The following is a 71,784-nucleotide window of genomic DNA, read 5'->3' on the forward strand; positions in this document are numbered from 1 at the left end:
ATGTAACAGAATGAATTTCATGCATTGAAAAAGTCTCGTGCTCTACAATTTTTTATTATACCTTTGAATGAAAGACGAGTCAGTACTATAATAAAAAAAAAGAGGCACGATAGATAATGAAAGCTACTACCAGCAGTTGCAGTTGCATTCCTTCTTTCCTTGTCTCCACAGGGAAATTTATTTTAGTGAACGGCCAAAAGCAAAAATCTTTTCTCCAATAATGACGCTACAGATAATGCTGAGACTTGGTGCAAGGAGAATAGGCGGAAACTAGAAAGGTTCGGTTTCTTGCTATAGTCCATACTTCTCACGCTGAGCTCACCACGCTGCTTCCCGCTCTCGTTTCAGGTCAAATCGTTTTCGACACGCACTCCAAGATCGCTTGAGTACTTTGTTTGGGACAGCCTGGATAACGGAGACAGACACTGTTATCTCAATGGGAAGCGGCAGACAACCAGAACATAATCGCAAAAGACGTTTATTTTTGTCCTCTGTGAAATACCCTGTGTAGACAGTTGTGGTTGCGCTCTCCGTATCTAGCTCTCTTTCCTTCTCTCCTGCATGACTGTCTGTCACCTCACATTGCTGGCGTTCTCGCTTCGCCAACAATGCCCGAAATTATCGACAGCAGCCACAATTAGAAGGGGAAAGTAAAACCTATGGACTATAACGGAAAGCAAATAACCAGATATACCCTCGTTGAGTAAAGCAAGACTGCTAAGCATAGTGCTTCGCGATGGCGAAATGCGCAATTCCTGTTTTTATTCGTTGTTTCTTTCGCAGTAGTAGCACAGATATTGATGCAGCCCACACTTTTAAAATAAAAATTGAAAGAGGAAAGCAAAAAGCATTTTGAATACTTCTGACGGTCAGCATTTTCTCAAAGTATTCATTTTTTTTTTCAACGTATTTTTTATTATTCTAGGCTTTTTTAAAAAGTCAGGTTGGTAAGGCATATAGCCTATAGGCGTTGCAAAGTTGCGTGCGCGCAAACATAAACCAAGCCATCGATCAAGTGAGAGAGATGGGAGCTTGATGGAATGCAAATTTTACCGGCGTGGTAGTCAATGAGTCGGACAACTCGGAACAAAAACGTTCATTGTGGCAGGAATTCCCCCTAGCAACACCACCCAGAATGTTACAGAGTGTGTATGGTGCTACTGAACCTCTGCAGCAAAAAGTGCGTGAAAACATCGAAGCGGCCAACACCGCCTAACCCTGCGTGCTCCTTAACGTAACCACCCCACTACATCGACGCGCCACCACATAGGTTGACGTAGGACCTTGTCACGGCAGGCCAAAACGGGAGAGGGCGCGGTGAGGCCGCCATCGCTCCTAGACCAGCCGATAGCGGACTGATTCCTATCAGTGTAGTGAAATACTAGCCCAATGCAATGAGCGCAAAGCAACGATCGAATATTTTGCACAGTGTTTACGTGCTGCTGCCCTGTACGGGCATCAGGTGCCGTTAAGCTGCCATTGACAGGTTTTTCCACCTGATGACACTCCAACTCTTCGATGGATATCAATCACTGACTGATTTTGCTACCCAACTAACATCAACACATGAAAAAAGATCCGGGCACTCGTTATAAGAAAAGATGTAAGAACAAAAAATGAATTAAGGTGCTCTCAGTGTCTTTTTGGATGACGAATGATGGGAAGAATTTTATGCGAAAAAAATAGCACAGGTGACAGGTACATCGTTTTATACACCACGCGCCGACCGTGATACGTGGGGTGCACCCCACGTATCACGGTCGGCGCGATAACCGCGCGTTCGCAAGAGACAGCTCTCTCTCTCTCTTCAGCTTTGGATCTGGACACGTGCAGATGTTTCGGTGCCGTGTTCCGCTCTTCGCCAGATATTCGAGGCCTCGTGGGAACATTTTCCCACGAGCTCATCCCGTTTGGCCTCGGAGCTTCTCCTTTGCCATAACGTGGGCGAACATACGCTCGTAACCTTGCTGGTGGGTCAGTCGGACCACTTCGATTCATTAATGTGATTTTTGTAATTCGGCGTAATATCTGTTGCAGCAATAAATGCTGCGATGTGTCAGTTAGTGACGTTCCTTGCCTCAGAGCAATTCTTGCCGTGGTCGGCGTGCGCTCAGTGCGAAACATATGTTTTTAAGGCGAAATTTGTTTCAAGACCATAGTAAGTTCATTTGAAAAAAAAAAAAAAAGTGCTGTTGTAAAAAAACCTGAAGTTTGGACTGAATCAATTAGTTCAACTGTCTATTTTTACCCCAAGGACCACCTCTACAGATCTGTTGCACTAGTATATGTGCATAAAAATTATTTCAGGGTGTCGTTAAGGCAGCTTAAGCCCCAGCTTATCACTCATCACAGTCCGCTTTGGTCATCGTTTCGATCTCTTTGCTCAACTTGACCGCCTTTAATTTTCCTATAAAGCAAAAAAAAAAAACATTACCAAAGATCTTTGCACTGAACAAACTGGTTGGTTGCTTGGTTTATGGGGTTTAACGTCCCAAAGCGACTGAGGCTATGAGAGACGCCGTAGTGGATGGCTCCGGAAATTTCGACCACCTGGGGTTCTTTAACGTGCACTGACATCGCACAGTACACGGGCCTCTAGAATTTCTCCTCCAAAGAAATTCTAGCCACCGCGGCCGGGATCGAACCCGCGTCTTTCGGGTCAGCAGCCGAGCACCATAACCACTGAGCCACCGCGGCGGCTACTGTTAGGCCCCAGAAATGCCGCTAGCTTGTTTTTTGTTGGTCGGTTCTCTGCCTTAGGACTTCCCACATGTCCAGCCGTTGCTTTATACCTTCCATTTTTGTATTCGCACAGTCCCGTCAGCGTGAGCACACACGCATTCATGCATGCTGCGTCGACAATTATGCATGCATGAGAAAGGGATGTATACAGGATGCCACGCTTTCCGTACGGTCCGCTGGCTCGAGTTGAATTGGAGCCCTGGGGCAGGGAATGCAAAGAGCAAAAAACAATACTGCATCCGTGGATCACCGTCGGCAAGAGTCTGCTCATGGCTGATGCGAAGCAAGGCCGACGTAACCGCGGAGGAAGAAAAAGAAAGTCCATAAAAGGGATGTGACGAAAGCCAAAGTAGCACAAATAAGGCCGTGTAAGAATCACTATAGTCCAAAACAAAAATAAACATGCCGCTCATCCTCCTTCTAAGGATAGAGCGCGGAGGATTTCATCGAACAAAGAACGAGAGGAGAATGCATACAGTAACGTATGCCGCATATTTATCACTCTTGATAGCTTCGCATGACCATCATTTCTGTGTACACTGTCTGAGGTCAACTTGGCTTTTTTGTGCTTCCGCACCTCAAGATGGAACGGTTGTCGTCACTAATGCAGGGTGGTATGCAGGAAGCCAAACGATTTTCACTGCGCCGTTTGCCCCAGAGGGCGTTTTAACAGTTCGTAACGCTTCAATAACGCTTGGCCATTTTATACTTCTTGCAAACATTTTTTTTATTTTTCTCCTACTAGCAATCGGCTCACTTTTTTTCTTTCCCGAGCCGAGAAATATTGAATTACACTCTCGGGAATTTCGCTCGGGTCTAATGTAATATGAATTTGGTTTGTCTTAGGACCATGAAAACAAGTAAGGGTTTTTTTGTTGTTGTTTTATGTTGTGAGAAAGTGGCGATGCAGAAGAATGTCTTAGTAACCTCCCACCTCAATGTCCATTAGGTTTGGAAAAAAAAAACAATAAATAGGGAGGTCAGGAAGTCAGGTCGAAGGAGGCCAATATCACTTGGAAGCGTTTACTCCATTCGCCCTATACGGGTTAGTCTGCTTTTACCCCAGCCCTAGGAACGAAGGGAGTCCAGAGAACGCCATCGCCCGTTCGGCCGTACGCCTTGCTCGACGGTAAATTGGTTTTTGAGGAAAGGAAAGGTATCTGTCTCGCATATTTCGGTGGACACCTGAACCTCGCCGTAATGGGAAGGGAGGAAGATGGAAGTGAAAGAAGACACCGTATTCACTAGACGCACCTTTGTTCATTCCAAAACATCGTGCTGGCGCGGCAGAGTGGTTAGCGTGCTCGTCTCGCACTCCGGACACCCTGGTTTGATTCCCCAACTCGACCAATTTCCTACTCGGTTTTATTTATATATTTATTTTACTTTGAGCATCACTATACCATCCCTTTAATTGGCTGCATGGTTACAAGCACGAGCACAATTGGCCCCGTTTGAAATTCGCGCAATTTGACGTCACGACCATTTTGACCAATTGAAAAGCTTGAATTTCTGTCGACAATTTCTGCTTACAAGGATGAGGCATTAAAGGCTTCCGCCTTAAAAACTGCCGTGGTGGTGGTGAAAAACATTTTTAATACTCAGAGAGAGTTTGGGGATCAGAAGACCCCTCAACATGGTCGGTATCCTTAGTCCGGGACACCGCACGACGAGGCCCCGTCTCGCGCCCGCTTTACTAGAGCCTTTTGGGACTCCAGTGTGGAGCAATTGAGGAGGGCAGTCTCCCATGCCTCTCGGGTGAGGGTGGGGGAAGGGGGAAGGTGAGGATTCTGAGTACATGCCCCCACCATGTGAAAGATATCGCAGATCTCTCCACAGTACGGGCAGCGCCCATCTGTGTTCGGGTCGAAGTGTTTTGCTATGGCAGGACAGAGAAGAGTTCCTGTCTGCAGGCGCCGCAGAGTTCGCTCCTCCGCCTTACTCAGCCCCTTGGCCGGTGCCGGGTAGAGGCGGTGGCTGCCGCAATAATGAATTAGGATTTCGCGGAACCGCAGAAGTGGTTTTTGAGCTTCTGAGCCAGGAGAGCTAGGATGAGGAGCCCGATGTGTGAGCGCTCGGGCGGCCGCATCAGCGGCCTCATTGCCTCGTAGACCCTGGTGGCCAGGAGCCCAGATCACTTTTGTGCGAGTTGGATCGGCGGGAGCGCGTTTTAGAATTTGGGAGGCAAGAGGTGATATTTCCCCTGCAAGATAATGTTCACAGGCCCGGCGAGAGTCTGTGATAACCGTTCTCGATTTTGGATCGGCGGCAGCGAGAGCTATTGCGACTTCCTCCGCTCGTGTTGAATTTGGGGCATGAAAAGATAGCCCATCGACATTCATTCCCCGGTGGACTACGGCAGCCGTGTAGAATCCCGCGGGCGACGGCCCAGTTATGCCGGGGCCACTGGAGGCAGTGTGGTTGATTCGGGGAGCCAGACAAGTATTCGGGTGCGTCGTTGACAGTGAGCAAAAAATCCAGAAAAATAAACAGAAAAGCAACCTAGGTTGCAGGCTGACCACCTAGGTCACGTGACCCTGTGGCTTCATCACAACCTGCCCAATGGATAGGGATCAATCTTCCCACCATGGCAGGTGGCAGTGAAATTAATGATTGCTGGCGAGAGGCGGCTGGCGAAGAGCATCCTGTATCGCATAAGTTCCACAAGCGGCCGCACCTGTGCAGGGCAGTGGCGGGTTGCTTAAACGCCGCGCCACTGCACCACTGCACCAGGTGTGTTATGTTGACTCCCAGAAATCTATGACTGTGAAGTCGAGAGTGACCTCCGAATATTTTTCTACCGTAGAGAGTGTAGCCACGGAGTCATTCGAAGACGTTCATCGGAGTTATTTAATTCATAAGTTGGTTTCTCCGCATTGCACTATGCGCTGTTCGTTCGTTTTTCATCGCAGCAGATCTCGCTAGTTCCTCTAGTTCTTGCGTGAGCCTAGACAGAATCGATTAGTTGTCATTAGGTGTTACTGTCCGAAGTGTGCAAAACCGAGACCTGAAATATTTTTTTGAAGGAAACATTAAATGAATTTCGCTGCTTGTATATAGCACAGGTTAGGTGGTAGTTCTAGCATCCAGGCATTGGAAAATACAACTATATCGAGAGAAAGATATAACATCCTCTACGATTCAAAGAAGTAAAGCAAAAATTTGGTGACGGGAATATTTTGATAATGAACCTGAAGAACTGAATATGAGCATCCCACTTTAAAGAAAGGAATCTCCGCAGGTGCGCGGGCTTTTTTTTTTCGCGTTAGTGCACAGCACATATTTTTGCTGTCAAGAAATGAAATAATAAAACGGCGTGACCTCGTCTATTGTTATAATACTGTGTCAGCTTACAGGACTAAGCAGCATTACATCTGAGCTGTTCGCAACGACATATTAGCACTAATGCGACCCTTCTTGTTGCCTCGTAGTTTGAGCGTACGCCATACTGCTATTAAAAATTTACAGCTAAAGACTGTTCTTTTCCTGAGAAACTAATCATTTCATGAACAGGCGAGTATACCGATGCTTCCGAAAAGAAAAAAAACCGTCAGAGGGCTGCTGTGCTAAAATTTGCAAAACTGAAGTAGCTTCGCGAGCATCGCTGGTCCTTTGAGTTTTGCTACAGGAGAAAGAGTGCTGCTTTCTGGTCGTGTTCCCGCTTCGTAGTCGTTTTGTACCGAGGTGATACGGAAACCCGTTAACGTTAATTGGCTCCATTTAGGGGTGCGGCAAGGCACCTGGGGTGAATTCGCATTAAGGCCCACCACAAATTGTTATTCGCTCTTCTGAGCGGGCATCTTCAGAACGTTTAACCCGCAGATCTATAATATCGCACGCTCCTTGTCCTTCCAGGCTAACTAACCACCCTGTGTCAGCCGAGAGCCATCTATAAGGCACAATATTATTACGGCAACCTTTAGACCAGTGAATATTTAAGTGGTGACCTTTGTTTCCGGAATTGCAGATTTCTTGCTCAAAGTTGATCGTTATTAGCGACATTAATGAAGGTTTAGATCCCGCATACCGAAGAAGATCTGATAGACGGTACGATAAATGTTTTGCTAATATTATTCCTGACATTTTACACGTACTGGTTTTCTGCTTAAAATGAATAATGTCGTATTATTTGAGACTCTGTTTACAAAATCATCAGCCAGATCGTCTGTGATAATCAAAAGAACGTTGTTATAAAGGACGTTGTTCTAGCACTCGTCTGAATGAAGAAGTGAGCAGAGGGGTGTGCTCAGTATATTCCTCCTTCAAGCACCTCTGCTGTATGCAACACAGTGTTTTTTTTGGTCTTCACATGCAGAAGAAAAACAATCGGTTATGTGAAAGTTAATTTTCTTTATTAAATATCACGTGATGTTTCAGTGAAGCACTGAAACTGATATAGTTGCCCTCAAAAGCTGACCTCGAGGTCCTGTTACCGCGAAGACACGTGAGTCTGGTTGCGTCCTCTTCGTTCTGAGTAAAAAACGGTTATTTTCCCGCAACCTGTGTCTCTATAGGCCTCAAGAACATACAACATCACGTGACCATTTGAAGCAGGCATATCCTAAAATCAATATTTTGCAGCATTTCGATTCTTTACAATAGTTACAAGCCTGACCAGCCCTATAGTTTCTTCCGCTTTTCTTCAGCCATCGTTCCTCATTACAGAGCATCGGTCCCTGGTAAAATGCCTCCGTGAAAAGCACGCAGCGATAAGGAAATATAATAGTTATTGATGGAAGGGCTAATTCGATGAACGAATCTTTAATATGTAGCCATATTATAAAGGTGTAGTGTCCTAGAATCGCATATTCTCGGGCAGCAGAACACTAAAATTGCTTTGCATAATTATTATGAAGCGTTGCGCAAGGGTATGGGCAGTTTAATTAAATATAATGCGCCGCGAATAACGAGGAATAAGTCTGGCTGTTGCTTGCATTAAATCAAAAGTTCCAGAAGACAGAATTCTATATTGCTTTTTAACAAAATGCATCGTTGAGTCCAATTAATTCACCTTTTCGGTTGGTTGGTTGGTTATTGGAGTTTAACGTCCCGAAGCAACTCAGGCTATGAGGGACGCCGTAGTGAAGGGCTCCGGAAATTTCGACCACATGGGATTCTTTAACGTGCGCTGCCATCGCACAGCACACGGGCCTCTAGAATTTCACCTTCATCGAAATTCAGCCGCCGCGGCCGGGATCGAACCCGCGTCTTTCGGGCCAGCAGTTGAGCGCCGTAACCACTGAGCCACCGCGGCGGGGCAATTCGCCTTTTTAAGCGCTCACAAAATGCTTTGAATCGTATACATGCCTTAAAAACCGAATTCAAAAGCAAGTCCCAAGAGTGTTCATAAAACAAAGCAGTCCTTAGAAGGGCTGTTCTCCTTACATAATGCCACTGAAGAAGCCTTGCTACAGAGCTTTCTTGCATGAAATGTTCTCTTGTTAACGACTGACTGCAGTTCTTTCCCTTGGTCTTTGACCTTTTATAAATGCGGTAGCCGGCACTCCAGGCAAGAGGCGCCGCATCGACGCCGAAGGAGGTCGCTTTCGACATACACGCTGAGGAGGTTCCCATCTGCCGTATATCAGTACTGAGTTTTGCAAGCTTGTAATAAAGAACCTACTATGCAAGCCCTGAATTTGAGTGCTATCGTAAACCCAGTTGCATTCGAGAAAGAAGTGCTTGTGCCCAGTTATTTCATCTTAGGAAATGCTTTCGTGTCGAAGATAATTCAGTTATTGCAAGTCTACATAAGCCCCCATGAATACTTCGCCACAGCCTTAAACTCGTTTCCTGCGAGAAGTTTCCTGCAATATGGCTTTTACAGTTCCTGAGTTGAAAATCTGCCCTGGTTGGAAGCAGCGTATCTGACGACAAAAAAAAAAAAGTTCTACTTCCCCTCCAATGCGGCCCGTAAGGAACGAATAAAGAAAGATATGAAGAAGACAAGAAAGAAAGAAGCAAGCAAACCGACCAACTAACATGCAGCATATTCTCAAACAAGCGAGGTCAAAACGAACATGTGTAGCCTTCTTGCTTTATGGAACGAAAGAGCCGAGATTTTAACACTCTACAAAAGGCCACGACGTTCCCAAAGCCTAAAGGAACTAGTCGCCTGATGACGTGCTGATGAGAGTGGCGGCAGAGTCACTTCGCTCTGAGGCTGGCAGTGATGGCCTGCAGAGGAAGACAGCAGTCGTTGTCCTGGCGTCTGTTCTGACGGGCTTAATGCAAAGCAGAAATCTGCGTCCGGCGAAGACAGTTCTGACAGTTTCTGGGCTGGTGTGGAAGGCGTCGCCAGCCCGTTTATTGTGAGCACAGTCCTCAGGCCGACTCGTTGACAGTGCCTGATGTAGTCAAGGCGGATGCTCTGTATGTGACAGATAATATCCCAGTAGTTCTGAAAGTATCCGTGTCGTTTTTTTTTGTGCGTAGTGTTATACTCATTGCTTGAAATTTGTCGATTTTTCAGCATTTCAGTTCCGGAGAGCATTTCTTTGTATAAAGGGTGGCGGTCGAAAGAGGTTACCGTACCCAATAATTCTGGACAAAAGCATTTCTGGACGGGAAAGAGTGGAGAAGCGCAGTGTTTTCATATATTGTAAAATTTCACTATGACAATCAATATGTGCGCAGATCTCCCCGATGGCAGACTTGCATTTTTTTTGCTATTAATGATTTCGCTACCGTCAAAAGCGTTCCCAACTGGCTTTCAACGGCAGTGTCCACTCCTCGATGCGAGAGATAAAAACACTTAAAAGAAAGATTTTGCGGCATATCAGAAGAATGGACAATTAAGTTCAGTATTTCTGTACCAGTACCTTACAGCCTTTCAATATTCAAAATTTTTGTTCAAGCATGTTGGACATGACAAAACATGGAAGGCGCAATATTTGGTGCGAATAGAAGCAAGACTTATTACCTGGAGCAAACTTGTAAAATCTCGTTAGTTAGTCCTTCAGCCTTTTCCTGATTAAACGTTTAGTCCCGACAGCTTCGAATCGATCGAAAAAGCTTCTCATTAATCGGAACTCCGAATATTTCGAAAACATTTACTTCCCCTTTTCAACCCGAATTATCTATAAAGCAGACTGTACTTTCATCCTCCTTATGTGTTAGTCCTGTCGCCAAAACTGAGCTGTGGTAGATTTGTCCTCCAAAACATGGTGTTGTTTTATTAGTGCTTCAGGAGGGCATTATCTCCTTATTCTCTGGCGATACTCAAATCCTGCTTTTCTGTTCTCATCATTTGCTCAGACAAATTTCTCACCTCAAACTTTAGCAACCTGTTATGACCCTCATAAGCACATATCAAAATTTACAAATTTTGTGAAATTTGTTACCCCATTTTTTCCGTCCCGTTAAAGCTTCACTATGCGGGGTGTTTCGAATAATCTCTCCCATTATCTTCGCAACATCTCTCCTAGATCTCTGCGCTACTTGATTCTCTCTAGATTTAATGACAAATAGTGAGCACTAGAAGTAATTTGAAGTGCTTCATCATCATCATCATCATCATAAAGCACTTCAAATTAGATTACAGTCACAATTAAATTACAATTTCTAGTAAAACCATTTGATGATTAGCGTTTGTGATGCCACATCTATCTATTATTAAGCAGATTTATTCGGTCGTTTTGGCATCAAAAGCGGCACTGATCAATCATTAGAGAGACATCGTAATGAACCAAATAAAGAAGTTTTACAATGCACGGCCGATGGATAGGAGCGGCTTGCCGATCACCATAAAAGCCCGAAAAAAGAGAGCAGAAAAAGCTAAAACAACGTTGAAAACATATTAACAGAGCCAGATGCTGTTAGCACCACGAACGAGCATAACAGATGGGTTGCGCGTAAAGCAAACGTATAGCACGCCGGCTATGGGGCTCAGATGACTTCTGTGATGGAAAGCAATGCCTCAGAGCCATCGCGATGGCACGGGCCATATCTCTCATCATGTGGCGTACATGTGTACCGGTGTAGACGTAAGTATTGCAGCACAACTCTTTACCACGCCCGACAATATTTCTTCTTCTGATGAATGGTAAGCGGTATTTTAGTCAGCCGTAGGTACTTGCTGTAATTGATGTGCCAGGCATCTGCACAGGAAGAAGCGTATTTGAGCTTTCGCGGCAAAAATGGGGCACTCCCCACTGACCGGCGCCCAGCCTGCATGGAAAGCAAGAGCAAAAACCCGTGCGCAATATATGTTGCCATTTTGTGCTGAACACAAGAGTGAGTGAGTGAGTGAAAACTTTATTAGCTCTAGATTCGGTTGTATAAGCTGTTTTGAGATGGCTGCGTCCATCTTGCTCAATGCTCAAAGGTCGGTTGCCCTTAGTCCAGGGCTCCGCTGGATGCTGCTGCCAGTTGTGCTCGCCGAATCAGACCTTCTTGGTCGACCCGGCGATCGCTGGAGAGCACTCCCTCCCATTGCTTCGCACTCGGGTTTGTTATAACTGGTACCACGCTTATTCTGTGGCATGCCCACGTTATGTGGTACAGCGTGGGGGGTTCTTAAATTATCGCGAACGCACGTCAGTAGTAAAGCTTCTGGGGAACAGCCTGTCCTGATAACAAAAGTTCAGATTGGCTGGTTCACCAGGCGCAGCAAACAGCTAAGGCCGTAGGAGCCCTTGACTAAGGGCCCAAGCCAGTCCAGGGGGGGGGGGGGGGGGGGGGGGGGTGAAATCTATTTATTGAATAAAGTTTGCCACAACCCACATCAGATGATTGAGGTGCTTGGTTAGCCCAATAATCAAGAGACACTGATTTCACGACGCTCACTGAGCATGCGCTAAGTTTGTGCGGCGGCTACGCAGCAGGTTATCGGTGCTCTTTACATTGAGGAAATCTTGTTACAATTGTCGAGTCAAGCCACACTGTGGCTTGTAACTGAGGGTTTCAGGTGTTGGTTCCTTCCCCTGCGCACTCAGTGGGAAAAAATTTTGAAACACTGCGAATAAAAAAGAAGTGAACGCTATGGATACTAGACACAATCTTTTCCGGTGCTAAGATAAAAAAAAAACATGCAAATGATGTAATTCGTTCTGTTGAAGCTTCAGGTTATATTATAACAGTATTTCTATTTCATACAAACTGGCTATGGTCGGGAAACAAATTTCACCTTAAAAACATACGTTTCAAAGTATAGGTTTGGTTTGGTTTATGGGGTTTAACGTCCCAAAGCGACTAAGGCTATGAGAGACGCCGTAGTGGAGGGCTCCGGATATTTCGACCACCTGGGGTTCTTTGACGTGCACTGACATCGCACAGTACAGGGGCCTCTAGAATTTCTCCTCCAAAGAAATTCAACCACCGCGGTTTCAAAGTATAGTTGCGAGGGTTGCCTTATTCAAGCCTTTCTGAATAAGCTTCTGCAACTTGTTGGGTTCAAATAAAGGGTAAATACGCTCTCCCCGCTTAACCGTGGCTGACACACTACAAAGCCCCCAGACGCCACCCCGTGATCGCGCGCGCTACTGATCACACGCCGACCATGGCGAGCCTTGCTCTGAGAGAAACAAAGGAGCGACACTTGCTGACACATCAAGACGTTTATTGCTGCGAAAACAATAACGGCGGCTTGCATCAAAACACGCGACGTAATCGAAGTCGTCCGACTCACCAACAAGATTACGAGCGAATGCTCCCCACGCTAGGGCAGGGGAGAAGCTACGAGGCCGGACGGGACGAGCTCGCTAGATAATATTCCCACGAGGCCTCGCTTCGCTGGCGGAGAGTGAGGCGCTGTGCCGAAACATCCGCACGCGTCAAGTTCACGGGCCGAAGGCAGGTGCTGTGTTTCACGCGCGCTCGGCAATCGCGCCGCCCCTGGCGGCCGTGTCACCGCGACGCCGTAAGCCCTCCCTTGTTAGTTAATTTAACTAGGGAGAGGCAGGACGCATCTCGGGGAAGCAAACAAAAGGGGACGGAGTTGAGGAGTCCCCAAAAAGCAACAGCGGCTGTAGTGCGAATCTTCAGGTTTAGGTTCGTGGGGCTTAACGCTCGAAACCGACTCACGCTAAGAGGGACACTGCAGTGGAGTTCTCCGACTAATTTTGACCACCTGTGTTGCGTCACCATTCTATGACATCGCACAGTAGACGGGCTTCAAGCATTTCGCCGGCACTGAGTACGACCGGCGTGGCCGGGATCGAACTCCCGTCTTTCAAGCCAGCAGCCAAGCACAATAACCACTGATGCACCGTGGCGGTCCGTGTGAAACTTTTAGTGAAATGGTACTGCTGCGGATCTGGCGAATTGCGAACTGCAAACTTATCGACATCACTTAGAAGCTCCGCACTGAAACTTGGCACACTGAGTTAAACTCGCCTGAAGATGAACACGAAAGCTGTGTCTGTCCCTGAGGCACATGTGAGAGTGACACGTTACCAAGTCGCTCAGCGCCGGATATATGGCTCTGAGGCAAGCAAATGTGTTCAATTGCAGCCAGATGTTTCACCAGAGTTGAAGGATTCTGGTTTAATATACGGATGTCTTTTTCTCCACTTCTCACTCTCGACATATAAACAACCGCCTATATTGGACGCCGTACGGTGAGCGATGTTTAACCAATTGCTGTGGTCTGTAGCGACAGGTAATCGTTCTGATAGCGTTAATGGCGAAAGCGATTTCTACGCAACGCAATCGATGCTTTGTAGCCGTAAAATGTTTGACGAATAGCTCTCACGTGCTCATCTAAATCAGCCGCTCTGCTGAGCATGCGCAGACTGGATGGCATTTCGTAAAATGGCATGGGCCATGAAATTTAGCTTCAAATGCGTTGCGATGCCACCTAGGCGTTAAAGGAGATACACATAAAGCAATGTTTCCGCCATCTGTGCAGTTTTTCTCCCCACAAAACTTTATCCACCACTCGTGATCCGAAAGGACACTAAGACGACCTTCATTCATTTTTTCCCTCACACTTGTTCTTACATCGAGCGCTTAGTTCTTTTTTGATCTGTTGATGTTAGTTCAATAGCAAAATAAATCAATCAACACTTTATTTGCAACGAAGAGCTAGCGGGTCATCAGCAGCAAAAACCTTTCATTGGTAGCTTGAAGATCCCTGATGCCAGTACAGGGCAGCACAAGAACACCGGGCAAACATTGAGCACATTTGCAGACATTTTCGTTTATGGCCACGTGCTTTCGGTTAAGTGCAGTTTAGCGTATTGACATAAGGTCTATTACATTGTTGTGGAGTGGCATAAGGTTTATTCTAGAAGAACATTGCGAATACATTCATTCAAGAAAGCCTACAGGACAGAAACGCTGAGCAACAATAAAAATTCAATTAGTAACATTATTTGGACCGAAATTGGTATCACTTGCAAAAATATTCGCGCATATGTTTAAATGCTGAGTTCAAGATTATCATGCCGGGATTTATAAAATAAAAAGGGCAAGTTCTTCGTGAGTGGCTGAAACATGTAATTAGTGCGGCTAATTTGTATTAGCCATCTGTCAGATCCAGTGTTGTTAGAATCACTTTCGTGTATTTTTAACTCCAGCATAATTTTTAGGAAGCTTCACAACTTTTAATAGAAAATACGTAAGAGTTTGAGAAAACCGAACAAATAATCCTTTCAACTCTAATTATGATATATCGCATGAATCGTGTTGAAGATGGATGGAAGCAACACACATTTGAAATAGAGCGAAGTGCCTTATTTAGAAGAGAGAGCAGCTTATGAATGCTTGCTTGTGTGATTGTGGCCCAAACTAGTAGACAGTAATTTCTATTAGAGGGAAATATCGCATGACATATTCAAAGTTTAGCTCCACCTGGATGAAAATGACGGCACCACGCCAGTGCGCCAAACGCTGAGGAATGTGTATCTTGCACGTAAGAAAATGTTAGATCAGAAAATGAAATTTTACGAAAGGAACAAAAAGACGCAAAATGAAGCTTCAACTGCACATGCTGCACTCGCAATATGCTTTCAACGAGGGTTTGTTATGAGAAAAAATGGAAAAAAAAATTCAGGGGGCACTTTGACTGTCTAAAGTGCTAAGAGGCGAAAGCGTTTTCCGCACCACTTTGACTGCCTCTGTGGCACTGGTGGCGTCACATACAATTAAGTACTAATTACTAAGTGATGACAAATCACTAATCAATGCTTAATTACTGATTAATGCCTGAATACTAATTCCCTGCTAATTAATGACGCTTAAGTTTCGCCTTTACGAGTGGAACGCGACAGCGTGTTGTAGCGCTGCCAGGGAGTCCCCGGAACGCCACCACCCGTTCGGCGCGCCCTTTGAACGCGACGCTTTTTGAGGAAAGGAAATGGCGCAGTAATTCTCTGTCATCTCGGTGGACACCTGATCCGCACCGTACAGGAAGGAAGGAAGTGGGAGTGAAAGAAAACAAAGAGAGCCCGTAATGAAGAAAATGAAAATTGTATTTGAGGAAAGGAAATTACGCTGTAACTGCATCGCATATCTCGATGGACAGCCGTCAAAATTCAGGGGGGCACTTTTTTGACCTAAAGTGTGGTCACTGATGTGTGGTTAAGATGTTAAGCTTCGCCTGTAAGAGTGGAACGCGACAGCGTCTTGCAACGCTGCCAGGGAGTCCATAGAACGCCATCGCCCATTAGGTTCTACGCCTCGCTCGTCGGTAAATTGGTTTTTGAGGAAAGGAAATGTATCTGGATCTCATACTTCGGTGGAAACCTAAACCTCGCCAGGAGGAAAGGGAGGAGGATGGGAGTGAGCGAAGACACCGTATTCACTAGACGCACCTTTGTTCACTCCAAACCATCGCGCTGGCATGGCGGAGTGGATAGCATGCTCGTCTCTCACGCCGAAGACCGAGGTTCGATCCCCGAGCTCGACCACTTTCCTACTGGATTTTATTTATTGATATGGCCTGACTAAAAAAGTTAATTAGGCTAATTGGGTAATTAAGCAATTAACTAAATCGGTCCCACTTGGAGCATCACTATACGATCCCTTAAATTGGTTGCGTGGTTACTAGATTGATTGTAAAACATTTTATTCGCCGGGAAGAGCTTGGCAAGAGGTCGCGTTAAGTGGTCGAGAGTACATAGCCCTCGACGACTTTGTCAGCCCACTCCACCGCCAAAACTTGCGTTCTGGGGTCAGAGCTAGCCAGCACGGTCTCCCACCGCTCGAGAGAAGGAGCTGTAACTAGATCACCCGGAGGTGGCTCTATTTTGCAGTCCCACAGGATGTGATCGTAGGTAGCACGTTGGCCACAGTGTTTGCAGTTCGGGTTGTAAAGATCTGGATAAATGCGCGCGAGGAGTGATGGGGTGCGTATCGATCTCGTCTGTAGACGACGCCACGTAACCTCTTGTTCTTTACTAAGTCTTTTGTCTGGAGGGGGGAAAATTCTCCTCTCTAGTTTAAAATGATTGGTGAGATCATGATATGTGATCATGGAGTCCTTCGTGAAATTCAGGGAGCCAGACTGATCCACTGCCCGGTCGACGAAACCTCGGGCTTTATTGTGGGCTGCCTCGTTCCCCGCATTCCCCGAATGGGCTGGGACCCATATCAATTCGGAATAATTTGGTGAGAATTTGTTTGCGTTAAGGATTCTAAGGGAGGTGTTTGTAATTCGCCCTTTAGCGAAATTATTGATACCCATTTTGGAATCGCTGAAGATGATGCTTCCTTGGGTATGCGCTAGGGCGAGGGCTATAGCCGCCTCTTCTGCCGTTTCAGAGGATTTCGTTTTGATTGTCGCCGAGACGATGTGGTCACCATTCTCGTTCACAACCACAATTGCAAAGGCATTGGTATTTTTGTATTCTGCTGCATCTACATAAAGTGTTCCAGCGCACTGTCTGTATTTGTTATGTAAGGCTTTGGCTCTTGCTTGTCTTCTACCCTCATGGTGTAAGGGGTGCATGTTTTTGGGGAGTGGTTTGATTAGTAGGGCCGTCCTATAGTCGCGGGGTAAGTCCACTTTAGCATCGTTATTCGTAGGTTGAAAGTTAATTCCGAGCCTGGTAAGAATACTCCTGCCAGTTCTGGAATTGGCTAATCGCGCTGTTTGAGCCATGAAATGGGCTTCTTTCAGTTCATTGTAGGTGTTATGTATTCCTAACCTCATAAGCCTTTCAGTTGAGGCATTTAGTGGGAGTCCTAACGCAGCCTTATAGACCTGCCGTATCATACTATCCAATTTGTCCTTTTCTGCTTTCGAAAATTTGAGATAAGGGGTGGCATAGAGTATCCTGCTTAGCGCAAAGGCCTGCACTAGTCGGCATAAATCTCTTTCCCTCACCCCTTGTCTGCGGTTAGCTATGCGGCGGATTAATCGCGCCGTCGCTTCTACCGTGTGTTTTAGCTTAGTGAGTGTGTCAGTATTCTTTCCATTTGTTTGTAAATACAACCCCAGTATTCTCATGGTCTGTACCTCTTTGACAGATCGTCCATTAACATAGACGTTTATTTGCGGGGGCGTTGTCGTGGTACGCCTACCTCTTTGTTTACGACGGATCACGAAAAGTTCAGATTTTTGCTCAGAACAAGTGAGGCCGGATTCCCATGCGCATGCCTCAATGATGTCCACTGCTGCTTGGAGTGTGTCTTCTATGTAGCCTTCGCATCCTTTGGTTACCCAAAGTGTGATGTCATCTGCATAGAACGTGTGATGTAGGTCTGGTATTTGTGCCAGTTTGGGGGGAATTTTGATGAGGGAGAGGTTAAAAAGGAAAGGGGACAGGACGGAGCCCTGTGGCGTTCCTTTACTTCCTAGTGTGATTGGGGCAGACTCTATTGTTCCGACCGTTATCACTGCTGTTCTGTTAGTGAGGAAGGATCGGATGTAGTTGTACGTCCTTTCTCCGGGGTTGATTTCTGACAAGTTTGTCAAAATGGCTTTGTGGGTGACGTTGTCGAAAGCTTTAACAAGGTCTAAACCCAATATTGCTTTCGTTCCTGTTCCCTCGTCAGCTTCAATTATGTCCTTGTTAAGCTGCAAGAGTATGTCCTGGGTAGATAGTTGGGCCCTGAATCCTAACATTGTTTCAGGTAGGAGGTTCATGTCCTCCGCATACATGCGTGGTTACTAGCGAAAGTACAATTAGCCCCGTTTGAAATTCGCGCACTATGACGTGTCACGACCGTTTCGACCAATTGAAAAGCGTGACATTTCTGTCGACAACTGCTGCTTACAACGATGAGACATTAAAGGCTTTCGCCTTAATAAAAAAACGCTCATTTACTTGCTTTGTATATTGTTTTCCCGCGCACCCTTTACCGCTATAGATATCGGCATACGAACCAACTCAACCACTTACCATCCTTTTGCAATACTCGTCTCTGCTTTTCTGACTTAGCCTCCTAGCGTCCCCTCCGCAGCTTCCCCCTTTAATCAAAATAGAGGGGCAAAAAATTATCTTTAACTTCACGCTCTTTGGGCAGGCCCCGCTGAGTGTAGCGCTAGCCCCTTATCAACGCTGCTACAGAACTGTACCGGCCGCTCCGCGGCGCGCATATGGCATACTCGCCATCGACGCACCCTGCAGCCGTCCTCGCGTCAAAACATGAGCTCGAGCTTGTTCGCGCACAAACCGAAACACACTGCAGCTAATAACGCTTTGAAAAGGCGGCCGCGTTCACAGACACCAGTGGCGCCGCTACTGCGCGTTAATTCACCGCCGGCGACCGGCTGCGGCGCGCTTAAATCCTACCTAAGACCCAACGTCACGTGTGGAAATGCGAGACCCACTCCAGACTCGTTGTTTTATGTTCTTATTTCTCTACGCTCTCGGGAATCAGTCCGTTCATGGCCGGTTTAGCGGTAATAGCGGCCCGACCGAGCGCTTGCCCCTCCTGTCCAGCCGTGCCACGGTATTCACTCCGACCTATGGCGTGGCGCGTCTATGTGGTGGCGGTATTTTGTTGCGAAACCAACACTACGCGAGATGCCGAGCCATTTCGCGGAGCTGATCAAAGGCCATACTGGGCATGCGGGAGGAGCGGTGACGTCACACGGCGTACAGCTGGCGCTCCACTGCCATCGCTGCGCGGGTGACTCAGAGGTGCCGCCGCCGCGCTAGCGTGCCGGGGCCGCCGCCGCTGCCGCGCGCTCTCCATCACCTCTCTCTCTCTCTCTCCTCGTTGATTTCGCAATCCTCCAGGTTTAACCAGAGCTAAACCACTCCCGATTTTACATTAAGAAGTACGCAGTACAGTACACGGGTCTCTAGAATTTCTCCTCCAAAGAAATTCAACCGCCGCAGCCGGGATCGATGTCAGTGCACGTTAAAGAACCCCAGGTGGTTGAAATTTCCGGAGCCCTCCACTACGGCGTCTCTCATAGCCTTAGCCGCTTTGGAACGTTAAACCCTATAAACTAAACTAAATTAAACTAAACTAAACTAAACTAAACTAAACTAAACTAAACTAAACTAAACTAAACTAAACTAAACTAAACTAAACTAAACTAAACTAAACTAAACTAAGAAGTACGCAGGGTTGTGCAGTGTTGGCAGCGTCGATATTTTTCCGCACGTCTTGCTGCAGATGTTCAGTTTAGACACGCACGCTCTGTAGCATTCCGATTGGTGCGGATAGAGGGAAATCTCGCCACACTGAACCTTTTTATTCTGAGTCTTCCGACTCAGTGACTGCCACAAGGGTAAAATTGGCATTCCATTGCTCTCCCATTTCTTTTGACATTTTTCGAAGCGCTAAAACAACAAGGACTGCGTCGTTGTTGTTTTAGCGCTTCGAAAAATGCCAAAACTGCACCAACTAGCTCGATCCGCTACTCTCCGATCTCTCTCATGGTAGCGGTGGCTCGGTTCATGTGTATGCGCACGTATCTTTGCAACGCCTTTTCAAGTCCTACCAGACTCGCTTATTAGCATGCAGCAGTCAGAAATGCGCTTGAAAAAACGAAGAATGAATGTGATGGGAAAATGCTGGCACTTACTTGTATACAAAGTGCTTTTCCCTTTCATATTTCAGTTTGTATCTTAAATGTTTGGACTGCAACCTTAGCTACGCTTCTACTGCGAAAGAAACCATGAATAAAAACAAGAATCGCTTATTTCGCCTTCACTCTGCATCAACCTCCACAAGATCATCGAGTGTATAGCTAATTATTTATTTTCTGTTAGAGTACATAAATTTTACTCTCCGCTTTGAAATTAGGCTGCTGTCTGTGGTCATCTTATTGGCCTTCGCGCTTTCCTGTTTGCTTGCAGTATAGAGCGGCTGTCCTTGGATCTGAACTTCGATCCGTCGTATGCGAATATTTGTGGCGAAGCAAGATATGTCAAACGGCGTGCGGTTAGCGCCCGTGAAAAAAAAAAAAATTGCTGTGGCTTAGCTCAGCTAGGCCAGGATACATAGCGAAAGGTACATTAGGCGCCGTGCATGTTATGCACGGCGCCTAACAACCATGGCAACCGGTTGCCATGCTCTCCATGGTTACGGCGCATGCGCAGTACTGGCCTGCGATGACCACCCTAGATACGTCGCTGACTAACGTAGTGTAGCTTTCGCTGCAAAAGACGAAATCTTTTTGCTCTTTTCTTTTTACAGGCATGCTTCATACAGCAGCCTTCTTTCTTTTTTTTGCCCCTTACGTCTTTTTCACCACTAAAGCAATCTTGGGACGTGGCGTTTCTCTCGAATTCTGTTCAATCCAGTCGGCTTGATCGTTACACAACCGCTAAAAAATCATCCATGATCTTACTGACGCGACAACAAGACGGTGCTGCATGCGTCCAATTCTTGTACGCGGAGCGTTCAGAGTCAAAACAATTAAGCGCTGTCTACGTGAAAAGGTGAAGCGAAAAGCACTTGACGCCTTATTTCTCAGAAAAAAAAGTATATAAATAAATGTGCTGGCTACGCGAAAATGAACTCTGAGCGTCGAATCCCCATCCAAAGGAGTTTAAGAAGAGTACAAAGAATAAGAAGGCGTTCGAAGAGCGGCGCAGTTAAGTGCCATTGTTTTGCAATCGTAAAGCAAACGCGAGTGTTCAGTCGATGATTGCGGGCATTGTTGTCAAAAAGAGAACTTAAGCGATAAAAGGTGACGGAGAGTCATGCGAGAGAGAAGGAGAAAGAGACATAGATAGACACAGAGACACAGGACAAAAATAACCCTCTTTTGTGATTATATTTTAGCTGTCTGCCACTCCGCATCCGGGTAACAGTGTCTGTCTCCGTTATCGAGGCTGACGCAAACAAAGCACTCAGGAAGCCTTGCAGTGCATATCGAAGACGCTCTAACCTGAAATGAGACCGGGAAGTAGCCTGGTTTCCTGATCGCGAGAAGTATTCAGTATAGCTAGAGTTCGAGGCTTTTTACTTGGGCCTACGCCTATTCTCTTTGTGCCAAGCCTCAGATGTACCTCTAGCGTCTTTACTGAACAAAAGTTATTGCTTTTGGTCGCTGTCTAAAATAAATTTTCCTGAAGAGAAAACGAAGCAACGAAAGCAACTGCAACGGCTGGTAGTGGTTTTTATTATTAATCACGTCGCTTCTTTTCCTTTAGTACCGACTCGTTTTTTATTGCGTAATATATCGAACACACGTCAAGCACAGGACTCCTTTTGACAGAAGAAATTTATTCTACTTTACGCTCTCATTCTCCCGTGTCCAGTCTCCCGTGTCCGCTCAATTGAATCCGTCCATCGCGTAGCTGTAGCTGTGTCCCTGTTGAAAGGCCAGTCTATGCCGGGTCTGTGCCTGTACTTACCCCCGTGCGCAGGAACACCTGTGCGCGTGCTTAAACGCTGAATTTCGTTACAGGGGCCATAGCCGAAGGCAAGTAGCTCGCACAGTAGTGTATAAGATTCAGTGAGAGTCCGCCTCACAAATGCAAGTCTAAGCACACCAGCGTAATAACAGAGCACCTATTTATTTTTGTGCTCACTTGTTAGGGTAAACAAAGGCTTACTAGGGTAAACAGCGGATAGTTTTCTGTCAGATGGGGAGTAAATTAATATGAAAGAGAGCTTTGCATGAAAGTAATAGAAACGTGTGAGTAGGAATAAACAATGGGCATGAGCTGGGAAAGAAATAGGAATGAAAGGCGCTCGTGCAAGGGAGCTGCCTCGATTGTTGAAATGAATTTCGCATGGCGGCGAGCACGTCTCTTTTACCGTGGCCAAGAGTAGAGGCTCCAAGAAAAATACCATGCCAAGTTGTTGGAGAGATTCCTAGAAGCCACCTTCTCAGGTATCAGAGGCGGCGTAGGATAGCAGAAATTGGTTAATAATTGGTGGTTCTACACCAGATGAGGAGAAAAGGAAGATGGCCAAACCGGACTTGTAAATGAGGAAATTTAATTCGGTACTGCAGGAACGAAGCTGCGTGGAAGAAGCCTCAAAGTATTAAGGTCACAACAGTCTGCTGCTAAATGAGAAAAGAAGATTTGAAGGTGGTAAGTCTTGGGAGCCAATTTTATTCGTCATCTCTGGTGCGAGCTTTATTTGGATCGATATTATTATTTGAGAAGACAGAATGGCCGAAGAAAAATAAAAAGAAACACAAAAGAGGAGAAAATTTATCTCCCCTAAGTTTTCCCCACCTTTCATTTCGTTTTTTTTTATTACAATGCCTTTTCTTCTTTTTTACTGCGATGATATCCTTCAATATGTAAACAGGCTTTCAATCCGGTTCTCTGGGTTCGATACAAAACAGAATAATCTCCACTAAAGAGTACGAGCCACTAAAAAAAGAGGCCATTATCAACAAGTAGTGCACAATGATGAACGCAAGATGAACATGATGAAGAAGAAGGCAAAGGAATTTAGTAATGGCAGAGCCGTGGGTCGTGCTGTCAGAGGACGAGTACCCGTGCCCCGTGCTTCCACCGGCCAGGGCATCGGGGTCCGTACGCAACACCTACTTTTCCCAGGAGCTCCAGGGGGCGGACGATGCCGACTCACCGTGGAGCGCTGCTCAGGCGGATAGTGCCGAGGCGACCGGCCTACCCCAGTCGCCAGTGCCGGTAACGCTGTCCATGCTCTTGCTGCTGACGCTGCCCGTGGCGTTGCCCCTGATTGTCTACCATTGGGTGAACAATCCGCTCATCAGCGAGCCCAGCCGTCTGCTGGTGGAGGACCTTCTGGACCTCGACGACGATGTGTCCCCCATAATCAGGAACACTGCTCATAAGGTGGGTTCCCTCAAAGACATTTGGCTATACCTTAACTATGACCCCCCATTAGCTAGAAAAACACTGGACGAACGCCGTGCACATCCTGCAGTCTTTCGAGTTGATCGTCTAGGTTCAGATAGTTCAGCTTAATTTGAAAGCTGTCGTTGACTCTAGTTTTGGTAGGTAGACAAACAATGTTATGGACTCATCGAGTGTGTGCGTGCGGGGGGGGGGGGGGGGGATGATGTGAGGGGAGGAGAGGAAACTGTGCGATGACGGGCCTTCGAGCCGCTCTAGATGGCCGGACACTTTCGTGCTTCGGCGACCGCTCGAGCCCAGCCCCCAGTCCGAAGTTGTAACTCCTGTTGCGGGCTGCACCTCCAACATTCAGTATAATAGAATTATAATGAAGAAATCCAAAACAGTGCAGCAGTAACTACCATGAGCCAGAAAAATTTTTTCAATTGCCCTATAATCTTTTAGTTTATTTGTACTTCCCGAAATACGACTGCCTGACTATCCCCAGTTTATTTTTGTTGCAGTAGTGTGAAATAACCCACGACTTGAAGGCACTTACAAATTTGAGGACAGCCTTTGTTTATTTCTCGTAGTGGAGAGCAACAGTTGAAGCAAAGACGTCGGACCTCGCTGAATGCTTTCAAAAACAAGGGGTCCGGCTAAAATAAGTCCAGAAGGGTTAATCTGCCGTCTAAATTACTCTGTATGGTGTAGATACATGCTCTAGCTAAAACAATTGCGTCTATTTAATCTGGAGATCTGATTCACTCCATGCCGGTGCTTGAAACTTAGCTATTGTTAATACTGCTAATTACATTGCATGTGGGCAATGCGGCAGCATTTTTAGCAGTGGTACTCTTTACATCCAGTTTTGTATTGTTTTTTCGTGGCTGCTTTTGACCCGCACACGTATGTCTGTACTCCGTCAGACATCTTTTGGTGTCTGGATGTGGCGACATGGATGCAATGATCATCAAACGTATCGCTCTAACCTCCGGTCTGTTGATGGCACTCCTGGTCATTGGAGTTATTTGACCAAAGACGCGATTTTTTTTCCTGAGGAGGCTTCTAATACAATTCTTTAATACAGAATTGTGTAAACGTAAACAATCAGCTGTCTAAAAAATAGGAGGGCGTTTAAGCTTCGCCTTTGGAGTAGAAGCTTTAGCGCCTTCTGGTCCTTTTCTCTTTTCATTCCTATTCTTTCGCATTTGTCACCTATACAAAATCCACAATCATATTATCTCTCACGGTCATCGATTACAAACACAATTTTCGATGACATTACCGAGCGGCAAGAAAAAAAAAACACAATTATTGGTTAGAAATCAACAATGAGTATCTGGATTACACTGCAAGACATACTATACCACGCCTTACTCATACACACTACGTGTTTCATTACAATCAAGTGCCATAACACCGCCTTTTCATTCCGTGAAATTCCTGTTTCATAATTATAATATTTATGTTTGTTTGTTTTTTTTTGCTACTATAACATCTCTACACATACCAAACACTTGTTACTGCCATATACACCACAATGCGTTCACTACGTGCCAACCAAACACCCTTGAACCAACGTCCCTTCGTGGCCTATACCTCGCTTGCCCGCCTGGCACGCAGAACACCTGGGTTTTTCACCAATGCCGGCTGATTTCTTTGATCAGTTCAAAACTTCTGGGATTTTTTTTTCCGACTGACGCAGGATGACCACCGATGTCGGGTTTTCAGCAGAACGGGCTCCTTACGCTCGCGCGTAGAAAAAGAAGACTCCGCGAACTTAAGGGCTATCTTCTGACAACAAATAATTTCGAGTATAAGCATTGGTCATATGAATGCTTATGGTTTTAACCTTACCGTCTGACGAAGGCCGTAAGAATATGGTGGGGCAAGAATATTACTCGTACCTTTTTCATCCCCGTAACTTTTTATTTTTCAGCCTCTACAGCTGAACCGTTCTCTCTGCCCGCCTTGAAAACCGCTATTCCCACCAAGGGCGTCCGCAGGACATTTGCCAGGGGGGTGCATCCTATGGCCGGGTAGCGTATTCGCCAACTGCAGCCTGTACAGCCACAAGGCTTGAAACCGCGGTGAATTGATCACGGTGACTGAACATTGTCACAACGGCTTACCTAAAAGGGATAATAAATCCTCTTGAACGGCGTTATATGCCACTAAGCATCACGATTTGCGACCTAAAAGGGAAAGAATGGAAAAAATGAAATTAAAAAAAACAATAAAATTACAGTACAGAGAGCGGAGTCGAACGGCCGACCTTCCATACGCAACACGTGCCTCTAATCCACTGCGCCATAGCGGCGATGTCAAGCCGTCGTTCTGAATGAATATTTATAACCAGCCTTAATGTGGCTGCTACCTGCCGGTGGGCGGCGCTGTCATCGCTGGCTGTACCGGCTGCATTTGGCGAACACGCGGCCGGGTATGGGGGAGGTGGTAGGTTAGCACCAAAAAGGAACTATTTGTGGTCTAAACTGCGCACATGAAACAAAAATTAGAAGCAGCAAATTAGTGCTGGGCTTGGAGAACAAACATTAGAATTTATTAATGAACGAAGAATTGAACTAATAAGCAAAATCCGATAACTTATGGCATCCTCGATCGCCCGCACCGGTGCGCACCGGGGCGCCTTGGTGTGCACCCGCGGTCCTCGATCATCGGAAGCGCACCTGCCGGGTCAGTTTTTCGTTACCCCGTCTCGCACCCGGAAAATCGGCGGTTCGCAAGGGTGCAGTCCCGGGAAGCATTGCGTGACGCGTGCTGCAGAGAAGCTGCTTTGCTCGTGTCTGCGCACACTCTCGCGCGATGGAACAGAGAATACAGATGGTTGCCGCCTTTAATTAACTACTGTCAAGTTCATCTGATAGCGAAGATGACATGATAATCGACTTGATTCAGCCTAAACACGGTGATAAACGACCGAAAATTCGTTGATCGGGTCCTCAGGCGCCTCGCCGATACCGGAGTGAGCGTCTGTTTACATTGCACTACTTGGCATAAATAACTGTGTGCATGGCCTTTGCCATGTGAAATGTGTGATTTATTTGCAATTCCGAAAGCATTTCCGGGTGTGGAGGAGCGTGTGACCGGTGTTGTGGTTTACAATCAAATGCACGCGCCAGAAGAAAGGCACCCTAAAGGCGGCGCTGCATGCACGCCCCCGTGGGGTGCACCTTGTCCTCGATGTTGACCCTCGCCTGGGCGCCACCGCCGCGGTGCGCAGGGTACAGCGCTGGTTTACGGGCGCACCCGGTGCGAGGTGATCGAGGACGCTATTAACATCACCTAAGCTGCTAATAAAGCTGTGTACTTGTTTTCTACTGGTGCATAAATAATATCCGTAATTCCAGGGGAAGGCTACACCCCCCCCCTCCTTGCCCCTCCCTTCCGGACGACCATGATTCCCACTAATGCAGTAATAAACCCAACCTTCTAAATAAAAGACGCACGGCGTACTAGACTCCTGTATTAATCCTGGTTGTGACCCATTTGGCACAGGGTCGCTACCTGAGGACCGTGGACGGTGGTTTTGAAGAAGAGCTCAGCCGATTGGCGGCGGCCTCGCCCGCCGAGGTGCCACTCTGGGCGCAGCACCGGGCAAACAGCCGGCCGCCGCCCTTGCGCAAGGTGATCCACAGACCGCCAGAGGTCGCGCGGCCCGTGGGTCGGAAGGGCACGGGTGGCTTTGCAAACGCCACGTTGGGCTCACAGCAACCGGAGGACGAAGACGCGCCCATGAAACGCATACTGCCCTTTAAGAAGATGCGGCGCGAAGACCGCGCAACAACCAAATACGTGATCCCAGCAGATGGCGCCCCGACTTTCAACGACCTCCCCGAGTTGCTGGAGTTCACCAGGATGGCCAGGGACAAGCGTCGTGGCAGCAAGGCCTCCCGAATCCCCATCATGAAGGAGCCCTGACGGCAGTGTGCCGTAGCTTCCCAGTCACTGCGCACGAGTTCTCCCTCAACCGTTCCGTTCAAAGGACGTAACTTCGGCGGGCCTTATATGCGTGAGCTTAGATGAGCAATAAAAGCTAGAGGGGACACTTAAGCTTCATCTTAAGTGTATGCCGCGATAGCATTATTGGCTTAATGGCCACATATATGCGGAATTGATCATTCTCTACTTTGCGTTAATAGATCGCTGGAAGTCCTAATACATCCTGGCGCAGTGGTGCAGCGGTTAAGCAATGTGAAATCTGGGGATAGTGAGATCCGGGGAGCAACCTCTCGCGACAAATTAACTGCCACCTGCCTCGATAGGCAGGTGGGGGATTTTTCGCTCACGCCGTTGCCCGCGTCGACGCCAGGTTTTCCGCTCAACGGAACACTTAGCGCCATCGTGTTAAAAGAGGCAGCACCGATTTTGACACGCTGCGTACATTTATTCACGTTGATGGCAACGACTGGAAGAGACTCACTCAGATGTCTCGTACTGCAGTTTCACATCAGGTGTATGTAATGTTGGTCTGTGCCACAGCTGCAAAATTTAAGCATTGAGGATCGTATGAAAAATGACCACTCTGTCTAGCATTACGCTATTAAGGAGCTTTAGCCCTCAAATGAGCGTAGTAGAGCGGAGTAGCGGAGCACAGTGCTGCCCCACCTATTGATGAAAAGCGGAGTTACGCTGAAACGAATATAAATCACGATTGCTTTTATTGTCACAACTGTTAAATAAATAAAGACATTTGTGTTTTTAGTATATTCTCTAGCATTAGAGGTCCATATAGAGAGTATCTATGCCATTTTAGAAAAAAAGAACGCTCTCGGCTGGGACGACCAAACGAGCGAGTGGACGCGCAGCGCCGTAAACTCACAGACTGCCTGAGCTTTCCGCGCATGCGCAGCGGCGTCCCTTGTCGTCCGCTCCGCTCCGCTGGCCCGCTACGCTAAAAGTCTATATTGTCATACAGCTGTTAGTTTTCGCAATTACCCGGTAAATATCCCTTTCGACACACTACTTGAGATTGTCAAGAGAGACACTTGGCCCGCAATGGAAGTGCGGAATAGACTCCCAAAGACGCAACCAACCAACAGCACATGTGCGGCCTACACAAGATGCTGATTTGGCAAGTGATTTATGAGATACGAGGAATAGCTTTGCATCGAAGCTCTACGAGCGAGTGGCTCCACTCGCCCGCGTGAGTTTTTTATCTTTGGCGAAAAAACAGTCGTACGTATATCTACATTATAGTTCACAAAGATAACTCCTACACACTAGAACCGTTTAACTGACAACAAGTCAACTTTTTACCTGTGCCGTAAGATTGAACTCAATAAGACGCCCCAAAATAGGCTCTGGACGGACTCAAACAATGCCTTGCCATCGAGAGACGTGACCCTAAAGCACGCGGAGGTCTCTGGAAAAAGCCACACTGAGAAGCACACATGACTCCATCCCGCACCACTCAAGACGCGCCCAGCTATCAGAATGCTGTTAGTTTGCGGATTGGACGCCACCCGCACAAAGCCTGTAGCAAGACGCGATGAAGAAGAGCTGCTGAGGCGAGAAGGACTCGAGGCCAGTGATGGGAATCTCTTGCGAAAATAAGTGGCGCTGGTAAGCATCGAGGGACGTTGCCGCTGCCAGCAAACGGAGCGTCAACATCTTGGCCACAGATGCGTCTTGGGCGTCAGCCGAAAAGTTGCTCATGCAGTCCAGTGTAGTGTGTCTTGCAGGGAGGAGTTGACGCCGGTCGGCTCGCTGTACGCCTCGTAGAAAAGGGTGGCCAACGCGAACGAGGCGATGTCGCCGACGCCTGCGTAGTTGAGCGCACCCGTAAAGCCTTCGTCGAAATACGGCACAGTGAAGGCGTAAGGCATGAGCACGAAGTCCTTCTCTTGCATCAAAAGCAGCTTCCCGGCTTCGATGGCTGAGTGCACGTCCCGCACGGGTCCTGGCTCCGTAGATGGAAAGGGTGCGTTGCGCCAGTTTTGTACCAGCGAGTCCTGCATGTCGGCTGCCGTATCGTTGTCCTCTGGCACAAATCCCGCGTGCAGGACGTGCAGCACACCCTCTGCCCCGCTCTGTTCCTTAATGATGGTAATGTTGCCATCGAAGCCCTTCCAGCGGCGGAGACGGCGTTCGAAGGCCTGGCGCACTGTCAGCATGAGTCTCTAGGCAAGGAAACGCGACTTGGACGCGAGCAGCTCGTCGCCGTAGCCGGCAAACACTTCGCTTCGGGCGATTAGAAAGGCCCTGGCAGACACGAGGAGCCTTGAACTAGGACTGCTTTTTTCTCGGACTGGTATAAGTTCAACAGCAGATTCCGGTTGGCGTAGAGAGCGGCAATCTGTACGATGAGCCAGGATACGAAGATGTGCGTCTTCTCTCTGCCATTCTTGGCCCGCAGCTCCCGAAATTTGCGAAGGGATGCCTCCGAGTGCGTCTTCAAGGTGATGTTACTAGGGTCCCTCATCAGTGTGTACGGACTCAGCGCTTCCCGCCAGAGTGCCGGGGTGGCATATTCGACGCCCTCGAATAAAAGCTTCGAGTCAAGCGTCACGGAGTCCGGAAAGCCGTCGACCTGCGGCGGGAAGGAAGAAAAGGCGCCTTCGTCCAGCGAGTTCACAGTGTTGAAGTCCACGAGGTTCGTGTCATTCTGTTTGAAACTTGACCTCAGGGTTTCGAAGTAGGCTTCGCGTCCCTGCCCGTCGCCAGACACTGTTCTGAACTTGTCGCGAATGCGGCCGAACATTTTGAATGGCTCCAGTTCGACGACAAGCGCACCTGTCGTCTCCTTTCCAAGAGTGACGTCAAAAGGAGCGCCCCAGTGAAGCGCCAGAGACGAGCGAAGGAGCGTGCTCAGTACGTTCGGTTGTGGAGACTTGTGGGGCCAGATGGCCCCACTTCCAGCAGCGCTTTCCGAACTTTGTCCAGCTCGTCCCTCTCTCCTTTCAGCACTGAGTGGCAGCTGCGGTAGAGGAGGCGCGCCTTCTGCTTCGTGTCTTGCTTCCCGGCCTTGGACACTTTTAAGTCGCCCAACCTGTTCCCTACGCTGTGCAGAGCCGCTACGAGAGCTTCTTCGGCCACCGTCAGGTCGTATGCCTTGCCCCAGCCGCCGCAGACGAATAGTGCGAAGTCCTGGCATGGTTGTACCGAGGTATTCAGCGACTCGCGTATCCTGCTGGAAATTTCGACACAGGCCGGGGTTTCGCAAGCCATGTTCTTTAGGATTTCCGGGACCTTGTACAGGGCGAGCACCAGGAGAAGCGTGCCAGACAAGGCGACCACACATCCTAGGAGGCAGGTTTTGTTAGGGACCTCCGGTTTCTGTAAAGAAATAGGCGTTTTAACCGCACTTTCCTTGCACATGTCCACGGGCGGCAAAACCACTACGTCTTAAAAGCGTTGTTTATAGACTCCGCGCATGCGCAGAAAGGATGGAAGCACCCTGCTATGGAAGGTACTATTTACTGTTCTTTCCTGGCATACTTACTTTTTTCTGTTTTAAGTTAGAGGCTTACAATTAAGGGTAGGGGGTGGGACACTTAGTTATTCGCTTGATGCAACGCGCATACTCTTACCTTTCTGGGTCGCTCTGCTATATTCGCAGGGTCGCCTCCCAGTCCTCCCGGGTTGGGTTGGGGTGAGGGGGGATAGCAGGGTTGGAGGGGCAGGCCCACACCATGTGGTAAATGTCCGAAGACTTCTCCGCACAGTGCGGACAGCTGCCCGAGAAAGAAGGGTCGAAGTGTTTGAGAGCTGCCGGGCACAGCAAAGTATTGGTATACAGGCGAAGCAAAAGCCGCTCCTCCGCCTTTGAGAGACCTTTACACGGGCGGGGATAAAGACCATGGCCAGATTGATAATGTAAAACAATGTCTTTAAAGGAGTAAGCGGGAGTGAATTCGAGTTCCTGATCGTCGGGGTCGGAGGGGAATGTCCGGTGAGAGAGCGCTTGGTCGCGCGAGCCCGGGCGGCGGCCGACGCCACTGGGGTCCCGAACTAGGGACCTCCGCCTAGTACTTGTAAGGGCTGGCCCCCTCTGGGTCAGCTCATGCAATACCTCCAGTAGTGCATGTGTAAATAAATGTTTTCCACCACCACCACTGCTATATTCGCAAAGGATTGCTATCGCACGCGTGGTAGACAGTACGGAATTTAAAGGAGTCGTGCCAATGTGAGAATTTTAAGGCGGAAGCTTTTAATACCTCATCGTTGTCGACAGAAGGTTGTCCGCAGAAGCTTGTGATCAGAGGTTTCAGGCTTTTGACGGGTGTCTACCGAGATATGTGAAGCAGTTACTCCGTAATTTCCTTTCCTCAAATACAATTTTCATTTTCTTCATTACGACCCCTCTTTCTCTCTCTTTTTTCACTCCCAATTCGTCTCTTCCTCTACAAAAAGATTACGGGTGTCCACCGAAATATGTGAGAGAGTTACTGCGTAATTTTTTTCTCTCAAATACAGTTTTCATTGTCTTCATTATGGCCTATCTTTCTCATTCTTTGACTCCCACTTCCTGCCTTCCTCCACTGTGCTGTTCAGGTGTCTACCAAGATGGAAGAGAATTACTGCTTCATTTCCTTTCCTCAAAAAGCGTTTCATTCAAAGCGAAAAGGCATCGTGCGGAACGGGTGGTGGCGTTCCGTGGATTCCCTGGCAGCGCTACCACACGCTGTCGCGTTCCACTCCTAAAGACGTAGCTTGAGCGTCATTAATTTGCAGCTGATCAGTATTTAGTCATTATTCTGTAATGGTTTAGTTTGGTTTGTGGGGTTTAACGTCCTAAAGCGACTCAGGCTATGAGAGACGCCGTAGTGAAGGCCTCCGGAAATTTCGACCATCTTGGGTTCCTTAACGTTCACTGACATCGCACAGTACTCGGGCCTCTAGAATTTCGCCTCCATAGAAATTCGACCGCCGCGGCCGGAATCGAACTCGCGTCTTACGGGTCAGTAGCCGAGCACCATAACCACAGAGCCACCACGGCGGGTAGGGCATTAATTAGTAATTTGTCATTACTTAGTAATTACTCATTAATTATGTGTAACTTCATTCAGTGGTGACGTCACCAGTGCCACTGAGGCAGTCAAAGTGGTGCGGAAAACGCTTTCGCCTCTACGAACTATAGACAGTCAAAGTGCCGCCTGAATTTTTGATTTTAAAATTGACAAGAGAACAGCATTCTAAGCACCGCGGGGCCCGTAAACACAGTCAGTCTGACCTGGTCCAGACGACCCCAACAGCCGCCATTTTTTTAAGGTAAAGGGGGGGAGCTGCGTCAATTAGACGAACGTTTTGCTGCCGGCGTAAGCGATCGCCTGTCTACCTTCCTAGGGTTGGGCAAAAAGCCGAATGTTCTTTTATTTGTTGTCCGTTCAGTATTAGCGTTATCTTTTCAGGTTTAAATCTTCTTGAGTGTATTCGGATAAATTCCGACATCTCCAGTGAGCATTCCATGCCACTGTTTCTTGCGAAATCCACAATGTATTCTACTACTTCCTGCAAGTTTTGTTCTTTCTCTGCGGTGGACCCTTTAGTGGTCGATACCGATATCGTCCACGTATGTGGTGTGAACTACGTCCCTGATGTTGCCTAGTTTTTCCGCCAGTGAGTTCATGACGATGTTGAATAGTAATGAGGATATGTTTGGGCCTTGCGGCGTTCCCTTGTTTGGTGCGTTTTTTCCTTTGAGACTGGATTTTGCCGATACCTTTAGTAGCAGTTCTCTCTGCGAGGAAGGCTTTGCCATATTTAAATGGTTTTGCCCTGCAATTAGTTCTTCAAAGCCCCTCGAGGATAGCCTTGTGACTGCTGTTGAGTAAGATTTGGCCTACGCAATACACTCCGAATGCGCGTGGTGCGGTGAGATAGCCACCCTCTACCACTCCGCATGGGGCTGTCCGGCGAGCCCGATATAGCCCAAAATTACAAATCCGTCAGTCGAGCAGTGAGAGGAGCTTCTGTCCAGCTCCGACCCGCAAGATCAGCTTGCGCTGCTTGAGCGGGCCGAAGACGCAGCAAGAACCAATCGGATCCTGTACCTAGGAACACCAACTGCAGCTCAAGACCTCAACCGCTAAACCCCGTCCCATATTGTGGAATAATGTTTTATACTACTACTACTACTCTTTTAATCGGTTCAGCATCCCGTGTGAATATGACAAAGCTGCGTCCTAATGTGAAGCACCTGAATTGTTGGCGCATGTCCTTAGGTGGCAACAAGTCGTTAAAGATCACGCAGTCGCTTGATTCTATTCCAATTTTTAATGATGATTTTTGCTTGCGCAGTAGGTCTTTTATGTTCGAGGATTTATGTTGAAAATAGCGTGGCACTCGCTCTGGTGAACTGAATTGCGGAACATCGGGTGGCCTGATGCACTAGAACGGTCATTCATGCTCATTAATAAAAAAATACACAAGCAAGAACATATACGAACACAGACCTAATGCAGCCGTCGCGAAAAGCATGTGTGGCAAGCACAATCGGATTGCTCCTATTACTCCCGCATTATTCTGTGCCCTGCCCATCAAGAGCAATCTGTTCCTCTTCATTCATGTTTCAACAGAGCGCGAGTGGATCGAACACGATTGTCAGTGCAGAGGTGTTGAAAATATTTACGGAAATGAGAATCTGGGATTGGTTACTTTCGTCAAGAAAACGTTTTATTACATCATAACCACTGCGCAGTTCAATGCCAGCAGAGTTTGACATGTGGCGCCCAGCCTAGAATGAGCAGGTGCCTGAATTTCCTGGACAGGAGCCACCTTAGCCTGGTGGACAGCACGCGTACACGTACCACTGGCATGGTGGAGCCCAACCGGTCTTGCTGCGCTCGCTCGGTGATGGCGCTGTGCTGCTTGAAGAGCGTCGATCGTCTCCTAGCACTGCGCACGGCCAAGTCCACCCGTTCTGAAATGGCTGACTTGCTTGCCCCGATGGTGGTCCCATCCGTGAGAACCGACGTCTGCATTTCGGCCATATCTTGGGTTCTCGCGCCAGTCACACCTGAACGCGCTGACGCAGGTGACGGTAGCGATGTACTGGGGGCGTCAGGTGCGTCACGTACTGGCACAACCGACACGGCGACCTCTGCTTGGCCCAAGATTTCTCCAGCTTCACCGCCGGACAGCTCCGCTTCGCCGATGAGCTGCGACAGAGCAGCGGCGCTTGACTGGCGGCGGTCTGCAGCATGGTGAAAATTGCGTGAACCATCGGGGTTTTTGTTGCCGCTGCCCACGGGAGACTGCGTTGTTTGCCCTCCAGGTGAGACATGAACCTCCTTCGAACCATCGACGTCCGGTTGCAGTCTCGGGCTTACAACTGCCGAAGGTTGCGACGGCGGTGCTTGGGATGTAGAAGCGACGCCTTGCCCCTTGCTCTTGTCGTCGCCATCATTGTGGCGGCGTTTGCTGCGCTTTGCCTTGGATGCCTGGGTCCCTTGGGCGGCGTCAGAGGGACGAACGTTGCCAGCGGAGGCCTCAGTTGCAATGTGTTCGACTGTGGTTGTCTCTGGTAGTGGCACTTCAGCGGCACAGGACGGGTCCATGGTCTCGGGGCTCCTGGACGCTTCTTCGGGGCTGCCTTTTTCCCCTCTTGGATTTGTCCTTCGCCGTCGCAGTGTGTCCTTCAGTGTCGCGTTCCTTGCGCTGCTCCTTCGCCTCCTTCCCCTTTTTCCCCGAACTCTTCTCAGCGGCCGCGGGATCTGCGTCCTCTTTGGCGGCGTCGATTGGCAGAGCTTCGCTGGTTCGAGATGGCCCGGAGAAGCGACGTTCTTCTTCTTCTTCACCATACGTTCTGAGCAAGCGTGATCGCGTGATCGCTCGCGGAGAAATCTTCTTCTTCTTCATCTTGATCTTCCTTGTTGCCGACCATTGCGTTCTTCTCCTTCACCAGCCAATTAAAGTTATAAGTACTGTGGAAAGCTGGGCAAGATGGCTTGGTTACCGTGAAAACAAAACAAAGAGAGGACAGAAAAACAATATGTTGGGACTCCAAAAAAATAAAATAAAATGCAAGAGCGACGAAAACGATATTTGAAGGCGAAATCGCTTTTAGTACTTCAGTTAAGTTTCGCTTTCATGACAGTTTTTACATCGCAGCTGTCAAGCGCCCGTTGAAGGCTTGAGCATTGTTGGCGATTTAAGAAAATGAGGGGAAAGCTAAAACTACCAGCTGGAGTGAGTAATGTATAGAGTGTGACGCCTATGGCTGAGTGCGGCTTTCTGCTCCTTTTCTCCTTCTAGATATACCTGTTACTCTTTTGCAGCACGCCAACAAACGCCGGCCAGCTACGGATTAGGACGAAGCTGGAAGCCCGCGCAAGCACACACACGCAATAATTAATGACGCAGAAACTGTATACCTTATGCGATTCCGATTTCTCAACTTCACAGTACCCCAGCTTCCGATCTCGGTTCCCAGCTCTTGTTACAGCTTTTAATTCGATGGCGTTAAGACTCCCGTTCTTCACGAAGTCCGGCGCCGTCGTCTTCGGCGTTTTGAGCGAAAAATTCCCAGAGAAGGAACCTAGGTGTGCCACCTAGTTCAGATGGCCTTTTGGCGCCATCGCAACCCGGCCACCGGGTCGTGAGGGAGCCAACCACAGTTGCAGGTCGCAGTAAATTAATGATCGGTCGCGAGAGGTTGCTCGGGAAAAGCAACATGGGGAGCACCAGCCCCAACGGTGGCAGCGCATGCCATCGCAGGGTAGTCGCGCGTCGCTTAACCGCTGCACTACGGCACTACTGCGCCAGGCGCTGCACTACTGCGCCACTGCACTACTTCGTTGCTTCACTACTCCGCCAGGCGTGGACTCTAAGGGGTGTATGAATGTAAATGCCAAAATTACCAATGCAGCATATATGGGCATTAGCCCATTAATGCCATCGCTATCGCGTCATGCCCTAAAGGCAATGTTTAATTTCCTCTCCAATTTTTACGCCACAATTCTGAAGTAACCCAGACTCTGAAAAAATGGTAAATGATTTGCGGCGAGACGGCGACCGCTACTGCCAAAGGACAGGGTTAATTTTAGAGACGTAAGAGACGCCTGTGACCTGCAGTGGGATAGTCAGGTTGATGATGATGATGAATTCGGTTCTTTCAGCAGTACCGCACACGAGCATCTAGTGTTGCCTCCCGGCTCAGCTCACCTCTTTTTAAGCGCCAATTTCGATTGAAAATCATGAGAACAAAGCAACCTATAATAGATAAGTCATACTCAGGGAAAAATGGAAATTATTCGCGTTTTCTTAATTGTTGACATAAAAGAACTAAAAAATGCTATTCCAAATGAGGAGATTCGAACTGCAGCGCTGACGTAGCGCTAAAAGACCTCGAACCAGCATACTACATTGCGGCCTACATCATTAACGATCACAATTTGTAAAATTTGTGAAACGATGGTTGCCACGCGCTCATAGTCGTGGCCTGGTAAAAAACGCAAATACCATGCGCGGAAAATTGGGTCCAAGTCACACCTTGTTACGGAAGCAGCACTGGGTACACTAGCTGAAGAAGTCTTACATGTGTCGCCTGATAGCCACCTTGTACGAAAGATGGTTGCTGCAAGCGTGGCGAAAGCATACGATAACTAGTCACACGCGGATATACTTGAGAAACTGGCAATATTTGGGCATTAATTTGCAGATTAAGAAAGTAGCACACAACCTACTTAAAGACAGGACATTCTTTACCCCACTCTAGGGAGAACAAATCGATAAATACGCGTCAAGGAGGGGAGTGCCGGAAAGCTAAGTATTAGTCCCTTTGCTTATGAACATAGCTTTCATCCCATTCGGTTGAAAATTAGGAGAAATACTAGTCATATAGCTCATGATTTATGTGGAACATTTCATGATTGGGTTCACTCATTAACATATTAAGACATAGAGCCTTGATTTACTATAGTCCTTTTTAACATAATGGGGGACTACGTCCGCGAAGGCGGCTTGAATGTGGCGCCACAGCTACATTCACGCCGCTAACATTAACGGAAGAATGAAATTGCAAGCTGTAATATTCACCGCCAAGATTGCTAAGCAGACTTTACAAGGTGTGAATGAACTGAGAGACTGTGGGCTAGGCATATACAGGCGAGGAATACGGGGAACAATAGCTCCATAGGACAAAGAATGCAGCACCAACTACGCTGCACTTGTTCAAACCCATCTTGTCTTGGGGTGGAGGGGTGGTGACTTAGATGGCCGGGTGTCTTGTACGTTGAGTACTGCAACCCAAGATACTATACCAGAAATTAATTGCAGCAGATCAGATAATTGGTCAAGTTGGAAAATTCACCGCTTCCCTCATAGAAGTCTAAGGACAGGGGAGGCCCTTTTCGACCACAGGCGCAAAAAATACAAGGAAATTATTAATGCAGGTGCCATCACGAAGTGATAGCCCCACAGCGAAGGAGATCTGTGCAAAGCAGCCCTCACTGGTGATTTCGTGTAAGGCTATAACGGCTACCTTCCTGCACGGAATTTCCACCATATTTTTCTGTCACGGAATTAAAGGCGAGCGAAGAGCAGTCACGCGGCCGCCAAGCCATTGCTAGCGCTGGCACCAGACGCCACAAGAGATACAAAGTCTTGTCTCTGTCGTAATTTCTGCCGGACCTCATGATCCTCACATTTCTTCCGGGCAGAAGGATGGGATTGAGTATGGCGCGCGACCGCTGGGTCAAAGTGGCGAGGAGCCGGACTAAGATGGCCATGAGGAAAGTGACGCCCCGCGGAGAGCAGCACGAGGGATAGGACCTAGGGCTAGGATCTTGGGTGGCTAGTGCCATGACTGCGACACACACACCAGCTTCAGGAAGATAGGCCAGAGCAGGCGGCGTTTAGAGGGTTGCCGGACTACTAGACGTGCTGAACAAGGTGCCGACCGCCTACCTCCGACCGCATCACCACGCCGTAGAACGTGACCTGCGTCTGCGGTAGCCACGGTGCAGAATATGCCGGCGCAGTTGCTTCTGTTGCATGCATTTGAAAAGATGCTGTTGCAGGCGGTCATCGCGTGGGTTGGCTCCCTTAATGGCTTAGAACGATTCCTCCCCCCGGACTGTCCTGACAAGTTATTATTCTTGCTTTTGATCCTCCACAAATTCTATGAGGAGGCCGCGCTGCAACATGAGCACCTGCCTCCTCCCCCCCCCCCCCCCCCCCGGGCGAAATTTCTGGATACGCCACTGTTGTGGAGACCTTACTGATCAATAGGCAGGTATTCAGTACTTTCTGTCTGATATTAGGACCTGTTGTGCTTTTGCCCACATTCCGCTGGCCTCTCTGGAAACCAGCGCCGCGCGCCCGCCGTCGCGCAAAGCAAGCCCCCACTCTCATCGGACATGTCGCGGCTTGCAGCGTGAATCATCCCGCATCGCCGGCGCGTACCCTTCGTTCTCCTCCTCACCGTCGGTTCGAACTCCTACGACGCTTGGCTGGCCGCCCTTTCCTGTCTGCAAGCCTTCAACGGCCGAGCCCTCCCGATCATTCGGCTAATTTGAACGGTGGCCAGTGCCATGACCTGATTGGAGGATTCGAACGGCTGGCTGCCGCAACGGACACCGGCGGCTTTAAAACGGAGCCGCGCTAAGCCCGAGCAATAGACGGGCAGCGGAAGAGCCATCACGCCGGAGCTACGCTCGCCGCCGGGCGCCGCCCTTCTTCTTTGCGCTAGCCCATGGTGCTCCTGGCCCTTGTATCTATCATGTAAAAGCCCTTGTAGATATTGTACATAAACGTCCTTTGACTCACCGTCGCCTCGACCTTTCCTGGCTCGGAGGCCCAGTCCCAACAGTGGTGGCAGCGGTGGGATATGCCCCAAAGTCCCAACAGGCCCTAGCAGTTGCCGCCTTCAGTAGGCTCAGGTGCTAGGATTCTATCCTTGCCAGCTATTGTTGTCCTAATTCCGGCTGGTAGATTTTCTGTCTTTTCCTCCTCCACAAGCTAATTTTACCTTGTGCAAATTAGCTACATCATATCTGTCTTCAAACTCCCAATGCTACTAGATCTATGAGCTAGCCATGTATGGAGGCGAATGGCTACTGTTTTCTGCCAGTGTGCATTAATTTGTTTAAAAGAGCTGTCAATTGCACCACTGAGATCATTTACTGCTGATATTGGTTAGCAGAGTAGTGCAGCTCACTGCAGGCCATTGGCTGTCCTTTCCAGCTGCTGTCTCTTTAACTTGCTTCCCACTAAATTTAATAACACTCTTCCTGCGACTTAGTTTCATTTCTATAGCGAATGAGAAAGGAGAAGCCTTATATAGTAAACCTTTCGTTAGTCTTGGTAACAGGACGCTGGAGAGGAATAAACTTTATGGTATAAGCGCAAGTGATGAGTCTTCTGCCGGGCCGGCTACTCAGTACGGGAGTCCTCTGGCCGTCTCTTGCATTGAGGCAGAAAGCAAGCACAAGAAGCAGTTTACAATGTAGATAAACTACATAAAATCCTCGTCACGGGGATCAGATCATGTTCCAGTCCTTGCTTGATGCAGAGGCGTAAAATATAGTTTGCTGCCCGGCAACTCCCCGTGAGACTGAATTTTCCTGGGTTGTCTTCCTGAACTCGGCTTATAGAGGCTTCCTAATGGCTGAAGTCAGGAATGTTCCGATCCTGTGGCCATTACTGGGTTGGGCGCGGGTTTAATTGGTAATTTCCTTGAGTAGTATTTATATGTCCTTAAGAAGTATCAATTCGTCCTCCATGAAACACAACTTCCCATACAAGAATGTTTCTAAGGTTACTGAAGCCCCGTCTAGTACAAAGCTTACATCTCGGTTTCCTTATTTCGTTCTGAATTTTTATTCCACTATCTTTCTTTTCATACGCCAGAAAAGTTTTGTTTTTCTTGCATCATGCGGATGCAACGTGTTGTTTGTTCTTGTTTATCTTTCCATTTGTGTCTGTCTTTACATTTGTGTTTATCATTTTCTTTTCTTACGACTGTTTACAAGGCAAGAAAACACCAAAGCACACCGTAAAATTTACAGTCACGTACGGCTGTTTGCATGATGCTCGCGATGATTGTCGTTCTTCAGTGCCCCTTCGAATTTTCGATGCTACCTTCAATTCGAGTGCGACCGAAAGCAGCGGGAATTCTGTCCACCGACGACCGCCGAACTCGTTAGCTGCAATCGCCACTTACGAGTTGTTCATTTCTTTGTGGGCGCAGTTATTAAAATAGAGTCAGTTCGAGTGCCACGTACTGCGTTCATGTGTACATGGTGTGGTCGCCACAACGTGACAACATTGATTCCAGCTTGTTCTTTACGGAATCGGGTCTTTTGTCTTGGTACGTATTTAACTGCAGGAACGAAGCGCAGTGTTTGAGGACCAGGGAAAGAACGTCAGCACCGGCGCTCTTCCACAGATTTATTCTTACCTTTTTCGCTGTAAAAAAAAAAATCTCGCGCAAAACTTCGGGCTCGTCCTGGATTTGAACCCCGGACCTCTCGCACCCGAAGCGAGAATCATACCCCTAGACCAACGAGCCGAGACTTTTTTTTTTTTCTTCAACATGGTATTTATTACAATGATGTAATGTTCTATGTACATGAACTATACAGACGCCATTATGAAAATAGTGTTAAACAGTACATATTGAAAAGACCATGCACTAGAAAAGGGGCAATGCAGAGCACATCACTAATAGTGAGTGCCACTCCGGTTCGTACTCAGTCTGCGCCTACACGTCTCTTAGATGACCAACCATTCGACTGAAGTGATCCTTTGTAGACACAACAGGTTCACAGTGTCTGTCCATCATGCCGGTTTTCCAGAGGCTGTGCAGTCCAATCAGAAAGAACATGTCGAGCAACTGTTTGGTGGGAAGTATCCGTTCTGGGGAAGATTTAGAGGGCACCACCACCTTTCATGATTAGGCAGCAGGAATATCAAACCTGGCTGCAAAACATGGAACTGAGCAGGGGACAAGACACAGGAGAGAAGCAAACAGGATGAACTCAGACTAACAACTGATTTATTTGGCTGCGCTACAATAAAAGAGCTCGTCTTGTCTGCTTCTCTCGAGTGTGCCTTGTCCCCTGCTCAGTTTTATGTTTTGTAATCCTGTAATGCCGTAACGTGCCCACCATTCGTGTCTTGACTTCTAATAGGGGCGTCTGTATTCTGCTTTAAATGGCACAGATCTGCACAGCTTTGCATGCTGGCAGGCTTTAATGACAGCAGCAGGCAGCTCTCGTCCTCTTGCGGTACGCGAGGATCGGGCCGAGCCAGGAAATGCACTCCCACATGAAACGCCGTTGCTGTTTGCGCATTCAATCCACCCCGTATCCTAAATTAACGGTTCTCAAGTTAGGAGCAGGGGCCCATACATGACCCCGGACCTTTCTCGAGCTTATCCCCTGTTCAAAGGCCTTTAAGAAAGGAGACAGTTCTCTGCTGGCGCAAATGCACTGGCGCTCTGCCTTGGCAGGCGTGGCTAGCACCAGGTTAAAATAAAAACAAAACCCTACACTTTTAATCCTAAATGTGCTTTATTGTGCCAGTTCGAGCTCATTAAGCTACAGTACAAATTCAGAATAAAAAATCAAGCGTGAAATCTCTCTCTAAATTTTAGCTCTCTGGACGCGGAATCGTGCCAATTAGAGAAGGCTCAGTGCAAGAATTCAAGCAGCGAGACGTGAAACTTAGGGCATGTAATATGGCCATACGTAGACCTGGCCGGGCGGCTGAACAAAGAGATCAGAGGCTGTAGTGGTTCCGCACGAACCGCCATTTAATAACAAAGACACGCATGCATTTATAATATTGGCGGCACGGGCGGGGCAGAGAAACTGAAGCAGAAATTAAAACTGCGGTACTTTTATACAGGGCACCGTATTTTTCGCAAAAAGACATTTACAGCAAATTCATGTGTTAAACAGTAATTCTTTTTGGGCTGGGAACTCTGCCAGTAGACTGGATTTCTTTGGGAGAACATGTCGTTGTAACGATAAATTCGAATTTTCAAGGAAGGTAGACGTCATTCCACAATTTCGTAACGTCCTTCCCTTCAGTCTTGCGCGCTATCCTAGCCTACATTTTCACTCTTTGTTCCGTAGAGAAGCGGCTCCTCCAGTCTCCTACCACACCTTTCCGGACTAGGTCTCCCACCAGTGGGCCTTCGTCACTGTTTCGATAAGGGGAAATTTTCACCTGCATACTTCGTAGCAGCTGGGACGAGTCATTTGCGCAGCCTTTCCGCTCCCTATTGGATTCATCATTAGGTGCTCCAAGACTAAAAGATAATTTTTTCATAATTTTCGAAACTTATCCCACTTAGCATCATCTCAAGATTTTCCGGGTTCTCCCTTAGTCGGTCACCGTGTTCCTGTTTTCCGAGAAGATCTGCGATACTTAAGAGCCAAGCCCTCGTTTTATTCTTCAGTTCCCCGTAGGTGAGGAAAAACACATAAGGAGTATGACGGCGTTCGTACCAAGAGAGCAGGTGGTCGAAGTAGTCGCCGTAGTCTACCCTGCCCTCGGTGAACATGTCCAAAAGCTCGTCGAACGTGCCTTCCGCGAAAAGGTGCCACAGAATAGCTGTAAGGTGATAGTGATATGACACGCAGCTGTTGTAGTGGTTCCTGGTTACGTATTGTACAGAGGGCAAAACGCATGCCTATAGAACGAGCGCACTGTCTGTTCCGCGCCTCCCATAGGCGCTGCGACCAGGAAGTCAAAAAATGACAACGAAAACCTATAAGTTTATCTGCACATGCTTACATCCAGACCATTTTTAACCAAATGTTATCTATAAATATCACGTCTTCAGCCCGAAACACGCCCAGAACGTGTTCTAGACAAGTGTTTTGCCCTCTGTATTTTGCTTTTGCCGGGTAAGAAGCTCGAAATACGGCAGGTTGGTCTTGATGGGCGTCGGCCGTTAAAGTTTTCGATCCCCTTCTGCACCACAAACTCCTGGTAGCGGCTCTTCCTGATTTTTTCCAGTTCGCGCGGCGTCGATATGCCGGCGAAGAAGATGTTTAAGACGATGTGCTGAAGCCATGTGGTTCCACACTTTCGGGTAGCTGGCAATGAAAACATCGCCTTCCTCCGGTTCGTAGGAAAGGGCAGATCGCACTGTGTCTCGGCTTTAAAGGCGCTGTTGTGGTAGAGCCCTTCAATAACGCGGTGAACGTCTTGAAAAACATCTCGAGCCCTCGAGACCTGCGTGTATAAAAGAAAGGCATGCGGTATTGTTATTGAAGGTTCTCGATATTTACCGCTCAGTAGGGCTCAGGGTTTTTCTCTCTCGTGCACTGCTTAGTTCATCCGACCTTCTTTTCGCCTGAAATTTTATGCTGCCTACATCTAGCTTTTTCGTTTTGATTTCAAGGTATTAAGAAAGACCATTTCTTTCACAAAATATAGTGATTGTGGCAATTGATTGTTTGAAATGGCACGGTGCTATCAATTTTACACCTCTCATGTCCAGCACTCTTGAACAAAAATTTTCAATGTTCAAATTTTGCAAGGTACGGTCAGGTAAATATTGAAAGTACTGGTGCATTCATCCGAAGCGTAGAAAAATTTTTCTTTTAAAGTTTTCCCATCGCTCGCAAGGAGGAGTTAAGGCTGCTTTGAAAAGCAATGGGGAACGTTTTTGGTTTGGTTTATGGTAGTTTAACGCCCCGAAGCGACTCAGGCTATGAGGGACACCATATTGAAGGGCGCTGGAAATTTGGACCGCCTCGGGTTCTTCAACGTCCACTGACATCGCAAAGTGCACGGGCCTCTATAATTTCGCATCCATCGAAATTCGACAGGCGCGGCTGGGATTGAATCTCGTCTTTTCAGCAGCCGAGCGCCATAACCACTGAGCCACCATGGCGGCTAACGTTTTTAGTGAGAGCAAAATTCTTAACAGCGAAAAAATGCAAGCCTGCAGACGGGAGACCTGTGGATATATTGATTGTTATGGTGAAATATTACAATATAAAAATATTGTGCTCCTAAACTTTTTGCCGATGAAAAATGCTTTTGTCCAGAATTGCTGGGTGCGATCGCGATGTGCAAAGCTCTGGCTGAAAGAACTTCCAGGTATTAGTTTCGCCTCTGCCACGAAGCTTGAAACGATTAACTACAGCAAAGAAAAATGTCTATTTTTGTTCTTTAAAGCGTGCTTAGAACGATCCGAAAAAATCGAAGATCCTGCAGTGTTTTATATTGCGTGGCGTTGCTCTACCTTACTGAAGAGAGAGAGAGAGAGAGAGAAAAGGACGGAAAGGCAGGGAGGTTAACCAGGCGATGCCCAGTTGGCTACCCTACACTTGGGGAAGAGAACAAAGGGAAAAAAGGGAAAAGAGCGGCAAGGAAATGAAAGTCTTAGAAAGGAGCTTGGCCTGTTTTCAATTCTATATTAAAGCGACGTTAGGGATGCAATTCAAGTGTCCATAGCAATTCACTCTAAGCATTATAGGGGTATTCGCTACGATAATCTTTAGCTGCTATTCTCAAAATGCTTTAGAAGCTATAAAGTAGGAGTGCAAATGTACAAAACAAACAACAACCAAGGGACTACATCATGTGAGGTTATGGGGGACGGTCAGAGTAAGGCGCATTTGTTACTATTATTTGTAGCGAAAAACAAGGGTCTAAGTTAAGCGAGCTGCCTAGAAAAAAAGTTTCCTACTTCTCGGCTTCTTCCGTAGTGAAAAATGACTCTAATAGCTGCTCGTCCCTTCACCTGGAAGCAATCCTGGAATGATGATGTCATTGACACTTTGTTAGAACATACTAATTGTGGTAGTGCTGTTATTATCATTAGACTGACGATGGAGATTCGGCAAAGTCTCCATGAAAATGAAAAGCAAATCTTTTTCCATCCTTTACACCCGCCAATCTCTTCGACGCCATAGGTGCCTTTGCCTAAGAGCGGTCTTCGTTCGGCTTAGTGACAATCCTCGATCAAATCCCACGAATTACCCGTGCCGATGCTCTTCGACGAATCAAAGGACGCGGCGTTGGGTATGGCAGGACAGGTGCGCATTTCCCCACTTGCAGGAAGCCGCTGAAAATCAGCCTAAACACGCAGATACGAAACAAAAACGCAGCATAACTCGCGCATGGCCGGAAATAGGTCATCTGACCGGTTTCCTGCCGGATAAACATAGTACACACCAAGTGCTCGTGCTGCTTGCTCGGAAATTCATTTTAGTGCACGTGCCCTATTTCCTGACGTGCTCACGGACGCTCGCAGGTGCAGTGTACATGTGTCACACGGAATTGAAGTTGTGAACGTTTCAAAATAAAAGCTTAATCAACGATAACGCCAAGGAGCATGTTCCGCAACGCGCTCTACCTAATTTTAATGCCTTGGGTTTTCTAAACTGCACGATAGTTGCACTTTGGCTGTTGCGAAAAATGTTTTACGAAGGTCTCTCCGTAACTAGAAAAAAAATGCCATTAATTCAAAACCAAATAGCTGGTGTGCGAGACTCTTTGGATACGTAGTTAAAGGCGTCGGGTGAGTTCGTCACTGCTGAAGTTGTTCTTTTCTAACCGATGATATGGTCGACGCATATCTGTGACGTCTGGTTTATTTTGAGGAGTACATATCTTTCCGTAAATGTACGCACACAAGGAATAGTCACAGAGGGATGCTGACAGCAGCTCAGTCGATCCACTGCCGGCCAACGGCGCACAGACCACACTTCTCTTCGCGCTCCGTGCACGAGCCAAGCACTGTCTTCTTCGATGTTCACTGACACAACTCCCGGCGGCGAAAGCATAGTCCCGATGCTGAGTGGAAGACGGAGCAGGTGCACGGTACGGCTTGAGGCGAACTACATGAACAACGTCAGTGGCAGGTGGGGGGGTGGGGTGATGACGACGGAGGATCGAGGGGGGTAACCTCATAAGTTACGTCGGTCACCTGACGGAGCACGCGATAAGGGCCCTTATACTGACGAAGTAGTTTCTCGGAAAGACCGACACGGCGAGAGGGAGACCAAACAAGGACGAGTGATCCTAGCGCGTAGTGGACTGGGCAATGTCGGCGGTCGTAAACTGACTTCTGGTAGGCCTGGGAGGCGGTGAGGCGGTCGCGGGCGATTTCGCGGGCCGTGGTTGCCTGGGCGGTGGCGTCACGTGCGTACTCCGTAGTCGAAGCCGAAGAAGGCGGCAGGAGTGTATCTAATGGCAACGCAGGATGTCGGCCATACAGAAGATAGAAAAGCGAATAGCCCGTGGTGTCATGCCGCGATGAATTGTAAGCAAATGTTACATAGGGCAAGGCAATGTCCCAATCACGATCGTCGGGTGCGACGTACATAGATAGCATGTCAGTCAGGGTCCGATTCAGGCGCTCGGTAAGCCCGTTCGTTTGAGGATGGTACGCTGTAGTGAGTTTATGTTGCGTGGAACATGACCGGAGTATGTCGTCAACTACCCGGGACAAAAAGTAGCGGCCGCGGCAATTGGCGTGGTGCACCGTGATGAAGGATGACATTTTGCAATAGGAAATCGGCGACATCGGTAGCGCAACTAGTTGGTAACGCACGCGTGATAGCGTACCTAGTGGCGTAGTCAGTCGCGACAGCGATGCAACGGTTGCTGGAACTAGACGTAGGAAAAGGTCCGAGGAGGTCTAGTCCTACATGATGGAAGGGTCCCAGAGGTACGTCGATAGGCTGCAGAAGGCCAGTAGGCAAAGTGGAAGGCCGCTTCCTGCGTTGACAGAGGTCGCAGCTGGCAACGTAATGCCGAACACTACGGTAAAGGCCGGGCCAAAAGAAGCGGCGTCGGACCCGATCGTACATGCGGGAGACACCGAGGTGGCCCGCGGTGGGCAGGTCGTGTAGTTCCTCGAGGACGACGAGCGGAGACGCTGAAAAACGACGAGCAGGAGCGGAGGACCGTCAGGGTGAAGGTTGCGGCGGTATAGATTGTCATCCTGAAGAACAAACAGTTGGAGCGAAGGATCAGGACTGTCACAGGTGAGGCGGTCAATAAGGGGACGCAAGGAGGAATCTTGCCGTTGCTAGGCCGCGATGTTAAGCAGATCAGAGATAGCGAGTAAGCACGGGCCAAGGTCATTGTCTCCAGGATCTGACGGCTCCACAGGGTGATGAGAACAAGGCAAGCAAAATAGGCTGAAACTGGAAGGAGAAAGAAAGGGGGGGGGGGGGGGGCATTTCTAAGGAAGGACAAGGCAGGGGGGGGGGGGGGGGAATGGCTCGAGTTCAGAGAAAGCCAAAAGGTGGGGACGGAGGGGGTAAAAGGAATGTCATGGTTTCCGAGAACTGATAGTAGGGGATTAGGGGAAAAGAAGAAGAAAAAAAAAGGTGAACAAAGGGAGAGGGTGAGAAGGCCGGAAATGTGGTGGAAGATATGACGTGGGAAGGGTGCAAAGAGCGATAATATACTAATGCGAGGTTCTAGGAAATGGTCTGACCACGTGCAAGACATTTGTTAATTTAAAATTATGCTAACCCTGGAATGTACCTGAGAGATTCCAGATTTCCTCTGGACATGTTAATCCCTGTTGGTTACAGGGTTTTAAATTTGTGGATTAGGAATGCTTCTCTGTATTTTCTGTCCCTAGTCGATTTGAAGCATGACTGTAGAATGAACAATTTGAGTTCATCGAATTTGTGAATTTGTGAGTTCATCAAATTTGTGATGTCTCAGAAAGCTGGCCTTCATTCTTTTTTTTTCGACGAAGAAGAACAGCAAAGCACAATTATCTACACGCCCTCAGTCAGAGGTTCTTCCACGCGATGTTATCATTTGCTGTAAGCTTGTACGTACTCTACATCGTGCACCTGAACGAGCTAAAGCTGCCAGCTTTGCCTCCTCGTTCCACCTACTGTGTCCTAGCCAGGGAAGGGTTTCTGCGTGGTTAATAAAACATAAAATTCTTTCATCTGTAGTTCTATGGAACTCCATAGAAAGTGAACTCAACTCGATGGGTGACGCCGAAAGAAAAGCGTCCTCAATACATCGTTCGTTGTGGTGCGGGAATTTCTGCTTATCATCACCTGCAGCGAGTGGCGCACGTTTCTTTTACTCGGTTTCTAATGCGCACGAAAGCAATCACGATTCGGCCTTTCTCTCTACTGTTGTCAACTGGTATGCTTTCGAGCTAAAACTGTACCCAAGGCGCTTTTGTCTAACACTGAACAAATAAAAAAAAAAACCCCAATAGCCCACTTCTGAAACGAGACCGACGTATGGAACACTGAACGCACGTGTAGGCTCCTTTCGCGAAGTGGGAGAAGAAGAAGATTTTTTGCAAGCGTTCGTACGTCCACACGCAGCTCTTCCAGACTACCTGATACCAGTCGCCTCCAGCCGCCTCGCTTGTGGGGTGACAATACTGCTAAAGTAGGGACGTCCTCAAGCCCATGCCGGTGTTGCCGCAACACCTACTAACCAGCGAGTCCTTCGACTGCTACGTGGCCTTCGGACACGGCATCTTCCAGAAGCGACTCCTCGGCCTCTGCACTCTGGCTTTCTTCTTGACGAACACCCAAAGCAACGTCATCCATGTGATTTCCACTGACGTGGAGCACTGGTGCAAGGATCCGGCAACCTCCAATATGTCGGAAGTAGCGAGAACGAACTCAGCCATCCCTGAGGGTGCCTACGGACGGCGGAGCCAATGCCACCTCTACGAGCACCCGGAAGATCCAAACAACACCGTGGCGATCCCCTGCAAAGAATGGGAATACGACGACGAGCATGAAAGGACGAGCATCGTGAGTGAGTGGAACCTTGTCTGCGAAAGGCGCTTGTTGATGGCGGCAGTCATTGCTCTCCACAACACTGGCGCCACCTTCTTTCCGCTTGTTGCTGGCCCCGTCGCCGACAGCATTGGCCGCATGCCCGTCCTCTTAGCTAGCGTCGCACTACTCATTGTCTCCACGGTAACTGGCTGCCTGTTCAGAAGCTTCATAATGTACACCACCATCAAGTTCATCGCTTCGGGAAGCGTCGGCGTAGTGTACTGCTTGACAGTCGTCAGCCTCTTCGAAGTAACCACCTACGAAAACAGGCTATTGCATATTCTCTTCTCGGCGACAATTGGAGTTTTCCTGTCTGAACTATGGTACGTCACTTTTGTACCTATGAAACTCAGCTGGAGACTAAAGCAGGCAATTTTCCTCCTGCCAACTGCGTTCTCGCTGCCCTATTTTTGCGTCATGTATGAGTCGCCACGCTGGCTATTGGCAAAGGAGCGAGTGGATTCTGCCGAAGCCGTTATGCTCGCCGCTGCACACGCCAACCACGTCTTGTACGAGCACACGGCGTCCATTATCCACAAACTAAAGACCGAAATTGCCAGAAACGCCCAGCGGCATTCCGCTGTCGGTAAGCACATGAACGATGGATTCTCCGTTCCGCGACGGGCGTTCGTAATGTGCCTCTCCTATTTTTCCGTAATGTTCAAAGTTTTCATCCCTGTATATACTCCGATGCAACCAAATGACTATTGGATGTATTCGATGTCGTTTGGTATAAACCTGATTGCCTGCGCGCTCATGTACTTGCTGATTACAAGACAGAGGATGTTGAATGTCATGATAATATGGTTCGCTTTGCTCTGTACTCTCCAGAGCTTGTTGAGCGTTGCATGTGGTTTGGAATTTGCGACCACAACCGAGGCATTGATCTTAGCGTCGAAGGCAGTGTACTTCCCGGGCGCGGTGTTGTGCTTTGTCTATGTCCTGGAACTCTTCCCGACGGCCGTTCGTGGAACAGCTGCCTGCTGGCTCTATGCGTGTGGCCGGTTGGGTGCTGTAGCCGCCTACATTGCTGTCGCACTTCAGCAAGCAGGTCGCCGAGACTTAGCGTTGGCCATTGCCGCACTACTGCTCTTCACGTCAATGATCGCACAGCGAAGCCTGCCTCGGCCCATCAATGTGGAATGCAATAAGGACGAGGCGAAGCCATGCGTGAGCCACCACAGTATGGGGCACATGAAGTGGAGCGTGGATTCCAGGTGTCAAGGCTCGACCAGCAGTGCGCCTAGTACTGACATCAGTAGACGGTCGGTGGCATCCCGCGTCCATCATCTTGATGCCCATTAGTGCGGCGCCTGAGTATATGAAAGTCGGCTGCGCTCACATACCGGATTTTCTCAGTATTTGGTGAAGTTGCTTGTGCAAACAGTGTTCAGCTGTACTTTTTGTATAGACTTAATCGATTTGCCGAGCGCACAGATCAGTTTCGTGCAATGGATACTCTGGTGTTTCATTAGGCGTGTGTTGCTTGTATTTAGATATCTGGGGGCTTTATTCGCTCAGTCGCATATATGTACCTGTACTTTCCGTTTTATTGACCAAAGAATAATTTTCCAAAATCAGCTTTTATTGCTCAAAGTAGATAGTTCTTTTCATTACATCAGGTAGACATAAAAAAGATGACTGTGTTTGCTTGTGTAGCTCGAGCTTTCGCAGTGCGCAGAAATTTTGGACATTCTTGGCATGAAAGGACCGCAGGACTTTTTTGCGGACATTTGTGTCACAAGTGCATCAGTGCCTTTAGCACTTTCTATTTTGGACGTACGCGTTTGCTTAGCGCACGTGTGATAAAAAAAAAGAACACCTGTGATAAACCAGTTATGGGACATTTGCGAGAACTGCATTGATTTCTAGTGTTGCGGTAACTGACCCTAGGGACATCTAACGTGCTTATTTCGTGGCTTTACTGGCACCTATGCCTTTTTGCGTAGATGTAGTTTGGTTCTTCGCAAGTCGCCGCAGATACGAATGCTTTTTCTTTACCTTTTTTGCAATATTTCTTTCATAGTGGTTGTTTATTTTTGCATAATGAATAAACCTGTGTCACACTGATTTCTTGTCGTAGAGACTTACACTGCCCAAGTGAAAAACGTGAGTTCACTTTTCAGAACCCGCACGAGCTCCTTGTTCAGAATTAAGAACCGGCCGAGTAAGATGCAGCTAAGTAGCTCTGACTAATAGATGTAATTATTCGAAGCTATTAAGCTGCATTTTACTCGGTCGGTTCATCATTGTGGAGAAAGAACCCGTACATGTACTGAAACGTCAAACAATTTTGATTTGGTAAGTGAACCAAGATTTATTCTACAATGCCAGTACGTGACAAGCAGGCGCTCCGTAAAACCGTGGATTACCGAGATTACGGACATTAACTGCGATAAACAGCAAGAATATTCCTTTCAGTTTACTGTGTTGCGAATGTCATGTGTTGCAAGCCTGAATGAATTTCTCTCCAGCTTACTTCATGTATTTGTTCTTTTGTACCCCGAACTGTATTTAAGAACATGCGGTTATATAGTTCCTGTATAACGGAGGAATTTTTGTTCTTAAGATTCTTATATAGACACCCATCCGTCCACTCTCGCTCGTCTTTGTATGTTCGTTAAAATTCTTACTTCTGACCCGTTCGCATATGCTCAAAGAATAGAAGCAGTAACGACAGGATAAACTATATTGCTAAGGCAGAATGATAAAGTAACAGTGCGGGGTGCGGTTAAAGAATCGAACTTAATATGAGCGGTATAATTGCTGTCGTCGCCAGCATGGTACTCCGTGTTACTTGGGTACCAAGAAAAGGCGTTTGGACATCTTTGTATATTTTTGTTATGCGTTTTGCAGAGAAAATTTCAGCAACAACTGATTTTCATTAACTTGTTCACGTTACTAGACATTCTTGCGAAGTTGGACGGAACTTTTATCTTTAAAAACGACGTGAGATCCAGTCTTCGCGCGAATATCGAAATGTATCATATATTTCATATTATATATAGGATATATTTCCTATATCTAATATTAATATATAGGATATATTTCCTATAATATGTCCTGTATTATATAGACTTTCAGTACTTCGCTGTCACTCAGCGCGATGGAATCCTGGCTGGCACATTTCTTCCTCTTCTAAATTTTTTGTGTCTCAGTTATTCCCTGAGTGGCCTTGGTCCTGAATCTAAAAAGCCCCGCTGTCCTCTGAAAATGAAAACGGCCCCCTCAGTGACCGTGTATCCACAAACTGGAAACATCGATGCTTTTTCTGAGTATTACTGCTCTTTGAAACGCGTGTTATTGCAATTCCCCGTCTGTATAAAATACATGTTGCCACATGCAAAAGAGATTTTTATGAACTACTACTGAGGCGCGAACCCGGTAAAGTGTTTGGCTACTGCTGGTGACGGCAATAGAGTCTGTTTTCAGCTGTTCTGCGCACTGCCGCCCACACACCAGCTACTTTCATTCGAAAGTAGGGAAACAATTGGTCCTTTATTCACCGCCCAGAGACGCAAAAAGCAGTTGCACATAGGAAGCGTGCAGAAGTGCGGAAGTAAAGAATCGTCAGTCGAATGTTTCTCTGACCCATATGAGCGCTTTATCAATTAAAGACCCATGTGAAATTCTAGCCCCATCGCTTGGAAATGGAAGCAGCAATTCTTCGTGTAATAATATCACCATATACAGTGAAATAATTATCACGCTTATTACCGAAAAATACATTATTCCTTTTCACACTCTGCAACAAAACCTAATACTCGTTTTTAATGCCAATATTGATGATCTCGTGCAATAAAGTAAGAGGATTGCCTACTTTCGTACAATGTTGGCCACTGAACGGCCGTGTTTTTACCTAAGCCATGCTTGGTTGAAATCTACCGCACGTCGTGGCGTACAGCAAAACCTGCGGGAAAGCAAGCTAAGAGAAAAACCTTTCCGGCGCGTCGCATTCCAAGATTACTAGCATTTCTGCATGCCTTGAGAACGAAGTTGGGGGAGTGCTTTTTAATCCTATTTTATTGGCTGGGTAAGCAGAGAAAAACTGCAAATGTAAGCCATCTTTCGTTCGAAAAAAAATCCTCCATATAGGGTTGGGAGCGTTATATTTCAAGGTTTACGTAATGGTTCCCTGTGGTGCTACAGCGGATTGCTTTGAAACTATGTTGTAATAGAGGGACGCACGCTAGTAAGATGCGAGAACGGTGATCTGGTACAAAGAGGTCGAGTAATTTAGAAGAGCTTTGGCTGAGGTAAGCAGCAGTGAAAGCGCACGCAGTGCGTGTTTTACGTTTCTGGATCAGGTTTTAGGGGCCTTGTACCATGCTTCTTTTTAAGCTGAGCGCAAGTGTATTTGCTTTCTATATCGGTAGGGAAGAACTGCAGGCGGGCTTGTGTTTTTGTATCAGAAAGGGGCGTTCTGCCCTTCCCATTTCTGAGAGTAATCCCCCGAGCGAAATATAAAGGATGCCTGTTTTTACGGCTGAATTTCTTAATTATTTATTTCAGCTCTCGATAAAAAGCAACAGTGCTAGATCATCATAATCGTTAATACGAGTACTGTTAGCGGCCCGTTACAGAGATCACCACTGGCCTATTTAGTTTTTTTTGTAATAAAAATTAGTTCCTTCGTGCATCATATTGAGGCCTCTTGTCTTCTGCGGGTGTTAAGAGTTCGCTATGCGCTATTGTTCTTGCTGCATGCACAGGCAGTTAAAGCGACAGCACCGTGGTGTCGGTTCGAGGGGGATGCACTGGCAAAATTGACAATGCTGCTTGTGAACTCGCACTTGGTTTCGACGTAGGCGAGGGAAGTCTGTGGATAAAACAGGTATACGACAGCTTTTTTAAAAACGTTAAGTGCGTGCTATCTGTTTAACAAAATTTATTCTTCCGCCTCTTTACATTTCGTCGTGGCCGCCTTCGAGACCTGAGCCGACAAATGACATTCCTTGCAAACTATCTAGAATGGTCGGGTAAGAGACGGCAGTTGCGCATAATAAGGACGAAAACAAACGAATCCTGAAAGACAGAGATAGATGATACGGCTCCTGCTTCTTTTTAATTGATCACTCGTCTAGCGAAATCATCCTGTCCCTGACACATTCACACGCAGGCACGCGCGCAGGCAGGCAGGCACGCACGCAGAAACAAACAAACAAACAAACAAACAAACAAACTGTACTTCTTCTGAAAAAAAAAACAGAATACATCGTGCTCGATTAAAGGGGCAGGGTAAGCTTTCCATGTATTGAAACAAGGCATGTTACGGGACATTTTTTCTAAGCAACCAATAGAAATAGCCTGTACCTGCTTATATGATTTTTATCATTGCTTTATGCTCTTTGGACTAAACCAAAATGTCATAACAGAATTTCACACTATTCTTTTATTACTTGTTCCTGTAAAGGGCTAGATTTGAGGCCACTTCTGGGGTCTTATTGTCAATTTCGGGTTGATCTGGTACTCTGTCATTGGTCCCTCATAGATACCTGCGGCTTTCAAGCGTCAGTGGAAAGCAACCTTGCTATTGGGCAGTTGGCGACCGAAGCTCACCATTAGCTACACGTGACCAATGGCAGCCAGTGGTAGGTCCGGTCGCCTGCTGTTGACAAGCGCTGCGATGCATCTCACAAGACCTTGGAGACCTCAGTCGTGCTTTCAGGCACGTGGTTGTGGTTTCCACCAGAAAAAAACTGCTTTAGCACGATACTTCGTGCTTACCAGTGCTAAACCGCGAGCAGTTTTTGTTTTCGCTTTGCGACAGCTTAATAAATGAAATAAATTAACATAAAATGAAAAAAATTGGGGGTCAGTGGCCTGCGTATCACTTATCGCAGATCAGGCGCATGCTTCCCGTATTTCGGAAGAATGTGCTCTGAAGGGCTATTAAGATTGCGCCGACAGCGGTGTCGGCCGCCCACTTCGAGGTTGTGAGCGTACACACGCTTCGTTCGCTCAGAACACGTAGATGCAGTGAGTGATAACGCGTTTTTTTTTTTTAGTTCACATGCTTTCTGTAACATGGCCGCGGCCGATAGGCCACGGCAGGAACGGAACGAGCGTACACGCCTGGGAACGAGACAAGCGAAAACCAACGTTTATTGCAACAGAGGGTGATTATATAGTATTCCAGGGGTGAGGGGAAATGGAAAGGGGGGACATGGCGAGGTACAAAGAAAACTTCACGCTTGCGCAGTGTGTAGCCCGCACAATGACACAGCGGCCGATACAACACTTCTTCCTCCTAAAATCGGTCAACTGGTTTCCTCGTCCTCGTCGAGCGTCGTAAGGCTTGAGCGGGTTCGCTTGGCACTACTGCTCCGGATGACGGAAGTGCCGGGAATGCGCCGTCAGCATGATGATCCCCAACTGCAGGCGGCGAAGTAGATCCTTCCAGTCTCATATCGAGCTGTGATGCGGATTCCTCTGGCCTGAATGTATCGCCGTCCGGGCGCGCGTCTTCCGCAGTGTCGGGTGACTGCGTTTCTGCATGCCGAAGACGTACCTGGTCCACGTGCCGCCGGACAATTGCTCCAGGTGTTTCTACTGTAACCATTCTGGTCCCAGATGTAGATGTCACATGCCCTGGTATCCATTTGTCTCCTGTCCCATAGTTGCGAACGTGCACACGGCTCTTCGGTTGGGGCAGCCACTCCTGGCTGTCCAACGGTGCGTCTCCACTACCCTTCGGGAAACACTTATCCAGGCGCGATCTAATTTGGTATCCTAGAAGCATCTCTGATGGCGACTTGCCGCTCTTCTGGGGCGTCCTTCTGTAATTGAGCAGTAGACGCATAAGTTTGTGCTCCAATTTGCCAGGCCTCAACTTCCGGAGACCATCTTTCAGACTGCTCTCTCGGCAGCCCCGTTAGATTGCGGGTGGAAGGGGGCGGTCCTAACGTGGGATATGTTGTTCTCGACAAATGTTGCAAATTCACGACTAGTGAATTGTGTTCCGTTATCGGAAAGGATCGTTCTTGGCACGCCAAATCGGCTGAATATGTCCCGCAAACAGTGGATTGTAGCTGTCGTGGTAGCGTGCTTCAGAGGAATTGCTTCTATCCACTTGGTGTGCGAATCGATTAGCACAAGCACCATCTTGCCTTCTATCGGTCCGGCAAAATTCACATGGATGCGCGACCACTTCTCAAACGTTTGTGGCCAGCTTGCTGGTGGAGCGGCTTCCCAGGCGCGTACGGAAGCGGTCTTGCCTTGCAAAACTTGCTAACTGCACCGTCCCTCAGCACCAAGCTGGCTGGGGGTCCCTGCATCAGGCCCAATTCCTCCGAGAATACATCCTCGTAGTTGCTCCGTAAGGCATTGATGCGGCTGATGACTTCTCCCGCCACTGGCACTTCACCTCTACTGACTTGCAGTACCGGAACTCCAGCTCTATCCAGCAGGGTTAACAGGTCTCGCCCGCAAAGGCTTGGTCCGTTGCAGTCTAGCACTATGAGTGTGCATTCAACTGACACACCTTGATGCGCAACAACTAGCTGAAGCTCGCCTAACACAGGCAGCCTTCCAGCGTAGCACGAAAGTTTCAGATGTGAAGGCTTCAATTTTGGCCAGTGTTTGCAATGCTTATCGAAAACCTGTCGCGCTATGACGCATACTGGTGATCCTGTGTCTACTTCCATTGCCAGTTCTACACCGCCCCAATTCAATGTGCGGCGAAGTGGCGGCTCGAGACACTTCGTTCGCGCCGACAGCAAAGTCCAGATATGAGCATTTTCATAGCAATCTTCCGAAGTGGTTTCTTGCACTGTTAATGTTTGGCCACGAGGCGCAGGTGCAGCAGCCCCGAGTTGCTTGTCACGGCATTGGGACACATTTTTGCGAGATGTACACGTTGACCACAGTGATAACAGCGCGATTTGGCCCAGCTGCAGCTGTTAGCGGCATGCTTCAAGCTTCCACATCTGCCGCATTGCCGACACGCTGCATATTCGGCGCTTTCTCTCGGTGTTGGCCGGCGTCGCGCTTGCATTTTCAGTAGTGGTGTTACTTCTGGAGAAATTTTTTGCGCATCGTTTTCCGCAGCTTCAGCAGCTATCGCTGTCGCTTCGACTTCGTCTAGTTTTAACTATTTCTTTGCCAGGAGTTGTTTCCGTACTGCACCTGAGCGTACACCGCAGACAATTCTATCTCGGATCATCCTGTCAAGGCAACTGCCGAAGTTGCAGTTGTCTCCGATGCGGCGGATCTCGACGAGGAAAGCCTGAATAGATTCTCCCTCCAGTTGGCAACGACTGAAGAATCTGTAGCTCTCCGAAATTTCATTCCGTTTTGGGTCATAGTATTCATTCAGGGCTTTGATAACTTCATCATAACTCAAAGAGTTCGGCGCCTGAGGAGCCACCCTTCCGGCAAGGATCTGAATAGTCTGCGTGCTCAGTGCAGCCACAAGAAGTGCTCTCTTCTTACTAGACTCAGCGATGCCATTTGCTTCGAAATACGCCTCCACTTTGATCAAGTACGGCTTCCACTTATCTGTGCTTTCGTTGAAGCTCGGGAGCATCTGGAAGGCCATGGAAGTCGCCGGCAGTGCTGTCTTCAGGGCCGGAGCGTCTGGGTCTGCCTTGACAGCGTGGGTGTCGTTTTGACTCGTCGCCACTGTAACATGGCCGCGGCCGATAGGCCACGGCAGGAACGGAACGAGCGTACACGCCTGGGAACGAGACAAGCGAAAACCAACGTTTATTGCAACAGAGGGTGATTACATAGTATTCCAGGGGAGAGGGGAAATGGAAAGGGGGGACATGGCGAGGTACAAAGAAAACTTCACGCTTGCGCAGTGTGTAGCCCGCACAATGACACAGCGGCCGATACAACACTTTCTTTAAATGCCGTCAATAAGCAGCACGCACAAGGGCTCGTCCGTGCCAAAAGTAAGCATACAACTGCGTTTGCTTCTCTGCCATATCGTAAAGCCTCTACGGCTGCCTAAGACACCAAAATGTGGCAAAAGGTGAGAAAAAATGTTCTCCTCACCTTACGCAAATACAGAGCTTAGTTGGCGATATAAGTGCTCCACTACACTGCTTAGAAACAAAGTTAATTGCCTGGTTACTTCTGGCACTGACGGTATGTTGCCGCAAAAACGCCATCGGCTATTTCTGAATCCTTCCTACAACTTGCTGAAACGATTTTGTGGCTAAATTGAGCGCCACAAATTTTGCATAATTCATCTTGCTTGAATATGTAAGTAAACGGAATTTGCAAAATACGGTAAGGGACGCCACATGACGACAAAGGATATGTTCTTGGTGTCATCCAGCTGTAGTGTGTCGCTTTTTTTAAAGCCTTGCCTCAAGTTACGTGAAACATCCTTTGTAAACACCTCAGTGTACAAATATGCGACAATGTGTAAAATTTTTTAGATAGTACGTATAGCGTCAAACGGTGATTGTTATCAAGCAAGCAATGCACAGAGATTAGTGGGTTAGGGCGCAGTTAAGGCAGGAATGTTTGCTACGCAGTGAACCGAATGCCATAGTTACACGCTGGAGCATTCAGTCGTCTTTGTCATCGCCCTCTGTACACACGCGCAAAATCCGTCGGCCCGTGAGTTCCTAGGAAGCACGAACTCCCTCATTCACAAGCTACCATGCCGCCTGGACGCTTGTGTTTACACGGCTCACCGCCGTTCCCGCCACGCGACTCCGAATGACGTTTGGCTCCGTTGGTAAAACAACACAAACAAGGAAGATGAAAGAACGAAGCTACCGTACGAGAAAATGCCCTGAACTCCGGAAAACTGAAGAGGTAGTGGCTGGCATGGCAGGCGACTACAGTCGTCTACAGCTGGTGGCTCTGTCCTGAGGCCATATAAATAGAGGAGTTAAACAAATTCAACAGATATAGCATCGGAGCATCTATACTGAGCCGTATGGGTAGCTGAGTCAACACGTTCCAATAGAATATACTACAACTGTTTCTTCAAACTTACTGCAGACTCTACATGAATAATCCCGCTGAGTATATTTCTTCTATAAATGCTTTCTAGGGCATACTGATCTCTCATTAAACAATAGTGGCTTGTCTTTTTAATTATTAAAAATTGATTTCGTTCTTGTTTGAATTTCCCAGTTCTTACTGTCTACCTCCTTGACCGTCCTTTTACGCACTTTATTACCCCTTTTTGATCTTCTGCGTGCTTTTTTTATTCGATTTCTAGTTCTCTGTGAGTTAGCGCGCTTTCTCAAGAAATATCTATATACCTTTGCTGCCCATCAGTTTTTGTCCACCTTCCGCATACGTCCTTTGTGCAAAACTTTACGCTTCCCTGGCTTCGAACGATCTACCGTGTCTCCCTGGATTTCTTTTTGCGGTGGTGGACTGGGTGGCAGTTGGCAGGTGCTCTTCGTTGTGTGCATACTTGTCTAGACAGCTCTGCGTATCCGGTTGGAATGGAGCCACAATCAACGCCACGTTCGTCAGCAGTACCGGAAAATCCTCGCAACCAAAACTGTATTGGCGGTTGCACAGTCTGAGCGAACTTTACACTTTATCGCATATTCAACATCTAATGCAATTAGGGCCTTCTCAATTTTGGCGCTTAGTGCCTGTTGAACTACAAACTTTGCATGAAGCCACAGAAGCACGGAACTTGAACTCACCAGTTGTTAGCTTTCATATCAGAAGCGTACAACGTAATTCAATTTATACACCGCCGTGAGCTGTCTTCAGATAGCCACAAGGTCTGACATCGTCAAGTTTTAGGCGCGATTCTCCAAACATCATGAAATATTAGAAAACTTGCGCAGTGGCATGCAGCGATAACTGGTGATAATGAACGCTGCTTCGCAGAAGTTCCTCTTTCTGGATTGAGTGTTTAATAAATATTCATACCATAAAACTGCAGCGTGCAAGTAAAGCATCATCTTGGACTGCACGGTACAAAGCTTACTTCCCTTAATTAAGTACGGAAATGTTGGTGTAGAGTTGTAGCAGTTTGAATTTAAACTAATGTGCCGCGCATATCAGAGAGCTCGGTTGAATGGTACTTTAATTAAACTCGAAGCTGTAAAACGAGTTACCATGTCATCGCTTTAAAAAATGCACTAAGTAAAAACAAGGCTTACTTTAGTTTAGGGGGGTTTAACATCCCAAAGCAACTCAGCCTATGAAGCACGCCGTGGTGAAAGGCCCGGAAGTTTCGACTACTTGGAGTTCATTAACGTGCTCTGACTTCGCACAATACACGGGCCTCTAAAATTTCGCCTCCATTGAAATTCTACCGCCACGTCCAGGATCGAACCCGCGTCTTTCGGGTCAGCAGCCGAGCGCCGTAAGCACTGAGCCACCACGGTGCACTTCTTACGCAGCACACATTAGGTTTCGGGTTATAAGCGAAGCGTAAACCTCGAACGAAAAAGAAGTTAAATAAAGAAGTTATAAAACAAGTCGACATTTTCGCAGGGCGCCTACACACACGACTCCTTACATACACATTTCTTACACAAGACTTCTTGCAACGAGGCCTTGCTGCAAGCAATCTTCTCCTGTTCAGGACAGATTTCAGGGCAGGCCGTTTAGCCTTTGACCTTTTATAAAAGCGGCGGCTTGTTCTTGAAGCAGGGTACTTGACTTCGGAGCCGGAGGCAGTCGCTTTCGACATACCCGCTCAGGCTGCTCCCTACTGCGGTACACAGAAGTGGAATGTCGAGTATGCTTGTAATGCAAAATTAATGAAGAGTGTAGATCCCGGATTAGAACGTCGTCAGAAGGCTAATGATAAGGAAAATGAAGCGCTAGTCAATTAATACTTCTTGCTAAACGAGCCGTTCCTTGTCTTGCTTGTCTGCCCCTTTTTTTTTGATCTTGCTCAGTTTTTGCTTCGCTTTCTATTCGCAGCGCCCCACTTCTTGTGGGCACAGTGCGTCATAGCCAATGAGAACCTCATTTAACAAAAATCGTGAGACTCTTGCGGCCTCTTGCGGTCAGTAAACCAAGATGAAAAACCAACTGGCCTTGCTCTTCTGGCTTATTATCACGACGAGAAAGTGAAGCAAGACCTCAAGGGTCTTTATTATTCTCTTAATTGGTTGCTGAGACCATGATATGTTGCTGGCGATGAGTTGATCATTTTTGAGGCACATATTGGAACACCATAATTAGCGTATTCCGGCTCTTTAATTTATTGTCTGTAAGTTATCCTGGGTTAAACTTGCTAACGATAATCAGCCCCTATGATGAGCAGTATGACTGGCACCATCCACAACAGCATATTTTCTTGGACGCATATGTTGGACGGTGTGAAACATTCCAAACGGAAGCATGAGCAGCGCTGTTCCCACAACCGTCTGAACTATGAGGTGATGTGATAACGTCTGAATAATTTATTATTTATCACGATAGTAATCACGACCGTGGAACGGCTTTCGTATTCTAAAGTGAATGGAATGTGATGAAAAATTCAGCTGCCAACGTTTGTAAAACGCAACTACTTTTGAGGCCTGCAATTATTATGCCTCCACAGCTGCCCATGCTACTTACTTCCCAGTAGAGAAAAAAAACGTGGGGAACATTTAACATACTTTAAATGTCAAATGCGATAGCGTTATAGATCCCCATTGCTGCTGCTTTTTTTGTTTCTGTGTCATAATTAATTCGTTTCGGGGTAGCACCCATTCCGTCCAGTTCGGTCACGGAGCTGAATCAGCAGAAGAGGTTAAAAGGTCACGTGACCTCCCCCTACCAGTCAGGGAATTACTTCTCGAAGATCTGCGATTCCTGGTGCGACAATTCAGGTGCTGTCGCATTAAAAATGTACGGCGTCTGCGCACTTGAACAGCAAGACACGTAGTCTGTTTGTAGCCACAAACAATCGTATGCTCTCGATCCAAACGAACCGTTTCTACGAAAACCTGCAATTTTTTCATTTGGAATCAATCCTGCAGCAGATTCTCGTGAGTACAAGATCAAAACGTCTCGTCAACACTGCGAAAGCGCACATTAGTGTTGTGATTGACCTCCTCTATTCAACGAAAGAATTCCTGTTAGCTCGCGCAACAAAAAGTGACAGCCGTCATTGTAGTGTCCACGTAGCCGTCAGTATATATAGCAACTGCGCAGCTACGTTGACGGTGACGGCAGCTGGCCTCATCCTGTGGACAGAGGAGGGTGCCCGAGCAGCGAAACACCAGCTGTCGTCCGGGCGTCTCCGGTGACCGGCTTTGTGCGAACATAAATTAGCTAACAGCGAAACGGTTTCTCGCCGGCGGTGGCCAGGAATTGGCTGACCCGTTTTCTGCGTAGGCGGTCTTTCGGTAGACTCAATACCGGTGCATCCTGGCAATATGTTGAGAAATACTGATTGCTACAGAGGGCGTGTGCAACGCCTCAAGCGGCATTCATATTGATGCGCAAAGCTACGTATGTCTAAATAACCTTCCTGAACACACGTGTGCAAATCAGGGCAATAAAGGTCATCAGCCAAGCTGCGCCAACTACAGGACAAAAGACTCTTCCAGTGAACTCCATTGAACATATCCTGCACCAGCTGCGGCCACCCTATCTGTGGAAACTAATACTTCTAGGAAGAACACCTGCTTTTGTGCTACCCATTGCTTACGCTTGTGATCTCTTGGATATTTTTTTTATTCGAGCTGTTTGCCATCAGACATAATGAAAAAGGAAAGAAAGTTACTCCGTATCCGTAATGGTTGATCACTTACCTTATGAGATCATCCGCACAATAAGAAGGAAGGGAATAAGGAAGCATTCTCACGCAGCCGCGAGGCACCTGATCATCAGAATCTGCTTTAGCACTCATTTTTAATCGACACCATCCAATTCTCCCATGTACGAAAAGGACTGTGCACTATGTGCCGCTATCGCGAGAAAGAGACTGCGTTCAAAAACGAGCCGTTGTCTTAACGAACAGAAGCGTGAAAACCAAATGATGTGCGAAAGACTGCTCTGACAAGCCACAGACGACAGACCACAGACCAAGGTTGGCAGGGAGCAAAGTTGGGAGCTCAAAATTTCTCTCTACACTTTTAGGGAAGGGGCGGGAGAGGGCAAATGATAGAGGGAACAAAGAGAGGGCGTGAATGTACAGGTGGCCAAGTGGCTCTCAAAGTTACGGTTTTGGCGAGAGAAGATGAAGGCGCAACCATAAGACGCCTGCCACGGAATGAACCCATAAACTCGGCGTGCATATTAAGTGCCGTTTCATTACAAACCAACACAAACTTTGAAGATAGAAAGTGCGCTCAATGAGTGCTCTTGACATTGTATCCTCGGCAGGGCATTGACTAGGAATTTATGCAGACCCAAATGAATGATGCATTTTCTGCTGGTCAGGTAAAACCAACAATCTCTAAATACCTGTCTGAGAAAGCTGAGAAAGTAAAATTATTGCAAGGAAATATTGTAAAGTTTCGTGAATTAACTGAAAAGTAGAAGCAGCGAGAGGTCGGAAGATATCAGGAGTCGTTTTGTTCTGCTTTTACGACGTGCATTTTGAATTCAGAATCTTAAAAGGAAAAAAAAAAAGGAGACACGACAAAATTGAAGAAAAAGGAGCGCTATGCTCGATGTTCTTCTTCAAGTTTCTCCGCGTACATTTTGCGCTTTAAGATTTGAAATGAGGGCCCAGTTAGCCCAACGGTTTGTTCCCTCATGCATTTTGTACTGATCGCATGTCCCTAATTCTATTTATTGATTCAGATAATAATTCGCCAGACCTGCCGTCAAATGAAAATTGATGATTGACATAACATTTTCGTTTTCGCGTGCGAGTAGACCTTTTTTTGCAGATGGTTGCTCAACGCATTAATTTAAGAAGATGGTTTATGAGGGCTTCACCTTCCCAAATCAACTCAGGCTATGAGAGACGCCGTAGTGAAGGGCTCCTGAGATTTCGACTACCTGGAGCTCTTTAACGTCCACTGACATCGCACACCACATGGGTCTCTACAATTTCTCCTCCATCGAAATTCAACCACTGCGCACAGGATCGAACCGGCGTCCTTCGGGTCAGGAGCCGAGCGCCATAACCACTGAGCCACGTTGGCAGCTAATTTAAGAAGAGGAAGAAGAACGATACTGCTGAGCACTGAGCGCACGCGACGCGCGCCGTTCTTACGCCTGCTTTGCTGAAGCTCTTGGCTAGTGTGGACGTGCCGTCTACGTTTTGCTTCGTATTTATTACCCCTAGCGCTGTCTCCAAGATGAGAGGAGAGCCAACGCTCCATGTTACGCAGAAAATCTACGCCAAACGCGCCTTCTTTCCGAGAGGCGTCAGCAATGCAGCGGCCACTGCCATCTTCACGGTGCTGTCACTTCTGGGAGTGTGCGGCATCGCTACGTTACTCACGGTCATCGTGCGCGACTCGAAGGAGGACTTGGTCAGCGAGAGCATGGTTGCCGCCGGCGCCAACAGAAGCTCGCAGCCCGTGAGTCAGCAGCCGGTGCGAGAGCACAATATGCACGTTCCTCCAAAGCATTCGGCTTCGTTGTCGGCGGACAAACTTCAAGTGGCCCCTGGGAAGCATGGCCGTGGGCGACTGAACGCAGGACAGAAGGCAAGCAGCAAGCGTAGCTTTTACCCGAAGAATGCCGACGCCTTTCAAGCAGGCAGATGGACGCCAGACAGCGCCGGTGCGGATGAACGGAACATAACTACCGAGCTGGACAAAGAAGCTTTGGTCTTTGTTAGAAACGAGAACTATGAAGAATTGCCGAGAAGCTTTAACTCTTCTAAAAACGGCGATGATCACGAAGAGAAGCCGGGTTGGAACGAAAAGCCACAGCAAAAGAATCTGCCAGGCAAGGAGAGTGGTTCCTTTACGAGGTCATCAAGTTCAACTGCTGTCGAAATACTTGCACGGGATACGTCGCCGACGACTCCGCAAAGAACAGAGGTTTCCTCTGCGTCATTCCTGCGTCCCTCACGGACAGCGGCAAAGGAATCTATGACAGCAGATTCAACGGAGGCTCGAGCGGCAACCGCCACAACCAATGTCATAAAGAGCCAGATAAAGGACTCCGAAGCCTTCGGGCCGTTGATGGATGAAAAAGCGGAGGCCGATGCCGTGGCGGCAAATCGCAAGTCGAGCTCGTCTCTTTGGCTGCTGTTCTGCTTCTACGACGACCGTAGCAGTATCCGGTCACCGGGTTTCTCCGTGTCCGACTTCCCCTCACAGCTCTGCACTGATATAGCCTACTGCTGCGTGGACGTCAACTCCAAGGGCCACGTGTCGGTGAGCAAGCAGTTAAAGCTTTTTTTCAAAGCGGTAGGCGAGCAGTTATTCCCGGCAAGCCACCTGTTCGTCACTCTTGGAGGCCATCGCGTTTTGGGACACCACCTGGACGCTGCCCTGACCAACACCGCGCACTTCGCCATGGAACTTTCAGACGAAGTACAGGAGCTTGGCGCTGGTGGCCTGGCTGTCTATTTGGAGGACGTGGAGGTGCTGAAGCACGCGTTCCGCGTCCACGACCTCATCATGGCCATTCGAGGCGTGTCCGTGGCAGTGGTGCTGCCAAGAGACCTGCGCCAGCAAGTACGCTACTACCGTACAGAGATATACGCCAACACCAAAGGCTTGCTCGTCATCTCGCCGCCATCTCAAGGCTACGGCACGGATTCGCGACCGGAGTTCGCCACCTGCCCACATCCTCGCCGCAGCGTACGCGAAGGCTCTTCGCTGGAGTTCATCTACCAGCTTTCGAGGACGCTGCTATCTTCTATAGCGGACAGCGCCGACTACGCTTCTCGGTTTGTCTCGGCGCACGAAGATCAACCTGTTCCCCGTTATCTCATCGGGATCTCATTCGGCGGCCTCAAGTTCGAGCTCAAGAACCGCAGCCAGCACGACGTTGGCGCGCCGGCGACGTTCGTTCGTCGCGTGCCGTACCGCGAGATCTGCAAGCAGCCATGGCGCCACTGGTACGACAACGTGAGCGAGTGCTTCGTCGCTTGGGACGGCGACCGAAGCTGGATGTCCTCACTTGGCCCTCGCAGCATCGGCTTCACGAGGGAGATGGCGAACGGCCTTTCCCTGTTCGACCTCGACTTCGATGACTACAGGGGAGAGTGCGGGCATAAGTTCCCCGTCCTAAGGGCTCTTCGGACGGCGTTGCTAGCCTAACGACGAAGGAGCCGATGTAGAAAGGGTGCTACACTGACGCATACGTGTGTCGGTGCTCTGACAGAAGCCAGCTTTGCACGACGAATCACAAATGGTCATTAATGCGTAGTAATTCTATAAGCACATTTATAAATATCTTATTTCGGTTCCGACGTTAGCTAATTTTTTTGAAGGACTGTGTGCTGCGAGGTCTGTCAGGACTTATAAATCTTAATTTGTTTCTGACGTTTCGTAATTCTGTTGAAGATCTTCATGCGGTGCTGTATGTAAATAGTTTTAGGTCACGACAAAAAGGAATATACAGCTATGCAATTATTATAGGCTTCGAATGTTTGCCTTGTATTCTGCTTTTAGAGATGAATCCTTGACTGAAGGTATGAAGTTGGATCAAGATTCCAAAATTTTGACAGTTTCCACTGGACCTTGCTTTGCTGCCTGTTTGGAGTTGAGCTCAATTATAGCTCACTAAGTAGCAGCGGACAAGCCAAATCGCAGACTCTGGAAAAGTGCAAAGTTGGCTCGCATGGCTTTCTCATTTCTGCATCGCAAAAAAAAACAACGCTGAATTGTGCTGTTTTGCTCAGAACAGTAATTAACGATTGCTCGCCATGCTGCACACTGGCAGCTCGACGCTAAGTAATTAGACTCGGATCTTGACGTGCAGAGCCGAGAAGTGCGTCTTAGCAATGGTCGCAAGTCCCCTGCGAAAGAGCAGCATGCTATATGGCATATGTCATAGCTTGCTGACTGTACCACGAGGCTGCAGGTGTTAAGGCTGCAGTTGTAGTCATGGAATATTTGGCTGAAAATCTTAGGGAGCTCTCACTTTGTAAAGTTCATGACCGAAGTCTATCGGTCTTTGCACGGCCGTTGTCAGTGCATCATCATTTCTCGTGGCAGAACGTCACTTAAGGAATATTTTGAACTACAAGCCAAACTAAAAATGTGAAATTGGCGAGGTAAATTACTAGTGCACCTGAGCGCATACTTGCTCGGAGAATATTTTCTTGACCTCTTTCAACGCTGCATTATTTGCACATATTTTAATGCGATAGCATTGGAAGCCTCGTTAGAAAAAAAAATTGCGCCGTTGGTCACATGATTCTTAGGAACGGAAATGACGTCACCAGACTAGAAGTAACGTCACCAGAGCTGAAGTGACAACGATACGTTTCGATCCGCTCGTATTCGTAGCGTCCGTTCGCCGCCGCCTCTAGACACCTTCGGAGAAAAATCTAACCCCCCCCCCCCCCCCCCCCCCCCCAAGATAGATGAACCGAAGAGATGTCTGGTTGCGTGCAGACAAACGTGTCGGGGTCCGCAAGCAGAACCACGAAAGAATGACACAAATCTCCATTTAAAGGTATCAACAGCTTCAATGCAATTGCATTGTAAAGACATGATGTAATTATACCTTCACGTGAATTTTGTGCATTCTTGCGCACTCGCACGCAGTTTTCTGATCTACGTTCAGTGCCCCTAGGTCTGTCACACGCTCTCGATGTCCTCCACCTACCTTCACTCGCGCCTATTTACCGATTACGGCAGTTACAGCACACCACTGCAGCACCACCGGTGGTCGCTGCTGACCAAGCATGACAATTCTTGTCATAACCCAAACCCATCTTCGCTACCCCGTGGTTTCAAGACATTGCAATCACACTGCAAAGCGCTAGATGTCGGCTTATGGAGGAAAACTCAAACGACGCATGATTTTTTGTGCTGATGGGACTGCTTTGCGCTAAGTGCTGTCGTATGATGCATGAACATGGAAAGCCGCCGTGGTCAAAGATGCCTGTCTTTTCAGGGGTATATATGCTGCCGCAAGAGCGACCTACTAAATGGTTAGCTTGTCCTGACGTATGTGCGTTTCCCGCAATGCCGCGGTTCATGCGGGTTGAGGACGCATGACGGGAGTGCAGAACGTGAACCGGTCGCTTAAAATTCAAGAAATTATTCACGCCCATTCAGGGAAGTGGTTAGGGGGGGAGGGATTTATGCAGCGGTGGTGACAATGTTTTATTGACATAAAACATAAGCGCTTGCTCACTAGAAGAGACGGATATGTCCTCCGAGCCGGACATGATCTTCAAGCTGCGAGCTGCTTAGAGATGCCTCCCACAGTCCCACCTCGCGGTCTTTGGTTTAGAACGGCCCTCAGCAACGCAAAGCGTGCAATTTTCAGGAACTCAGCCATGGGCAGTGGGAATCAAATCTAGCTCACGCAGAACTCCCCTTTCAGCGCCAGCTGATCGGTCAGGCCTGGAGGACCGTGTTCGCCAATGGTTTTCTGGACCTGGGTGAACAACCCGCGTAATTACTTTATATTAATAAAGCTTATTCTCTTATTCTCTGGCTTCTAAATGCGCACTAATTTGGGATTGACCTTAAAAGCCCAGACCATATAAAATAAACTGGAGAGCTCGTCACAGAAGTGACTCTTGCGATCAGAGGAGGAGGAGTCCGGGTCTAGGGCATTCAACTTTTGTGGAAAGGGAATGTGTGTGTTTGTAGGCGTCGGTAGTGTACTGCCTGTGTTTTGTCGATGCCCTTAGCCGGAGGTGGATAATTCCCGTGAGCTACTTTCAAGTGATGTTTTCTAATCATTACAGTAGCAAACATGTTTGAGTGGGGTTGTTGGTCGAGAGGAGATGAAGGGTCCTGGGGGAAAAATGCTGGAACGACAATTTATGCACTCGTTCAACACCACACCGTGTTGGGCAGGTACCCATACGATATGTTCGATTATAGGCGCTGTGTGTGTGTTGCGGAGGATGCGGGTCGTATGTGATGCGATCCTCCATGTGGTGTAATATCTGTAGTCTGCCTGGGATCCTTGGCTGCCTGCGAGTACGTAAGGATGTATTGAGAGGTAGCGTGGGTAGCCGCCGAAGAATTAGCGATTTCTTCAGCCCCCGTAAGCAAACTTTAATGGGCGGTGACATCACCCAGTGTAAGCATTGTAAGCTCCTGACACGACTCCGTTCATGACTTCCGGTGGTCGCAACCCACCCGATCAACAGGCGCCCAGAAATGAGTGTCTGAGCAGATGTAGACGGGATATAGTGAAATAAAGTGATTAATTTAAGGGGGGAGGGGGAGCAGCGGGAAAGAATTCAGTCGAGAAGCCATATAGTAGGTTGGCTGAATTTTTTTATTGAAGGATTTATCAATTTATTTTTATTGCATGTAGGATCCCTCCGCTCAGGATTAGAGCTCTCTTACAGGGGTAGGTCAAGGGTGAAAGTTTATTTATTAGGATATAGGTAGACTAACAGGAAGTGATGCGTGTCATGAACGCACTAGCGTCAAGGCTCCCGTTGTGCAGAAAAGCCGTCGTCGTCGGCGATGCGAGCAAAAATCCCGAGAGAATCAACCTAGGTGGGCCGCCTAGGTCACGTGATATTGCGGCTTCCTCGTAACCTGCACAGCGTATTGCCAGCAAACTGCCCACCGTGGCAGGTGGCAGTTAAATTAATGACTGGTCGCGAGATGTTGCTCGGGAAGACCAACATGGGTCGCATAAGCCCCACTTGGTGCAGCATCTGCCATCGCAGGTCAATGGCGCATCGCTTAAACACTGCAGCAATGTGCCAGGAGTGGTACTTTGAAGGCCCACCAAATGAAAGAAACATTTTTTAATCCTCAGCAGGCTTTATTTGTGACAAAGCGGACTGGGCACAAAACTACTAACAGTAAGCAGTCAAGAAACCAAGTCTAGGACTCTTGGACATGAATTTTGAAATTTTGCAATCTGGCCGCGAATTTTGCAGCGTTTATTTTCTCGTTCTTCAAAGCTGCCGGCGCGGCGCCTTATCACTTTGCGATGCCAGAGGCAGCCAGATTTATCTCGATTGATCGCACCCAGGCGGAGCCGCTTGTAGGGTGTTCCGGAATGTTTTAGTACTTTTGCATACCTTATCTCGAAAGTTCGCTATCAACTTTAAATTCAACACGCCCGAGAGCGGCGGGCATCGGTTCGACGACGACCGACCTCGCTTGTTGCTACTCCGCCGCCGACGATTCATTCAGTTCTTTGCGAGCGCAAGTCAGTCCAAGTAAAGAGTTTCGCTCAGAAGCCATTTTCGCCGTCTTCCTGCTCTCCAGACTGCAGTCACCACTGCATGACAATATTGTTACGTGCTCTTATGAAAAAAATCAAGGCAGTGGTCCATTCTTCCGATGCGTACCAAAATCTTTCTTTTAAAGCTTATCCATCGGCCGCATCGAGTAGGAAGACTGTAAAAGAAAAATCAATGGGGAACATTTTTCGCAATAGTGGAAAAAACAAAGAAAATGCGAACCTGCCGATGGAAGGTCTGCGGATAGGTTGATTGTTATTCTGAAAACCCTACTTAAACATTCCTGATGAGCTAGTTGCATGGAATTACAGGTATATCGGGTCCATATGATATGAAAATATCTTTAGAAATCGATGTCTTCTGCACGGTGTCCATAAACTTTCTATACAATTTCTATATGGATTGAATATAGTGTGCATAATGTCAAATAGAGTCCGTCAGCTCTCATACGTGGTTTGCATATGATCGATAACCACTCCATATGATTTATATAGACTCTATATAGTCCCTTTGGAAGCATGGAATAATGGTTAATAAATTATTTGACATTGAAAAATGCCCTTGTGCAGAATTTCTGAGTATGATGACTGTATTAGCGCATAAAAAAGAGAATTCAGAGTGCGCAATAAGCGGAACATTTTCCTGCTTGAACACGGTCTCAAAAGAATTAAGATAGTCAGCAGGACTTTAGCGCTTTTACAAGTTTGTGTTTCATAAACTACAACAGTACTTTTTTTTTTCATCGCAAAACCTAGTATAGGTAATTAATTGTAGCTCCCCGTAAGAAAAATGCGGGCTCAGCACAAGTTTCTGATCCTCAGGGTCAGAGTAGAAGATTAATATCCTACATGTGTCGAAAATTCCAACTGCACCAATAAAAAAAAAACATTAATACAAGAGGCCCAGGGGATAACAGCAGTCGCTACAGCCAAAGAAATCCCAGCCAACCAGGGTGTAGTACGCCCTTCATTAAACGAGAATAAGAAAGAAGTTTCCGCTTCGATACAGAGTTCCCTTCCAAAGAGCGCCCTGAGGCCGCCTTTGCTTTGCTAATGGAAGTTACTAATTGGCTTTGTTCCGCCGGCATGGCTCTTTCTCTGCTTCTGTCGACGTGAGCTGAATCAACGCATAAAGTTTACATTCTTGCGACAGCGAAGACGTTTGAAAAGAGGAGTCTGGGTAAGCAAGAAAATTTAGGAACAGCATACGCACAAATGAAGCAAGAGTTTCTTTCATATCAGGGCTGGGAAGCAGAACTCCGCCAGTTGCCAAGTAATCACTTCGCCCATCTTTGTGAGTTGCACAAAACATTTTCTTCCAGAAAGCAGACTATATAAGAGTAGAGTGCCACTTCAAATGAATCGATCAATGGCACAACGTGTCGGAAATAAAATGAAGCAATATTCCTAGTCCCTGCCAGGTTCTTTAATTTTCAGTCTTTTAATAATCAGCAGTTCAGGGGCAATGCAAAAACGCTCGAGTGCTGCCAGATATACAGGGTGTCCCAGCTAAATGTAACCAAGCTTTTAAAAAACACGGGGTGTCCTTGCTGTCCGAAACCAAATGAGGGTTGTTTAGAGTCGCGTGACCTAGTGTGCAGTATTTTTTTCGTTCTTCAAGGTTGAATAATTGGTTTAGCATAATTAACTAACTTTTTAATTTTTGACTTGAGGAACAAAGTGTCAATGAAAAAGTTGTAGATCGCTTTGAAAATCAGCTTACTGAGACATTTGCAGCAAAGTAATATTTACGCAAAGTAGTTTTTTTACCGCCCTTTAACCATAACCTGCACAATAAGAAAAAGCTTCCACATGACAACTGTGCCACTTCAACGTCCCAAGACGCGCCTTAAAGAATAAAATCCATTTTTTCTGAAGTCCTCTCCTCGATGAGACTTTGGGTGCACATTGGGGCAGAGAAGTGAGCGAGCAGCTGGTCACGTGACAGCTTTCTTTTAAGGCAAATAAATGAAGCTACGTAAATCGTAACTTCACGGAAACAG

At 47.7% G+C, this 71,784-nt stretch overlaps 2 protein-coding genes and 2 pseudogenes across 2 annotated transcripts; 2 read left to right on the top strand and 2 right to left on the bottom strand.

Annotated features, from left to right (window-relative positions):
* The first annotated feature begins 22,511 nt into the window (after positions 1-22,511).
* LOC149342299 (uncharacterized) lies at positions 22,512-26,816 on the top strand. Its single transcript, XM_089542144.1, has 2 exons — positions 22,512-22,874; positions 26,394-26,816. The coding sequence occupies exons 1-2, from the start codon at positions 22,512-22,514 to the stop codon at positions 26,814-26,816; spliced, it is 786 nt and encodes a 261-aa protein (XP_089398270.1).
* Positions 26,817-41,825: 15,009 nt separating this feature from the next.
* On the bottom strand, positions 41,826-44,577 carry LOC149342300 (sulfotransferase ssu-1-like; annotated as a pseudogene).
* An 11,142-nt stretch (positions 44,578-55,719) lies between these two features.
* LOC149342301 (uncharacterized) lies at positions 55,720-57,128 on the bottom strand (annotated as a pseudogene).
* A 6,649-nt stretch (positions 57,129-63,777) lies between these two features.
* On the top strand, positions 63,778-65,700 carry LOC149342302 (uncharacterized). The gene has a single exon (XM_089542145.1). It carries the CDS (start codon positions 63,778-63,780, stop codon positions 65,698-65,700), a length of 1,923 nt encoding a protein of 640 aa, XP_089398271.1.
* The last annotated feature ends 6,084 nt before the right edge of the window (positions 65,701-71,784 follow it).

The sequence above is a fragment of the Amblyomma mixtum genome, chromosome 5 (assembly GCF_055824585.1).
Source record: "Amblyomma mixtum isolate Tamu chromosome 5, ASM5582458v1, whole genome shotgun sequence".
NCBI lineage: Eukaryota > Metazoa > Arthropoda > Arachnida > Ixodida > Ixodidae > Amblyomma > Amblyomma mixtum.

Coding starts and splice junctions, on each gene's coding strand:
- LOC149342299 (XM_089542144.1), top strand. CDS start 22,512: ATGGCAGAGCCGTGGGTCGTGCTGTCAGAGGACGAGTACCCGTGCCCC. Junction 22,875..26,393: donor TCAGGAACACTGCTCATAAG/GTGGGTTCCCTC, acceptor CATTTGGCACAG/GGTCGCTACCTGAGGACCGT.
- LOC149342302 (XM_089542145.1), top strand. CDS start 63,778: ATGAGAGGAGAGCCAACGCTCCATGTTACGCAGAAAATCTACGCCAAA.